Source organism: Diadema setosum, chromosome 6 (assembly GCF_964275005.1).
Source record: "Diadema setosum chromosome 6, eeDiaSeto1, whole genome shotgun sequence".
Classification (NCBI taxonomy): Eukaryota; Metazoa; Echinodermata; class Echinoidea; order Diadematoida; family Diadematidae; genus Diadema; species Diadema setosum.
In genome coordinates, this window is record NC_092690.1 from 36,405,887 (window position 1) to 36,463,720 (window position 57,834).

General features: G+C 39.0%; 3 protein-coding genes across 3 annotated transcripts; all 3 read left to right on the forward strand.

Annotated features, from left to right (window-relative positions):
- Positions 1–651: 651 nt before the first annotated feature.
- LOC140229766 (uncharacterized) lies at positions 652–32,326 on the forward strand. Its single transcript, XM_072310001.1, has 11 exons — positions 652–775; positions 1,696–1,779; positions 6,211–6,432; positions 8,956–9,110; positions 21,290–21,370; positions 25,932–26,046; positions 27,468–27,859; positions 28,766–29,011; positions 29,858–30,083; positions 31,166–31,274; positions 32,195–32,326. The coding sequence occupies exons 2-11, from the start codon at positions 1,716–1,718 to the stop codon at positions 32,238–32,240; spliced, it is 1,656 nt and encodes a 551-aa protein (XP_072166102.1). The 5' UTR covers positions 652–775; positions 1,696–1,715; the 3' UTR covers positions 32,241–32,326.
- Positions 32,327–47,840: 15,514 nt separating this feature from the next.
- On the forward strand, positions 47,841–51,630 carry LOC140229767 (uncharacterized). The gene is made up of 3 exons (XM_072310002.1): positions 47,841–48,192; positions 49,376–49,947; positions 51,448–51,630. Exons 1-3 carry the CDS (start codon positions 47,937–47,939, stop codon positions 51,628–51,630), a joined length of 1,011 nt encoding a protein of 336 aa, XP_072166103.1. The 5' UTR covers positions 47,841–47,936.
- LOC140230170 (uncharacterized) lies at positions 51,407–55,976 on the forward strand. The gene is made up of 2 exons (XM_072310356.1): positions 51,407–51,652; positions 53,778–55,976. Exon 2 carries the CDS (start codon positions 53,846–53,848, stop codon positions 55,919–55,921), a length of 2,076 nt encoding a protein of 691 aa, XP_072166457.1. The 5' UTR covers positions 51,407–51,652; positions 53,778–53,845; the 3' UTR covers positions 55,922–55,976.
- Positions 55,977–57,834: the final 1,858 nt, after the last annotated feature.

Below are 57,834 nucleotides of genomic sequence, written 5' to 3' on the forward strand. Positions count from 1 at the left end.
AGAAGGGAAGTCGCAGTGTGACTGTATGCAGCGAAGTATAATAATCCGCACACATAATATTTTTAATGCTTGTATTGTTGGGAAAATTGCTGAACAAAGTTTACACCATTATGAAAAAAAAAGTAAACTCAAGGTGTTAGCAGCAAACGAAGTGCTGCTTGCCAAGCTGAAGTTAATCTTGATTATTACTTATTTTCCTTATTTTTTCCTCATTAGTAGCTAACGACAGTCGATATAGGCCTATCGATATTCGTTACTCGTTTGCTCACACAATAGAGCAATCCAAAGTGCCTGAACCAAAAGTTACAAGACAATATGATACATGTATTTAAGATATTAGGATAGATAATGATAGGAATACAAGAAAGAAAATAACGAAGCGATCCTGGAGATCGAACAACAATAAAAACTAAAACAGAGAAACATCCGGGGACCTTGAACACCGTCCCAAGACACAAAGGTCATCATTCAACACCGGAAAAGCAAAATTCAGTTGAATATTAATGTGTCCTGAGAACCGCACGAACAAGAATAATAAACATCTTAGTAAGCGCGAGTATGAGTCATAATAATAATAATATCATCCGTTTTTGTTTTTGCCGACAGCGAGGATAGCGCCATCTACTGACTGAAAAACGACAACGTCCGACAGCTGTGTGTATTACAAAGTTGAAAAATATAAATGGCAAGAATCCAAAGCAAAAATACCACCAAGAGTATTTCAGGAAGGATGCACATTGCTAATGGTTGTGTCCCAATGAACATCTAACCTGAGGTAAAGTATTTTGTGAGAGTGATTTGTTTTATGAGTGTATATCGCGATGTGAGCTAGTGTCTAATGTTAGATATCGAGTGGACACTCCGGCACTGACCTGCATAAAAAATACCGTCATCTGCACTGCTCCAGCTATACAACAACAGGGCACACACGGGGCATGCAGTCAAGGGGAGCGCTCATTACGATAATACCGAACTGCTTGCTCTTGCTTGCAGCTGCGGCTGCTACCTGCGTAAAATAAAGGTGTCCACTATTCAATAACTTGGAACGGAGCTCTAACGTTAAAACTACCCTAGACGAGAGTCCCATGTTTGAGTGCTGAAAGCCGTCCTTGATTATGATAATCGCTTTGTGCGGGAATTTCATTGCTATTTTTTTTTTTTTTTTTCATGTGCAATGAATAAAAAATGGTTGTGTTATCGAGATCTACCTACTAATCTACCAGTCAATCCTATTTCTGTCATGATGCTGTCTTTGTTGATGTACAAAGTGTAGATATCAAGAGTTCTAGATCACGACCTACGTAATGTTAATTTATGTGTAACGAGTTATCCTACACAAGTAGTAACTCTTACACGTAACAGTATCTATCACATCAGCAGCACAATGACGATGTCAGACAAGGTGAGTGAGACTAATTTTAAGAGGCCGTAGAGGATAGGCTCTTGGATTTTAGATTTTTTACAATAACAAGAATGAAACACCGTCTGTAGTAGCACCTGGTATTATCTTCCAGGTTCCAACATTCTATGCCATACTCGTACACTTGACTTACATTGCCTGCTCGCTTGCTTGAAAGCACAAGTCAACATAGTTTATGTTCTAGATTGAATCATTTTGATTTGTCCAGCATTGATACCACGCTACTAAGTGCTAGTGTTAGACATCATCATGTTTTCACTTTCTTTGACTTTCAGCATCAGTTCCACAAGACACCATGTCTGAGGACTCCTCCAGGAGAAAGAGTAACAATCCAAGCCGAGTGTTGCAGAGCACCGATGGTGAGTCTTGGGCGACAACGTCATCACAGCATGAATATTTGTTTTACTGTGAAACAAAAGTATTTTATTGGGCAAGCAGCCAGCGAGAAAAAGAGAGAGAGAAAAAAAGGGGAGGCAATGTAAAACTTGGCTCATGTTCCTTGAGAGAGAGGACTTTCAGCATAATATAAAATCTACATCATGTCTAACAGTTACACATATTACTTATCACAACCAAAGATAGGCCCTACTACTTTATATAATTCTCTAGCACGTTTGTTTTTTACTGCATCTAAGTCACTACGATTTCACTCTATATTCACTCTCTTCTGAAATTCCCTCCTTCATGAGTGAATGTTTTCACCATTTTTATTTATTTATTTATCTTTTTTTTAAAGAGAAGAGATCTATGGACATTGATCTCCAAAATAGATGCAAAATTTAATGATATTAATAGTGATGATGATAATATTAATAATATTAATAATTATTATTATCATAATGTTAATAATAATAATGATAATAATAATAATTGTTATTATTGTTATCATTATCATTATTATTATCATTATCACTATTATTATTTCATAAACAGATTACTTTGTAGTAGCCTAGCATACAGCTGTAGTTATGCTGGACACTGTGGAATTGTGTAGTAAAGTGTATGTTTGTGTATGTGTGTGTGTTTACATTTGTATGTGAGAAATTTCTCAAAATTTAGGTTCCCATTCTTTAATACAGTGTACATATTTTTCATTTATCTTTGATTAGATTTTCACTTGAAGAGATGGTTATTTTAGGGTCTCTATTATAAATATGCCACAAAGCATGTTTCTCAGAGTTAAATTTACATGTGTCCATCTTGTGTAATTTATGTGTTTTTTTTTTTGCACTTCTGTCAAAAAGTCCCACACAAATCCCACACACTTGACTTTGTCATTGTTTTTGTTTTTGTCATTGAAGACAACAGCTACAAAGAAACATAGAGTGAAGCTTTGAGCTAATTTGTCTTGAAATCACCTCAGCAGCAGATCAGAAAAAAAATCAAAACAACAACAATGGAAATTAACAAAAAGCAAATCAAACCTAGTCCAAAAACAACACTCATACAAAACACTTGTTAATACACAAGATGGACACACGTAAATTTAACTCTGAGAAACATGCTTTGTGGCATCTTTAAAATAGAGACCCTAAAATGACCATCTTCTCAAGTGAACATACAATGTAAAACACTAATAATGCCATTCCTACGGTATTTTTTTTTTTGAAATATTGGAGAAAGTTCATGAAAAGAGATAAAATATTCAATTTTTTGCTCACTGTTAAGGGGGGCATTGGCTGTACATCATATTCATAAGTACTGTACGTGCATGTCAATTATGGATGAAAAGTTATGGGAGGAAAAATTGAATACAGCGTGTCAAAACAACATGATTTTTCTCTGAAAAAGGTACGTATGAACAATCACTGATATCATCAGTCAATGGCCATAATGTTCATTCATGCTATTTATACTGAGAGAGCAGTATTACACTGTATCTCAAGTGCATCAATTTTCCAGTACGGTATCACAAGTAATCCAAACATACATTGTATGTTTGGTGTTGAGACCATTATGGATAGTTTATACAGTGCTTGCATCTATTCAAGGTATTCAACTGCTCTTCAGAAGCAGATAGTACATTCTACAGATGCCTGTACAGTGTACATGACAGATTTGTACGTATACTTCAGGGAAAGAGATGATACAGACTGATTGAAAATCAGTTTAAAACCCTTTTAGATTTGATCGCCGATTGGCGAGCAGACTGAGGGCTTTGTTTGCTGATGGCACAGTCATCTTGAAACTTTTTGCCATTATGCATCTGGTATAGAAATTATCTTCCCCTCTATACCCCTGTTGTGTCTCCCTGGCCTACTCATTTGACTGCTCAAGGTACATAAACACCTGACTGGGCTTGCTAACTGTATAAGTTTGGATGGTAATATTGAATGCTGATGATGCTAAGCTTAGCAAATAAAGCAGACACATTCAAGGGTTAAACCGGGAAATCCCTCTGAAAAGTGTGACAAAATGCATGATCTGTTTCTTAAATCTGTCATCCCCGTAGAGAAAGTCTTCTTTGATTGAATACTTCATCCAAAGCTTGTCATTTCTTCAATATGCATTTAGCACAGCCAGAAGTTACAATTTTTGTAGCATGAGAATAAAAGCACGCAAATATTTTTGCATGCCTCATGTTCCAACTTTAGTAAACGTCCTGAGTCCGCAGAATTAAAAACACACGAAATTCATCTAACCCAGCCGAGCGGGAAAAATTACTCGCGTGAAAATATCCACTTTTACAGTAGTCTGTTTGCTATGGTGTGATTGATATGAATTACATGATCAAAGCAACACAAAATATTAACCCGTTGAGGACGAGTCCCAAGTATACTTGGACAGGCTTTATGGGAAATGCGTGTTGTAGCAAAATCAGTCCGTCCTCAACGGGTTTAATAGACAAAATACATGGTACAATGTATGATGGTAAAAACATCAGTATGGGTGAACACTGAAGGGATCTTCATGATCACCAGCACAAGTCTTTGAACCTAGGACATCTTTACTACCCAACAGATGCTTAAAATCTTGAATTAAACTGTGTAGTCACACAAATCAGCATTAAACACATTTCAGGACCACACTATTAAAAATGCTATGTTGCCAAAAAAATGATTGCCGTATGGTCAAGTAAGTCAGACTGCCCAGTCTCCCTGATACTACACTGTACATGAGTTGTCATTCACTTCATATTTCAATTTAATTCATAGGTTTTGCATTAAAAAAAAAAAGAACAAGGTAAAGTATTACAGAGATTTCTTTTGGGTAATTCCTAGAAGAAGTGAATGCTTATTAAGTCAGGTAGGGTGCACCCTATTGCATTTGTACTTGATAATTATAAAGAGTATAACATCAGGATAATAAATGAATTTAAGTGAATAAATACATACATCATTAAAATGAATACAGTCACAGATGCCACAAAAACTAATAATTACAGCCTGTATGGAAATTGACAGCGGACATTTGTACTATGATGTTGGCTGAAATGTATGATGGCGCAAAAAGATGTGACATATCTATTAAAAAATTGAATAAATTAAATAGAAGCCAAGAAAGCAATAAGAGAAATAATTAATGCGGAAAATTATAATATCTCATGTCTGTATAGATTTACAGAATATATTAAATCTTCTTGATTTGGGAATTATCTTTGCCCGATGAGATATCAATGACATGCACGCCATCTTCCTTTAGTATTGTTATCGGAGCTGAGTCCTTGAGTTTGATGGGTGAATGTGGGTAGCGCGGAATGATTTGCATGCTAGGGAAGGACTAAAGCTTTGTACATTGTGCATATCTACCAGACAATGATTACTATGTGGCTTTATGAATACTGTCTGGGTTTACTATGCAGGTGGCTACATACTTTTTTCTTTTTTTCTTTTTGAAAGAAAAAAGAGGAGTGAGGGGGGAAAACATCAACAACAATTGAACAGAAATTGCCTTTTGTTAAAACAGCAGCCGTGCAATATTTCACCACATGATACACAACATGTATTATACACTGGCACAGTTGTACTGTACAATGTATCATATTGTCTGTTAATATTGGAGATTAAGCACTTGGCATGCTGCCATTTCATAAGTACATGTATGTACTACAACATACGCGCCAGTACTGTTATTCCACACAGATCTTGTGGAAGAGGGACCCCCCCCCCCCCACACACACACACTACATTGTAGGTAGACTATTTCTCTTGTTTTTCTTTTCTATATTATCTTTACACATCCTATGTAAACATTAAGTACATGATCTATAGGGAGAAAGTTGATGCAAACTTTGTCAGAGCTGTACAACTTTTTTTCTTGTTTGTTTGTGTTTGCTGCATGGTGTGTGTGTGTTGTAAAGAAGGGTTGTCTAGCCACAGTACTTCTCAAGAGATTATACAGTTGGCTTTACATGATTTGTTTAAACCATTCTGCAATGTACTTTTGATTTCAATGGTATTTCTTTTGAATTTTGTGTACCAGTATAGATTAGGCCATGCTTTAAAATTTGCATAAAACATACAAGCAGAAATTCTTTTTTTTTTTTTTTTGTAGACTGTGAATGAGATCAAATGATTTGCAAAGCGTCTTGTGAAATGACTTATTTGAATAAGTGAATTGCGTTTCCAAAATAAGGCTTTGTGAATCTCCTTTCATTTCATGCCATTGTGCTTTATTTTCAGCTAATTTTGTTTTTTTTTCAGCGTTTAAAGTAGAAAGTACATAACTACAGTGTACATTGTAAATCTAGGAATATTTGTTCACCCGTGTCTTGTTTATCAAGCCCCCTGCCTCACTCCCAGTTACTCTTATTTTTCATCCCCCTGTCCCCCCCCCCCCACCATGTGCAGATAACGACATCATCGATATCCCAGATGATGATGGCATACAAGTGATGGACAGCAAGAGGTGGTACCACCAGGATGAGAATGTTGACCACATCACGGACGGCGTCATGGGCTTCGAAGTCCGCGGTATGGATGGTGGGGAGGCGGGAGCAGCGCTGGGCAACGAAGTGGACGGGGAGGAGAGAGGGGAATCGCATTCGCTAGAGGTCCACGAAGAGAGTACAGGTACATGTATGCCATCTTGTGTTTCATTACTCAGGGCTCAACATTAATGGTGGGCTGTGTCCTAGGGCCACTAAAAATTGATGTCAGGCCACCAAAATTCCATAAAGGCTACCTTTTGATGGCCTGATTGGGCACCTAACTCGTTGAGCATGGATTGATTTTGCTCTAGCATGCATTCTCATAGGCACCTGCCCAAGTATACTTGGGTGGAGTCTTCAGCGGGTTAAGAATAAAAATGGATTGTCATGTTTCTGTTTATTTAGGGCCACTATGTTTTATTTTTGGGGCCATCAAAATGTCATATTTAGGCACTGAAGTGTCCCGAATGGGCCATCAGGGGAAAAATTTTTTTGTTGAGATCTACATTACTATTTCATTTAATACAAAGATACACATAACATATCACATAAAGCTATTGTATTGTCATGATAACATGTTTTTCCTCATCCAGGGTAGCCTCTTCAGTGTTGCCACTATTCTATGCGAGTGCCCACCCATTGGCATTACCAAACAGTGTTGCAATGTACCCATTTTCACACACCTGGGTTGAGAAGGACATGGTGGGTAAAAACATCTTTTGCAAGGACGTAGACACTTGACAGGATTCAGACTCGGGTTTGAAATGAAAGTCAAGAGTGTTACAATGTATACCACTGCTGTGTGCCACAGTTCCCCCCCCCCCCCCCCCCCCCCCCATGTTGACGGAACTTTAAAGGGACCGTACAGTACTGGTTGAGGTGAGGATTCAGGTTTATAACATTTTTTGGTGAGATGATGAAAAACCTCTTACGAAATATGAAAGAGCATGTAATTTCAAGGATTCAACGTTTATTTGATGAAAATTAGCCTTGAAATCGCTGAGATATCCAAAAAAAAAAAACAATCCTAATAGAATTGATAGGCCACAACTTTTATTAGGATCTCTTTGTTTTTAGATATCTCAGTCATTTCAAAACCGATTTTCATCAACTTATGATTCCCCTAAGAATTGTATGCTCTTAATAACATTTCATAGAGTGGTTTCTAAATATCTCACAAAACATTACAAGCTAAATCCTCACTTCAACCGGTACTGTACAGTCCCTTCAAAGTAGTCCTGTGTGGTTGAATGAGAATTTTTACCTCTGCCTAAGTTATAATTTGGTGGCATTGTTTTGTTTGTTTGTCTCTTTTAATACTTCTTGGCAAAACAATGCAAAAAATTATGAACAGATTTGGAAAGAATTTTCAGGAAAAGTTGATTTAATGACACAAGGAACAGATGGATAAATGTTGGTTGTGATCCCATCTCCGTCAAGATCTAAGAATTCAAAAATAAACAGAAAAATTGAAGGATTCTCTATCATTTTGAGATAGGGTCATATACTAAATAGCTGTTGTTCTGCCAAGGATATTAATGTGATTCCAAATACTGAGGGCATGTCTTGATGGTCGAGAAATCTAATAATGCAGATGATACAATAATGTATGAATGTAGGACAATAATACAGGGTGGAAATCACAATATGGGTGGAAATTGGCTGCGTGCCGGAGGTCTGCACTCTCCAAGTGCTTTTCTAGTTTATTATTATCCTTATTATTTTGTTGTTGTTGCAAAAATAATGCACACATTATTCTAGCTCTGCTCGTGCCTAAGTTTGCCTCACCTTGAATATGAGCTCCTAAGGGTTATAGTTGTGATGTAACATACTCTCACTTTGATGCCAAGCTCTGAGATAAACAAGCTGTCCTGAGAGACAGCAGGATGTAAACAGAAAACTTCTACCAAGTACCAATGTGTATCTATTGAAGTGCGAGACTCATTTAATTTCTTCATGTCATAAGAAATAGTACTTCCTGTCACAGGTTTCCTCTTCCCCCCCCCCCCCCCAAAAAAAAAAAAAACAAAGCAAAACAAAAAACAAAAGCAAAGACAATTTAAGAGAAGCACTCTGAGAGCGCAGACCTCCACCAAGTAGCTCATTTCCACCAATGATCTTGTTCTTCCATAGTGATCAGTGATTTTCACCCATACGTACGCATGCTGAAAATTGCCCGATTTCCCAATATAGAAGCCTTTTGTTACGTCATCAACTTCCAGCTGTGTGGCTCACCTCGCCCTAGCAAAAACTAGATCATGCGCTTGAGTGCGCGTATCGTGCTAACCTAAAAAAAATATGCAGCATGAACTCCCAAGTTTATTAAGTTGTATTAAGATAGGAGCAGGTAGTGCAGAATGTGGGATTATGTTTTGTCTTTGGCCTAAGCCTGCTGTCCCCCCCCCCCCCCACACACACACACACACACTGTGAAACCCAGGCCAAGAAAAGTCTTGAGCAGTTTTTACTTGTCGTTTCTTGAGCCGGTAAACATCCATGCATTAAACACTCTGCACAGCAGTGATAGAACAGGATTTTCCCAAGAACTGGGCACTTACACACCTGTCAATGTGAAAGATGAAATGTATCTTGCACTATTATCTGAATATATCTTCCTTTAACAAACTGATAACAAGTACTGCGTTGTGGGTTGATATTGGTGCAGGCCACACGTCTTCCCAGTCCATTCTCCAAGGAGGGCGCTTCAGTCTCAACAACCGCCGCCACTCCAGTGGCAGCACCTTCATACGACAGAGACAGTTCATCGAGATGACCCCAGACAGTTACCAGTCTTACCCCATGGACCTGGAACCCAACCAGGTAAGCCCTATGCACCTATTGGTTTATACCGAGTTTACAACATGATTACGGCGGCCATGGCAATCATGTTTGTAGGCTACGGTGGACAAATCTGGGATGGATGTGAGACATTGCTCTGAGACGGGATGGGCAAACATGACTGGCTGTGACTGCCATGGATGCAATGTCAGATTTTTAAACTGTCAAAAAAATTTTGCCACGACAGTTATGATGCTGATGGGAAACCTAGTACACTATATAGTAACATGGGGCAACAAAACTTGACAGCACGTAAAAGGCAGTAACAAAACTTGGAGATGGTCAGTAGTGGGGATGCAACAGGAAATATGTGAGTCTAGCCTGACCAGACACCTTACATTAGCTTGACGCTCTCTAGAGTGAGGATACTCTTGAAACAAAACTAGAATATGGAGGGCATCTGCCAACGGCATGCTACGTTTTGGGCAAACAGGGCTGCCGCGGCCATGGGGAGCATGGCGTAAACTTTAATAATATTACATTTATACCCCATTCTTACACGAAGCAAAAAAGGGGGTTCTGAAGCCTCCTGTAGCAGCCTCGAGCAGCCTTTCACCTCAGCATTTAAACAGACAGAATTCAGAAAAGGAGATCCAGTCCAATCCGATCTGATCCGATCAGGTCAGGTTTTGAAACCACATACAGCTGGTGGTTTTAGAACCTGACCTGACCTGACCGGCACCACTTAATTAAGATGACTCCAAGACTACTGTTATCAATATTGTCTTTGTCCTGATAAAATGAAGAAGAAAAAAGAGAAAAAAAGGTTGTTGTCGATTTTTATAGTATTGAAACTGTAACTTACAGCTGTACCATACAAGAGATTTACAGCACAATACAATAATGCATTGCTCTGCATAGATGATGTATTGTATACTATCGTGGTATTTCTTCATACACATGTGGACACTAGTTTCCATGGCTGGTCGGAGGATGGGGAATACCCAAGTCTTGTACATTCATTGGTGTATTTATGTACTATATATATATATATATATTTTTTTTTTTTTTTTTTTGTGGGGGATTTTTGTAGGAATCTTTAAGGCATAATTTACCATTTGCAGAAGAAACAAAAACCCTGCATTAGTGCTTTAATAGTTCAAAATAGTTCATAAATGTGAGTTAGGGATAGAAACAACCGCTGTAAAAATTTGAATCCGTATCGTTAAATACACACAATGTGATCAATAGTTACAATAAAAATGTTTCCAGACTAAACCGTCTGCAGTTACGGTTTGATATCTCCTTATGTTAGGCTTAATTGCAAAAATCTTATATGGTAGGATGTTTTGTGATACAACAGACCTACATAATATATGCATCAAATGTGATATCCTGAACAATCTTTTTAAATCACTGCTCCCAAGATTAGGTAAACAGGACCTTTAAAAAGGAAATGTGTCCTACTTTAACCAATGTCTTGTTCTCTGTGGGTGGTGTTTGAACAGTGAAAATAGTACACTGTACCCATGATGGTATTCATTCCCCCTATTAAAGGAGTGTTGCCATTATGTCATGTCATTGAAGCAGTGTTTCTGATTATTCGTGTCCCAGTGGGATGTAAAAAAAAAATGCTTTGTCTGTGTTCCTGTTTAGGATTATACAAGTCTGTGTTTGTTCACTGTCTCAGATATGAAATTACTACCTGTAGCGTGTCGTAACACCTGCTGACTGTACCAGCACCTTACAAACAGAGTGGGTGGTTTCAGGTTTGGTGCTAGTGCTGGTGCTAGTGTTATCTCCCACACTTCTGCCCTAAATTGATCTCCAACGCCAGTAGTCAGATTAAATGCAAACAATACTGATCACAATTATTTGTCCCAACACATTGTGTTATCTTCACACTATCACGGTTTTGTGTTGGAATTGAGTGTTGAAAAAAAAGTGATGGTGCTTGGCTCAAGTCAAATCATGAACAATGTAGTCATGACTGCTTAATAATAGTTTTAGGCACATAATGGGAAGACAGATTAAATGCTACAAATTTTATCCCTTCTTCAAATTACGATGATCTTGATTTTGCTGCTAGGGTCAGATTTGTGTAGCCATGTCTAGAGTATTTGTGTACATTCCATGGGCGACCATTGCACTAGCATATAGACTTTGCCTGCATGCTCAACATGCATCCAGCGACATGGATGTGGGTCTTGCCTCCATACATGTAGCAATGCTAAACACCAACACTGAACTTTATGACAAATATGATAATCCGTAGAGGCTAGTGTTAGCCAATGGGGAAGAAGGATGTTAATCGCCAACCCAAACAGTGGAGCTCGCAGACAACATTTAACACCAGGCCCAACACCAGGTACCAAAAATAGGTCATAACTTTTGAGGTCAACCTGCCATCTGATTTCTTGGTTTTATCACCGATGCTAATGTAACGATGCGCCGACACTAGTCATTATGTCGTCATTATCATTGTCATTATGGCATCAAGTCAGGGCTGCCAATATTGGAAACTAGTTGAGAGCGAGACTCCCATAGGCCAATGCTATAATTTAGGAGTCAAAATGAGTGAGATCAATAGAAGTGCATGCAAATGAAATAAAGTTTTAGAGTGAGAAAGGACCAAAATGAGTGAGTCTCACTCTCAATGAGTGAGAGTTGGCAGCCCTGATCAAATAAACATTTTATCACAGGACTTTTAATAAATAGATAAAGTTTGCAGGCCAATGGTACAGTGGCAATATGTAGATTGGCTTTGCAGTTACGTCTTGACTTGCACACTAAATCAACTGTTGGAGCAAATACTTCAGTACGTTACAACAACTCTGTGTAAAGTAGTAGATCTTCTGTGGTGTTGTAGTTTGTATGGACAGACATACAACATTAAGATAACACAAGTAAAATTTTTGCTAATCTAAACTTCCTGATCTTCCTGTGATAGTGAATGAAAGGATTAGGCATGGTTTATGTCTGGCCAGAAATCATTCCTTTCAGTTTGTAAGACTAGTTCCTGGATCACAAAGTTTTGAATGTGCATAAACTTTATATGATACAGATTACTCTACCAGCGAGTTTGGTATCCATGTGTCTATTCTGACTTTACAAACATGCACCCTAACGAATCTTGACACAACAGAAATGTGACTTTAATGTTTAAAGTTTATTTAAAGAAGAAAGGAATTCTAAAACACTCTTTCTTGGTGTAATCAGCCACTGGAACCACAGATTTCATGACAAAAATTTGTTTGCTGGAACAAAGACAAAGGAGATAATTATTGGTAGAGCTATTTAATTTGCACTACATGTATCTGAGCTACTGAGTTTGGTTATTAATATACATGTAGGGTGTCTACAGTCTTATTAACCTCTCACACTTCAAGTGCTTGTGTCTGTCGCTCTTCAATATCACTGTATCTTCCAAAGCTGTCTGTATTTTTTTTTTTTTAATGTGTGCATGTGTGTGTGTGTGTGGGGGGGGGGGGAGGGAGGAAAGAGGGGTGTATTACAAAAGTACTGAAAATCCAGAAATTTTCTCGTGCTTGGAACTTTAATTATGAATTTTGCGAAGAGCAGATTTGTATTTTTTTTTCTGTCTATACAATACATTGAGTGCCAATGGCAATTTGCGAAAGTTTTGTGCAGCGAGAAAAACCGTTGGTTCCAATTAGTGAAAGTTTCATACCACAAATGTTTCTAGTCGAACAGTCCCGTATCACCCTCTATAGGATCAACGTTGATCTTCTTGAATTTGTACTGCACTACTGTCAACCCATTCAAAATGTGCAGAGAAAATTGTAAAGATATTTTTGTGGGCCTTAGAATTTGAGCTAGCCAAAAATAGTGCGAAATGGTGAAATCGCGAAAATTTTTGCATTTACAGTGGGTACACTGTTTCCTTCAGAGAGTTAAAGTTCACATGGCAAGAGAGCTCTGGGTGTTTGTGGGTTAATGTTGGTCTGCTCTGTAGGCTTCCAATGCTTAATGTGCAATAAAAATGCTAGCAGTAGGATTTTGTAGTGACTATCCTCGAAGATGTACAATGTTGTACTTGTACCCTGTATACCAGGCAGGACGTAATGTTCAGTGTACTGTATATATACGCCAAATATTTCCCGAATTTCGAGAGTCGGGTGCTATTCGCGAAATTAAAGACGCAAAAATATTGACTCTGATTCCGATGTGAATGTTACTGTACATATACGCGTGTACATTTCTCCATTCACGATCCTTTCATGATTGCGAATTTAACCACTTGTGAAATCGTTGGGAATATCCAATTCGCAAAAATTTAGACTCACAAAATATATGGCTGATACAATATTTAGTTGGAGACTGTCATATTTTCTGAAAAGACCGATGTGTGATTTCTCTTGTTGTTTTCTATGCATTACAAATTTTACTTCAAATTTAAAAGTTATCCCACTTAGATCTGCACAATTTGGTGATTTCCCAGTTAATACTAATTAGGAGATGTTGAGTTGCCATAACAACAGCAATCACTCTTGTTAACACTGGCTAAAAAGCAACAAAAAGACAAAATGAGACAAAACAAAACTCTGTTTAAATGTTGTTGTTTTGTCTTTGTATGTTTTTTCAATTTTTTTTTTTTTTTTTTACAAAAACAATTCAAGAAACACATGTAGCTACTGACGAGGCTCACTCTCTTAATATTTAAAAACCCGATTGCATTTTGTGCACATACTATGCCAGACATTTGCCGGATGTGGCATGTATTAAAAAAGTAATGAAAAGAATATTCTGCCTATAGATGTATAAGTTGTCATCTTGGGTTCTGTGGGTGCTTACATAATGTAGCTACTTGTACATTTCCAGGTGAATAAAATGACTCATATTTCATAGTTTATAGTTTGAAGTGCAAATGCACACCTACATGTACAATGTAATGCATACCAGTACTGAAAAAACAACATACCATGTAATTCATTAATGACCATGATCACATTATTGCAGGTAGAAATTAAATGTGTTTTGTAAATCCAAATTCCATGTTGTTATTACAGAAAAGTGCTGTATCATTAATCACAATCTTATTCTTAAGACTCACTCCATTTTTCCTTTATGATGTAAGACTGACTTATAACCCTTTCAGTAACCCTCTTGGCTTGGACCAGGCCCGAGCTACATGTAAGACCCCGTTTACAGTGCGGGGCCAGGCTCGGCCGCGGCCGAGCCCGGCCTCAATTGCGCGGCCGAGCCTCGCAATTTTGTCCGTTTACACTGCTGGGCTCGGCCGCGTTTTTAATTCAAACCTTTCAATATTTTGTCGTAGTGGCGCTCTGCTTGTAAAAAAACACAATTTGGTATAGTCTGGTTTTCAGACCCTTTGCCAACTGGATTCCGTGTCGCCGTTCGGGCAAAGGCCTTTGCCGAAGGAAAAATCTTTTGCAGGACAAAACCACCTTAAGCTATACTAGCTTTCGACGTTGAGGGGGTTAATATCCTGAATAGCGAAATAGTATGGGCAGAGGGTCTGGAAGCCAGACTAAAATTGGCCGCGCATTTGGCCCAGTTTGCGTTTACACCAAGAAGAGGCCGGGCTCGGCCGCGGCTTGGCCGCGGCCGAGACCACCTCCAGAGCGAGGCCAAATGCGAGGCCAATTTTGGCCCCGCATTTGGCCTTTTGCGCGTTTACACTGAAGCGGGGCTGGGCTCGGCCGCGGCCGAGCCGCGGCCGAGCCTCGCCCTGTAAACGGGGTCTAAGTCGTAAAATTGTGAGTTTATGAATGGGTGGGGCCAAAATGGCCTGCGCCAGGCGCAGACTATTTTCGCGCTGTTGCAGCCTAGCACCAGGCACAGGCCAGGCTTGGACCTGGTGCCGATCGAAGAGTTTATGAACGGTAGCAGCGCCAGGCTAGGGCCAAAATTCCTTGTGTCGTCAAAGGTCACAATTACCTGGCCGTGCCTCCGCCGGAGAGCACGTTCAGTTACCATGGTAGTTATCCCTTTAGTGGCGGGTCATCGTAAAAGTAGCGCGCGGCTCTGCTGTAGTTACTGAACGCAATTTTTACTGCTCGGCGCGGGCCAATTTAGCTCGGGCCAAGTTCTGGCCAAAAATGCGTGAGTTACTGAAAGGGGTATGATTCAAGTACTCGCATGGCAAACTGCAATCGATACATTATGGATACAAAACATATGTAAACCAGCTACCTGTAAAAATGTACTTGAAACAAGAAGAATTGGCAGGTTTCTGTTTACAACCAGGGAACGTGATGATTACATTTAGATGTATTAAATGTAGGCCTACATTTGGTGTCTACAGATTTTTATAATTCATTTAATGCTAAATTACATTTAGGATGGATATTAAGGGACAAAATGTGTTTTACACTGAGGATGGATATTTCATTTAAAGTTAAAATGGTACCCAGGGTGGATATTAATACATATTAGATTTACGTAGAATGTTTAACCTTTTACAGGCTGTCTATGAGCCGTGTATAGGGTTAGAATGCATTACGGTACATGAAGGTACATGTAAATTACATTTTAGAGTCAACATTTCAGTTATACGTTATAGTTGGAATGTTGACAGGAACGGTCAATATTTCATCAGAGAATCAAAATTACATTAAGGTTGCTATTCCATGAAGAATTAAAGTGGTGTCACATTTAGGGTTAATATTACATTGAGTCAAAATGTACACTGTATGACATTTACAGGGTCAATAAATTACACTAAGCATTGTTTATTACATTACTGTATAGGGCAGATACAGTTTTGGCTTGGCAAGTGCTTTTTCTGTGATGTAGAAATTCACAAATTTATGCAGAAAACAGAAAAATTTGGTTTGGAAGCATGTGTTCCCTTTTAAAGGGAAGCAGTCCTCACGAAATTTAAAAAAATATGTTGTTGTTGGTACCTCCAATGAACTACTTTCACCGAAAACAAACTTTCAAATCACCAAATAAGCTCGTAAATTTTGGTTGAAAAAGTGTGAATCTGCATGGTGAATATGCTAATGAGCAAGTCCTGGTGGAGAGTCAGACATCACGAGCATGTTCTGCTCGTTATCCGTACGCTCCCTAGTTACCCGGATGCATGAAGACGTCGGTGGCTACTACTGGTAGTATTTGACATTGTTTCTACGTTGTGTGTGTGTGTGTGTGTGTGTGTGTGTGTGTGTGTGTATTGTGTATTACATTCGCACAGTACACGTGTGGACGGTACAACTAGATCTACGGTAGATACCCCGTACGCGGTTTGCCCTTCACACTTTTCCAGTCTATCACAAGCGCAGCTGCAGCCCTGTCGCCGCTCATGCATGTTCTAGTACGTACAGATTGTAGGTAGACATGGTTCTACACAGCTACAGGCCTGCATTGTAGTACACTATAGGGGCGACCGCATTCAGCGTCGTCTGGTCAGGCTATCTTACATCAGTAGTTTTGCTCGAATCGTGCAGAAAATTTCCCAGGAAAATCCTTTTTTCCGTCCCAGACCCACAAAAGTATCGTGAAAGGTGAGCTGTATAGCTGGGAAATCTCGGTACAACGATGCCGAACATAAGAAACTTTAAGGGCCTACAAAATCTCGATATCGTGTTGTGACCTACCTGTGCGTGGACCATTTGAGAAGTGATGTTTTTACGTGGACCGGCAGGCTGTGGCCCTCGGTTATAAACCGAGAAAACTCCTGAAGCCAGATACAATCCCGACCATTTGCTCACATGAGTTATAAAACAGAAACACCTCGAGCATCGACTTCGAAGAGAACCGAGGGAAAAAAGCGTAGAGAGGTAAGGAAAGTGGCTAGCTATGTTTCTTTTACCGTGGGGCTGCAGCCGGGGTTGGACTGCAGTACAGTGCCACTGCGCTAGCTGCTGCCAGTGCCGACTGGACATGGCACGGCAAATTATAGTGGAGCGAAATCATATCCCTACGACCCCCTGTGTTTACCCTTCCCGGCTCACGTCATAGTTTTTTTTTCGAGGAAAGGCGATATCTGACTACTTACAGAAATATTGAGATACAAACAATATATTCTTTGAAGAATTCGACTCTCTCATGCACAGGTTATCTTCGGCAAAATCAGCTAGACGGAGTGTTGTGTACATTAGTATGGTAAGAATTCGCGCGCGAGAGTGGTTTCTACGCTAAGAAGTATGCATCACGGATGGAAGCTAGAAAAGGACCGTGCCTATTTGATGTCAAGTTCATTGTATATTTGGTTTAAAAATACATATAAATTTATGTTAAAAATATCAATTTTTCATAAATTATATATATCTAAGCTTGAAATATTTTGTTTGAAATAATAAAACCACAAACTTTCACATTATATGATAAAATTGCAACTAATCATTTCAACACTTAAATTGGTTTTTAGAGGCACGGCTGTCAACTTGGTGAGTAGGGCATGCATGACGTACCATCTTTTTGCCGGCTCTTACACGATCGCTTGCAGGAATTATTTTTCAAAAATCGCGTACGGAGACAGTTTTTCATTTCCACGCGTATAAACTAGTGAAAGGTTATGTTTTTTACTCTTCTTAATTATCATTACAGTGAAAATCTCAGGACTGCTTCCCTTTAAAGTACAGTATACTCTACCTGTCCCATGTACAATGTAGTACAGTAATACAGTGTAGCGACATGTTTTTTTTTTGGTGAAATGCAGTATGTTCTGTTGAGTTTGAATAATGTACATTGTACATAAGAGAGTTGTTATTCAGTCCCTCAGTAGCAAATCTCTGTTGTAAAAGCTTAAGGAAAGAGCATTCTCTGTCTAGTTCCTTCCCACGCCAGTTATTATTTATTCCATTAATGTGTCCCTTTCAGTGGGAGGTGCACATTATGTACATTGTACATGTACGTATGTTGCATATTCGATAGTGTCAACACATACGTATGTACAACATAACACACACTCATCTTAACACCTGTGGGACGTGTTGCTTGAAAGTTTGCATGGTGATGTACACGGTATTATGGGGGTGAGAGGTTTGTGGTAACGCCATCTTTCTAGGGTCTTCTTTCGTACTTTCAAGGACGACTTTGTACATGGTGCTACCACAAACCTCTTGTCCACATCTACAAGTAGGTTTTCACAAATTTGTGTATTGTGTTACATACACAGTATACTATTGTATTTTTACTCATCTTTTAATATACGATGTCGGTATGTTATGGATGACAGATCAGGGAGAATGAATGAGGGAGGTGGGGAAAATGAGTTACTGCTCCCCTTTCTTTGTGGTTTCTGTTTTTCTTGTTTTTCCTCATTTTTTTTTTTTTCTGTGATACAAGTATGCCATGGTACATGGTATGTTCCTAATGCTGTTTCTGCATTGTATTTGAATGTAATCTACCACGGCAGACATAATTTCTTGTGCGCCCAATCATGTGTGTATCCGATGCTTTGTGCATCTGATGTTGTGTACAAGTTTGAGAAGAAATGCTTCTCTAAGGGCCACAAAGTACACTTGGGTGTCTGCACGAAAAAAAAACCATTAAACAGCAAAGAAGACAGGCATGTGAACACAATACCCTGAACATGATGGCATTTTGTCTGGGTACAGTATACCCACACCCAGTAGAAGTTTCTTTGTGTATATGTCTACACACATAATGAACTAAAAATATGTGCAGTGTCTGCATACATTCAATGTAAGCTTGTACAATGTAGGTTGGGGTCACATGAATATCCCTTTATGCTGGGGGGGGGGGGGGGGGGGAGGGGGAGTCATAATAACTACTATGTATATGAACATAATTATACACGTACTCCCACCAGATGAAGTATTGCAACCCGCTCCAAGTAACATTTGAAAGGGGTGTCTTAAATCAGTCTACATATGTTAGGTGGTCATGGGTAATGCGCCATTTATATTTTAAAGCGGGTCTAATTTTTTGCAAATCGCGACTTCCTGTTGATATTCTAAAAGCTTGTACTGGAGCAAAATTCTTCTACAGGTTTGTGGTGCTTTTTATTTTTATTTCTATTTTTTATTTATTTATGCAAACATCACATTGTATTCACTTAGTAATTTTGATTATTTTGAAATCAATATATGGATATGCAAGACACACATTTTCTTATTTTTTGAGAATGGGAGAAAGTTTATTGCCATGGTAATTACATTACAGCTAATGCCCCCACTCCTCAAAGAAAATGATTGAAAAACAACATCAAACAAATCTTTCGGTGCACACATCTTCCTCATTTTTTTCTTCAAGCATTTCAAGTGAACTTTGGCTTGGATGATTTGAAAGCTATGTATATATTTTTTTTAAATCAGATGACTTTGTTATTTCACAAGAAAAAACACGAGAAAAGATACAGGGTATGTCAGCAGTTCATGTTCCTTCCACAACAGTTTTTGAATGATTTTAAAGGTAGGGGATACCTTTCACAGACCTCCCAAAATGCAGCAAAACATTAAATATGAACCTCAGGGGACTTGTTTAGGCCACTGCTGAGAAATTTGGAAGTCAACAGTTATCTGCAATTTGAATAATGCACAAAACTCAAGTACTCAGTAGGCCTACAGTTCTGTGTGTCAGCCACACTTAGCCTTTTTGTTGCAGTCTTCTGTATTTTTTATCTATAAACACAAATCTAAAAGTATAAGAGCTGATGTAATAATGTATAGAGTGTGTGGCAAGAATGTATATAGAAATGTTTGTGAGTTTTGATGAACTTTCTTCACAAAATATACATGATGAATACACATGCAGTGCATGGATGGGTCTGCAAAGGTAGCCTAGTAATGTACTGGAATTTACGGTGAGCCCCGAAAAAAATTCAATTCAAAATCAAACGGTCAATAAAAATGTACTAAATGCTACCTTCCACTTTCAATACTTAATGGGAGTTTCTAAAATGATACTCTCTTCAACATACCACTGTATTTACAATGTATACAACTCTTCATTTAAGGCCTGCAAATGGGATTCCCTACCTTTAAAGCAATACAAATGCAAATGGACCCACAATTTCTACATCGGTTTAGCGTTGAATATTGTATAATATGACACATTTTTTTTTTCTTAATCATAACAATCAACATTTTAAACAGGAACAGCAATGCTATGCCCTACAGTATGTTCCTTCATAGCATGCTGATAGCTGTGCGGTAAAGGTTTATAAATCTTCAGTATGTTGCACTGAAATATATTTTGAGATCTCCTCTGTGGGATAATTGAGAATGTGACATGTCTACAGGCTATTCACAGCATTCAGGAAAGAAAGGAGCCGTCTATTACTCTGACTGTTTAAATATAGGGGTCTCGTACATGATCTCATTGCCTTTTAATAGGACTGTATGCATTGACTTCACACATCTCCTGCATCCACTTGACTTAATACGTACATGATGCTAAACTCTGTCACTAGAAATTGTGCCATTACAATGTGGTGTATCAATGCCTCATGTACAGTACATGGCTGAAACAATGGGGGCAAGAAATCAAAACAAGTACTGCACGCTGAGCCATAGTACGTAAAATTCTACCCACAAACATGACCCTAACACTAATTCTATTCCTCACATCAAACTAAACCTAAAACCCTATCACAACCCTAACCCTGAAGTCCTTTAAGAAAGTATAGACTGGAACAATTGTCCCAGGAACAAATGTTGTGTCACCATAAAAAGACAGTCCAAGAAATATGTCGGTCCCAGAGATGCAATATTGCAACAACATGGGGTAGAAATGCATGATTTAGACACCAAATGTTTTTTTTCTGTTCCCCCCCCCCCAAAAAAAAAAGAAAGAAAGAAAGAAAGAAAGAAATGAACGAGTATGATAGTAAATGCAGTGTCCTACATGTACTTGTACTTGGTGTGTAAAAAATACAAAGTGTACATCTATGATTGAACTTTTGGTGATATTACATGAATATGTTCATACAGTTTGTAGATAAGAAGGTGCCATTTAAACATTTTGCAATTCATACCTCTCTGGATTTGTAAATGTTTGACCTCGTTTCAAATACGGTCAGAAAGTGGAACTCCAGACTGACTAACTCCTTGAACTCTTTTACAGACAGTATTATTTGACTTTGGCTTTGCCTGGCTTTGTGGGGAAGTGAGGGGTCATACGATACAAAGGAATGTGACCTACTTTGTACATGTACGGGATGTCTGTGCAACATTACTGTCGGGAGGCTTTTGTGCTCCTTGTTTGTGCAGTGAACGTTTATTGTATTTTGTATGTGAGCTCTGCTACATTCATTTCTCTGACTGTAGGTGAGAAGACAACAGAGGGCAGTAGAACCATTTGTTTGTCGCACGACGTCAACCTCTGGGAAAAAGGATGCATGCATGCAGGTAAGTCTCAAGACAAGCGCATTCCTGTTAACCCACTCTCTTTCCCCCTTCCCCTCCCCCTCCAGATATTTTAGATCAGTTTCTAATCCTCACTAAAAACCATAGAGAAATCAACATAACATACCTATTAAAAAGTTTCTTCATCTAAATTTTTAAAAAGAAATGCAATTGAAGACCTGAATATAAGAATGACCAAGTCCATTTTTTGCCAAATTCAGTTTGACATGGGAAATTGTAGCTTATGCATGGACTCATCTTGTGTATAAATGATAAATCGTCAGGGTTCTCGCCAGGAATTTCTTCACGCTTGTCGGCATTTATGCGCGCTGTTCTGGGGGTGGGTACGGGAGCGCGGAAGCCTTCGCTAATGCTCAATACAACACAGATAAATCGCCGCTAAAATGCCACTAAATGCGACATTCTCACGGAGATGTAATGAACGTTGTGAGGGGCATATTCTCACAGAAACAATGCAGAAACTCCATACCTTATGTTAGCGGCAGTTCCTAAATAATACCGGTAAATGAAAGAGACGTAGGTGCCGATGGTGGAGGTTCCGATTTCTTTTAGGCCTTTCCTGTTTCACTGTTGCAATAATTAGCCGCCTCTGCATCGCAACAACGCGCGCCGTGTTGCTTTCTCGCCGTCTGCTCGACCACGTGGTAGGCCTATTGCATGCAGATGCGCGAGAAGCGATCGAGAACTTCCGGGACATCGTTGCTCTTTCCTTTCTGGGTATACTGCGGTAGTTTGGCCGTGACATCAAAGAGATGTCCTACAATTTTAAATGTAATGATGGTCATTATTCCGAAGGTTTGTTTAATCATAAAATGAAACGATTCATTACTGAGTACTTCGAAGGTTTGTAATCGAAAACAACAACAACACCAAAGGTCGGTACTACAGATGAATGTTCAAAATAAAACTGATTTTGTTCGAAGATTAACAAGCATTTTTTCTTTATTATTTTCCGATCAACGAACCTTCAGAAGGGAATCTATCATCTATCATCGTTATTGTTTCAGAATAAAAAACCTTCAGAATAAGAAAACACCGTTTTGGGGCCGTTGTTGTATTCCGAAATTATACTGGCAGAACATTCGAAATAACAAAACTGATTTCGTTTGGATATAAACGAATATTTTCTCCTTTATAATTTTTCTATTAACGATCATTCAGAATTAAGAATGTAGAGTATTATTTTGCCATTATTCTGTCGGAGTAACGAACCCTGAGGGTAAATAAACTATAACCGTTTTCATTTCTTCTTTATCGTTTTCCGATTAACGATCGTTCAGAATTAAGAATCTAAAGTATTATCGTTATTCTTTCGCAGTAACGAACCTTCAGAGTAAAAGAAAACTAACAGTTTTGGGGCCGTCGTTTTATTCTGAAATTTCACTGACGGAAACGTTCGAAATAACAAAACTGATTTCGTTGTGAAATGAACGGACATTCTTTAAAATCATTTTTGGATTAACGAACCTTCAGAATAAGGAATATAGCATTGTTTTATCATTAATCTGTCGGAGTAACGAACCCTAAGAGTAAGAAAAGTGCAACTGTTTTTTTTTGGGCAGTTGTTTTATTCCAAATTTCACTGGCAAAACGTTCGAAATGACGCACTGATTTCGTTTTGAAATTTACGGACATTTTTCTTTATTCAATTTTCGGTTAACGAACCTTCAGAATAAGAATCTACAATTTATCATTTCATCATAACTACTTCTGTCGGAATAACAGACCCTTAGAGTACGAAAACACACTGTTTTGTGCCGTCGTTTTATTCCGAAATTTCACTGGCAGAACGTTCGAAATAACAAAACTGATTTCGTCGTGAAATGAACGGACATTTTTCTTAATCATTTTTGTATTAACGAACCTTCAGAATAAAGAATCTAGCATCATTTTATCATTAATCTGTCGGAGTAACGAAAAAAAAAAATGAACCTTGGTGGCGATAACTGATGCTGGTGTAGAGAAAAACAAAGACAGCTCGCTCAAAAGATGCTTCCTTCTTTCAGTTTATTATCTCCCCAGTCATTCTTATCGTTCTCCTCCCATGAACCCCTGCCATGCACGGACGATGAACAAAACAAAATGTTACCGACGCTGCAATGAAAAAAAAGAAAGAAACACATCCTCGAAGCAAATTATCTACACTTTTCAAGTTGAAAAAATTGATGTTCGTAATGAAGAATAAAAAAAAAAAGCACGACCTCAAGCAGTGGGGAAACTTGATATCATGGCTTGTGGAAATTTCCACGAAATTTCCACGAAAGCCAGGTGTCAGATAAAGAATGTCGCGCGTACTGCCACCTTGCTTCAGTAGTCGTAAACAGCGTGTACATAGCATGTAAACCAACTGGGAATATTGATGAATGATCAGCCATTTATTTTCTGCCCATGAAGGCCCCCAACCCACCTTTTAACAAACCAACCCAGAAGCATGTGGAGCATTACGTACGTTGAACTTGAAAGACCATCATGACAGAATTACTATAAATTTCGGCCCGGAGAAGGAAAATGGAATATTCACGAATGACGTTTACAAATCCATGGAAATTGAAAAGGCTAAAATGGAACGCATGGCTTTTTAGATAAAAAAAAAAATAACCCACTGAAACTACCAAAACCTAAATAACAATTTGCATTTGCTTACTCCATCGCACGTTCTTTTTTCTTTTCTTTTTTTTTAAACGAAAAATGGAGTTAATTTTCTCTCTGCGGCAATGCTTTGAACGCATCTAATTTTGCATCATTGCCGATGGCCAGCTTCCTAAAGAATTGATACGAATCCTTTCAAATATACGAAACAAAGTCTAAAAATCCTGGATCCTGGCGGTGAATTTCGATGGTATTATAAATCCTGCTCACTATCAAAATTTAATCACCTGTTCCTTGCGCCATTTTACCAACCAACTGTAACTGTTCCTGAAAATTTCATCCTAATCTGTTCCCAAAATTTGACTTATTTTGCGAATAGAGAGACAGACAGGCAGACAAACTAACAAACAAACCAAAGCAGCAAAAAAAATAAAAAAAATACAACCTTTGGCGGAGGCGAGGGGGGCATGCATTTCATATCGTTTGTTTTTGCGTAACCCGACAACAAGCGTGACAACAAGCGAGCACGTGTCAGCCTTCCTCAGCCTCCTTCGGCCTCCGACCCTCTCTTTCCGTCCTCTCTCTCCCTCTCACAATACACTGTACCGTTGTACACGCAGGCAGCTGTAAGTGGCCGGCTGGGTGCTTGTGCATGTGTGTGTGGATCCCAAATCAGAGCGCATGCGAGTGAGCAAGTGTGTGATGTGGTGTGTATCAGCTAGTACGTCGCTCTGTTGAGCCGCGTTGTTGTGCAGTGATCGGTGCGGTGACTGCGTAGATAAATTTTTGCGCTTGTATAAGTATGTAAACTGCTGCTGCTTTCAACATCTAGCTTCTTTTCTAGCCAGATAATAAAGACTGAAAAAGGCGAGAAATTGGTCCGAACTTAGCTCGTCAAGCAAGTTACCCTTGTCGGCAAGTTCACGCGTGGTGCTACCCTTGTCGGCAAGTTTTACCCTTGTCGGCAATTGCTTCTTCAAACCGCACGCTTGTCGGGGCCGACAAGGGTGATATACGCTGGCGAGATCCCTGTCGTACATGTAGTTACCCCGGAAGTGCCTGAAATGAATGAGCGAAATCTTATATGAATGTAAGAATGAAGGACTTGGGTCATTCTTACATTCATATTATAGCGCCCTCTCTCATCCTTCTCTCATCTCTATTGCAGAATATCAGTGTATGATTCAAAGAACGACCCAAGTCCATCGCACAAAATGGCCTCTCCACAATTAATGTAAATGTTAATTGTCATAATAATATATGTTCTAATTTGTATTTAATGTTGCCTTCCCATCACAGTTGAATAGAATATTATTGGACAAATAATAAAGATATGAAGTTTTTTTAAGTTTACTCAAAATGGTCTTCCAAGGACTTGGGTCGTTCTTATATTCAGGTACTCAATTTGCATTCAAGAAATTCCCATGTGCATGTTACCAATGAACTTATCTTTCATAGATAGGGTGCACAAACAGATGGGTTTCTCCACATTTTGTCTTTTTATTTCTCAAAGACAGAAGCCAACTTTAAGAACTCTTCTTAAATCAATCACTAATCAGTTATTCTTTTCATGAAGAATTAGGAGATGTAGAAAAATGTCTATTCTATATGTTTAGAATGGTTCATGCAGGACCTTCTCCAAAAGAGTATATGTGCAGAAACTTCAATCCTTTTTTCTAGCTACAAGATTTGAAGAATAAGGCAGCATCTACAGACATATGTTATCTCACTCATTTACAGACTTTACAGTAATCTAATCCACGTGTATGATGATCACTGTGTCAAGGCAAGGCACATCATTGTGAATTATCATCATTTTTATTTTTCGTAATGTGTGCAGATCAGAGCCACTTTTAGTGACATAGAATCTCCCAACATGAGCTTTGGCGAGAGATTTATCTCTTTTGTCATCTCTTTTAATACCGCAAAACTTATTCATGGCATCTCCGTACAGTTTCCGGATGATGAGCTGTCGGTCTTGCGGGAGGAGAATGAAGCTTTGAGGAAGGAGAACACGGAACTCCGCAACAAGGTGGACCGCCTCGTGGAAACTATTGCCCTCAATGATGGTAATGATGGATTCGATTAGACTGGGAGTTGGTTAGAATAGACTTTATCAATTGGCGCTGGTTATTGCTTGATTTGATTTGTTGGTTGATTTGATATTATTTTGGGGTGTAATTCTCAGTGAATGAAGTCAAATGAATGGGACAGTTTGCAAACATAGAGCAATGCGTGATGCAACAGGAATAGAGTACTATGTCCTTTTTACCATTTTGCACACTCTCATCTAATTTGTAACATGTGGTCCATGTATAGCAAGAAGTCAAAATTGTGCACTACAACCATATATCATTAAAGGACAAGTTCACCTTCATAGACATGTGGGTTGAGTGAATGCAGCAATATTAGTAAAACACATCAGTGAGAGTTCGAGGAAAATCGGACAATCCGTTAAAAAGTTATGAATTTTTGAAGTTTCTGCTCAGTCACGGCTGGATGAAAAGACTACTATAGCTTGTGATGTCACATAAGTACAACGATATAAAGAAAGAATAAAGAAAATTCAACATATTTCCATTTTTCTCGCATAACAAAAGAACACTCAACTTCTCTCTTTCAGAAGGCAGGGGGAATACTATTACCCTTAACATACGTCCGTTGCAAGTCGAAGAAATGTGCACTTTATTAAAAAAGTAAAGTTTTGTGAAATTCTCTTTTTATTTTCCTGATAGTTGTATGCATGTGACATCATACACTGTAGTAGTCTTCTCTTCCAGCAGTGACTGCGCAGATACTTAAAATATTTGTAACTTTTGAACGGATTGTCCAATTTTCCTCAAACTTTCACTGATGTGTTCTACAAATATTGCAGCATTCTCTCAATCCTTATGTATATGAAGGTGGACTTGTCCTTTAAATATAGAAGTGGGGATTGATGCAGGACTCTGGCATAATGCACAAACATTTGTATGGATGGATTTGTGTGGATAAATAGGTATTTCAAGATAAGAAAGTTTTCCTTTTTTTGGGGGGGAGGGGGGTGATGGGGTGACTGGAAAGAGATGATAAAACCCCTTCAACTTGCAAGGTGTACAAGTCATGAAATGCAAGTAAAATAATACAACCGGCACAACATTACATAACAACATTAAATGTGTAACAATAAAACATGTCTTTCTGTGGATAAATGAGAAAACATCTGAAAAGAGGCATTCTATAAATCACAATATTTTCCAACTTGTGCTGACTGCCCCCTTATCCTGTATTTCTACAAATAAATTCCTGCAGAGAGTAATGGAAGAGGAAACAAGAAAGATTCTCAGCTATATATTCATGCAGAAAGTAGGTGAAGTTTAATCCTAAAGTGCACTTGTTGGTGAAGTTAGGAGGAATACCTCAATATGTCACTTTATACTTGGGTTCTATCATTGACGTAGAGAGAATGAAATGTTTGTTTGTTTGTTTTTTTCGCTTCTCCCCATTCCAGCTCTTCCCAGTCTTCTTGCTTCCCTGAGAGGGGAGCATCCCCAGGAAGCCGGCTCTGGTCAGGGCACCTCAGCCACACTGCCCGCTGTCCAGACCCCCTCGTCCACCCCCTCCACCATCACCATCTCCAAATGCCATAGCCTGGCCAACGAGGAGCCAGCGGCGTACACCATCTCGTCGACGCCCGGCGACGCCGACGGCGCCCCTCCCATCTCCGAGATCGCCACGGTGATGGTCCCGCAGGAGGTGCCTAAGTCCGGCGTGCCGACTACCGTCTCACAGATGTCCATCGTGGACCGGATGGCCATCCCCCAGACCAGCCAACCACCGGTCACTGTGGTAGAGCAGGAGCTCCTTCCACCTTTGACCATTCAGCAGGTTTCCCAGCAGCCGGTCAGTCTTAGCTTGTCCTCTCATTATCATGTGAAACTCTGAGCCATTCCTCTTTATATACGGAATTGATAATACTGCAAAACATCAGAGATTAGAAAGGCACTCTGAGAACACAGACCTCCACCAAGCTGCTCATTTCTACCTACATGTACAGTATATATTGTGATTTCCTCCCATGATATTCAAAAAGATTCCTGGATCCAGATGATTATCTGGACTGTTACCAAAATTTAATTCTCTCTTCCTTGTGTCATTACCACCATTTCATCAAAAAATAAATAAATAAAAGAATTAATGGATAAAAAGCAGCAATCAAAGTCTGTCATATAACTTTTTGAGTTGTTTTGCAAACAAATAAACATACAAACAAGCAAACCATTGGTGGCAAAAATATAACATCCTTAGCAGCGGTAACAATCTCATATAATTTTCCGTAAGCAGCCGACACTTATCTTTCCCCAATGTGTCCATTCTTTTGCTAAAACATAACAGTATCATGGGGAGTTTCTTTCAAACTCGTTTGTGATTAATGCTAGGTATCAGATTTAAAACGTAAAACATTTACTGACTCTCTATCCTTAGAACAGCAATGATAAAACATGACAGCAAAGTAAAGGTTAGTCATCATTTATGAATTCACTACTTCAATAAGAAACTATATTTACAAGGCATTTAATGAGTGGTATAATGGTCAAACTCACTATCTGCACTGAGCCATTTATTGTATCGTGTTTTTAATAGGTGCAACAGTTGTATGATGTGTTGTCAGAGTTGATGTTAGATCAACATGGAACACATGGGATAATTAACTTCTGGTTGCTCTTTTTTTTTTAAAGAACATTTTCTCAGCATTTGATGTATATCTTGATAAATAATGTTAGTGCCCTTTATTCTGTCATGTTGCAGGTGCACATTCCAAGAGCACCAGTGGTTCCTGTCCTGGCGCCGAGCATCCAGATGACTTTAGCCAACCCGACACCGATGGTACCACCAGGGGCACCGTCCCAGCTAGCCATGCTGCAGCAGAGCCTGCCCAGTCAGGTCCCCCAGTCACCCTCCCAGGTGGTGCTGTCCGGAATGGCACCACCTACCATGATGAGGATGAGGGGCAAGGTGCCGCCCAGAGCGGGGGCTAAACAGACGGAAGAGACGGTATGTCACCCCTCAGAAATTTTGGGGGAATTCCCAACTAGACGTGACCTCAGTATCTGACTGGCATGCTGGAAAACCAAAAATTTTCTTGTGCAAAAAGCTTGCGCAAATTTTGCGATTATCCAAGATCCGTGGAAATGAAATGCACACAAAAGTTTTTTTTTTTTTTTTTTTTTTTTTTCCCCCACACAATGCATCAAATGCCAGTGGCAATGTGCAAAAGTTTTGTGCAGTTTAAAAGGCCTCGGGCTTCAATTTGCAAAACGTTTCATGCCGCAGATATTTCTGGTTTTAGAGTACGACATTATGTCATGCTACTTGTATAGGTAGAGAGTCTCTAATCTGGTCTAGAATCCAATATGTGTGCATTTCTTGTTGTAATGTTAAAGTTGCCTTTAAATAGGCAAGCTATATGGTTTTCAGCTTTAGTTGAAGAGGTACACATGTGATTGTGAATTGGATTTTAACAATCACCAGATCCTGAGATGGACACATAGTTGTTCTTACAATTGTAAGTGTTATATCTTTTTTGTTTGTTTGTTTGTTTGTTTTCGGGGGGGGGGGGGGCATTGGGGTCACAATCAGTAAAATTCATTAATTTAACACTTCCATGATGTCCTTCACTTTTTTTGTGTTTATTGTAATTTTCTTTGTTAACAGTTTGTCTTTGGTAGTAAGATCGTGACCATTAGATAGATTTACATTTCTCAGTGACAAATTTAGAGGAATATTAAAGGACGTTGTCATTAGTCTGTCTTTTTGTATCCTTCCATGTTAACATTCACAATAATTTTTCAAATATGAGACATCTGTTTTTGCTCTCCAATCTGCCCTGCGTTTCCACAGATTGAGATCACGCTGAGCAACCGGGTCAAAGTGGACAAGAAGCTGCTTGACCGCTGCAACCACACCAACTTCCGCAAGCTGACCTCCGACCTCCTGATGTGTCTCTTCTCGCGGAAGGTGCTGAGCCGGTCGACGCTGGGCGGGACCAGTCACTCCATCTCCAGGACGACGGGACTCCCGACCAACAAGACCCGGCTGGACCCAGACAAAGTGGAAGCTATCATTGGTGGGTATTGAGATGAAGCAACAGACAAATGGCACGGGAGTTCTGTAGGGGTTCTGCTCATGTTCAGAATTGGGACTTTAACTCGTTGAGGACAGTTTGATTTTGCTACAACACGCATTTCCCATACACACCTGCCCGAGTATACTCGGGACTCGTTCTCAACGGGGTAAAGTGATGGTGTAGTTTTGGTGAAGATGAGGGATTCTGATTTTAACTATTTGTGAGATAACTGTATACCACTTACGAAATGTTAAAATGTGATATACTATTGTTTGAGGTGTGAATTCAGCTGTTAACTTCTATGCGAGGTAATCAGAATCCACTTTATGAAATCTTAAAGAGCATACAAATCTAAGAGGAATTCAAGGCTCATTTGATGGAAATTGGTTTTGAAATGGCTGGGATATCCAAAAACGAAGTAAAACAAAGTGGTCCTGATAAAAGATGGGTCCCACCTTTTATTAGGAAATCTGTGATTTTGGATATCTCAGCCATTTTTGAAAACCAATTTTCATCAAATAAACTTTGAATTCCTCTTAGAATTGTATGCTATTCCATGTTTTATAAGAGGTTTCTCATTTTCTCAGAAAAAAGTTGGAAAACCCCATCTCAACTGAAACTATACCATCCCTTTAATCATTGCAGAAATTGCAACCAGACATTATGCATTCTTTCGTATCTGATGGTAGAAGACAAGTCTGATCTACAAAACAAGAACAGGTTCTTGAACAATCAAAAGAAATCTCGTGCGCATTTGTCCATGCGTGCTTAGAAATTATGATAGGAAAATCAACTCCATGCCATGTTTTAAGCAAGAGTGGCAGGTTGGATTTTTAACACATCCCGTATATTCAACATATTTTGTATGTTTTTTTTTTTTGTGAATTTTGCAATGAGTAATATTTGTAAAGTAGTCCTGCAACACAGTGGACTTTTCCTATATCATTCAACTTTGATCATGAAGCTTGAGTATTGAAGTATATTGTGATGCAAATTGATGCAGTTATAGGGCCATGAACATTTGCTCAGGCTAGACACAACTAACATTCCAGCCTAATTATACTTTTCTGGTTGCCTTGTAGATTATGTCCAGCGAGTGACCGGTGTACCGGTCAGGGCAGTGAAGGATGCAATTCGCACCAAGCTGAATAATGAAGCCAAGCGGATGCACCGGCAGATCATTTTCAAGAGGTGAGTTGGTTTTAGAGACAAATCATTTGGGAAAATTGATTTGTTGAGAGAGACTTTCCTTTTCATTTGACAATTATTGCTTAGAATATAATTCAAAATGCAACTTTGGATTCATGATTTATTTGAATCAAACGCATCAAATTTCAAGTTGATTTGGTGAGTATATCAAATTAGTACAATGTATGTGTGAAATTTGAGAGAGTAAATTCGTAGCCGTTTCTCGGCTGTTGTGCTGTCTAGCTAATATATTGCTTGTATCATTATTGTAAAGTCAACATTTTTGTGTAAACATTACATTTTAACCCTTGACTGTGTACCATGTACAATGATATTAAGATTTAATGTCAGAGAAACCAACATGCATCTTCATGTGGGACGATACAAGGACCTTGTTTGGGTAGGAAAATCTTTTCCTGATTTACGAAAGCTGGGCAAGAATTGCTCATGAGTTTGCTGTGAATACAGCAAGAGACTCTGCTTTAAAACATTGATTTAAAGGTACTGTTTACCATTGAGAGCAGTGATTAAAAAAAAAATGTTTGAGTTATCAAATCTAATGCATACACTGTATGTGTATGTCAGTTGTATCACAAAACATCCTACCTTATAACAATTTTGGAATATAGTCTAAAATATTAGGAGATATCACTATTTTCTCACTAAACCGTAACTGTAGACGGTTTGGTCTAGAAACAGTGTTATTTTGACTATTGTTCACATTTTGTATATATTTAACAATGCTCAACATTGATTATACTGATTAACTTTTATACACTGGTTGTTTCTATCCCTAACTCACATTTTAGAACTATTTTGAAGCACTAAAATTGGGTTTTTGTTTCATCTGCAAATGGTAAACAATGCCTTTAAGATTCTAGTCTTCTTCATATCTTGTGATCATTTACTTTTGTCACTTCCAGTAGGTCGGTGCACTATCCAGGAGCAGGCACTGAAGACCCTACATAAAGATTCGGAGCTGACGCCACTTCAGCTGTATGTCTGGTAATTTCCAGGACGAGTCTGCCGCAAGAAGATATCTTCCCCCCCTCCCCCAGCCCCTTGGGCCCGTTGCATAAAACTCCAACCGGATTTTTTTCCGGTTGAAATCACAAAATTCCGGTTGGAAGCTCCCAACCAGAGTTTTTATGCAACGGATTTTACATTCTGAGGTTAGTAACCTTAAAAAATTCAGGTTGGGCAAATCCCAACCTGAATTTTTTAAGGTTGCTAAAAAAGTTTTATGCAACGGGACCAGTAGTCTTGCCCACAAGTCTGTTTGATTATTTGAAGTCCCAGATTCTCCGTAAGTGTGAGTGTAAACACAAAAGAGGACTTGTGTAACCGAGAAGCAAATCTCTAATCAGCTAATCATGGTGACGAGACATTTCGATTTCATAACAGAGATATAAAACAAAACAATATAGCTATATCAAAATCAAGATATGCAATTTCAAGGCATTTTTCATGCATATTTGGTTTATGCATCCCTTTCCTATTGTATCATGTTGATGTTAGCTCCAGCACGGTATGTACAGTAGATGGCAGCTGTGAGTCTCTGTAATTGTTTATTTGTTTGTATATTTTTTTTTAAATTTGTTTTGATGCCTGGAGTAGTTTTAGCCCTTTGTGTTGTGCTCAGCCCCACTGTAATTGGACTTTCTTCCCCGACACCAAAGCATAATCAATGGACTTAATTTGTATTCCCGCTGTCAAATGGAAGTGGATTTTTTTAGATTGGTGACTCTCGGCTCTCTTGATTCATCTCAAGTCAGTGTGAATCTCGCAGATGACGATTTCTTGTATCATAGCGTCACTGGGGCGATAAGACCTCGTATGTACAAAATGTCAAATGTTTAGAAGAGCAAAAAACATGGCTGCCAATGCACTATATCAAATGGGAGTGCCTTTCCTTTGACAAGCTGTGGTGGCTTCATTTTTGGGGTAAGACATCTAGGATTTTGACAGGACATCACTTAACTGATTATCTGACCATTAATGCCAAAAAGTCATTTTCGCTAAAATTTGAGTTTTCAAGGTTTTGTCACCCCAGCAACGATGTGTCCGTGAAATGTGTCAATGGTTGGATAAAATGTGATCACATGATAGCAGACCTTGGATCACATGATGGCAAACCTTGGATCACATGATACTTGGCCATGGATCACATGATCATGGCTCACATGATAATGGACCACGTTCTCCCATGGGCATATTACACTTATGAATGTTCACCCAAGGGAGAAAATTTTGATGTGAAACAAATGGTGAGGAGGAATGTAAAATGGACAAGCCTGTTTTGTGTACCCAGTAATATAATGGTACACAGCTATAGATATGCTCTGCCCACTACAGGCCCAAAGGCACTGAGTTTGAAGCTGCGTTCAGCTGTCCATACTTGGCTTCCTGTGGGCTTGTTTGCCGTGCTGCAAAACTGGCTAGCACAGAAAGTCCAATGTGAAGGTATAGACAAGGTTCCAATGCGATCGTCAAACCATGCTGAGGGCCGTGTATGGGGCCCCCCATACACATGAGCAAGCGCATAAGCATTACTGTATATGCTGTTATTTTCGCAAATTTATAGACATTTTCGCAAGATGTTGTTGGACGCCGATGCTTACGTTAATGCTCTATAAACAAAGCGTGTGGAGACATTTTTGCGTGTTGTTGAATTTGCGATCCAACTGTGATTCGCGAAAATCGTGAAAATTAAACCCTCACGAAAATAACAGCTTATACAGTTCATCCCACGTCCCATCAGGTGGCTATGCTGTATGTGTACCGTGCACTAGAGCTATGCACCTAATACAAATATGATTTGTTTTTGCCCCTCAAGCAGTATGCATTTGAGGTCACAGAACCTCATTCATACCTGGTACTTTCCTGTGTAAAGTACTTGAACCATCCCATAACACACTCCATATTATGACGTGTTTTGAGGAAAGTAAAGAATGTTCTCACCGGAGGGTTTGAAAAGCTAATTTGACGATCATTCATGTCAAATCCTCTGCAGTGGACATTGTTTGCATCCCCACCTACACTAGTCATCTTCCGTAGAAAGTATAATGATGTTCGTAGTGCAGTGTAATATCCATTCATACTGTGCCAGTCATAACAGGCATGTTCATACTGCAGCAATGAATTCTAAGCAAGTCATTTCTTTCTCTATTTTTTTTTTTTTTGTGTGTAGTTGTTAAACCACCTTTTTTTTTTTTTTTTTTTTCGTTTCCACTAAAAAACTGTGCATCTGGACATCACTTGTAGGATGAGGGATATTGCTACAGCCGATATTTTTCGTCGCACCAGCACAAAGACATTGATGTAAACGTTTTATTGGTTTTAAAGTACCATGGGGATTAATCTCATCTGCAAGGGACATGCTTGGTCCGACACATAGATCTTTGTGATGGCAGCACTCTGGTTTCATTCCCTTCCTGTATCATGTCATGTGCAGAGCCTGTGTAACTTTCTCTACTTAACCATCTGGCAATGCTTTCTTCACACTCAGACTTCCCTGTTGTATGTGTATGAGTATTATGCAAAGCGTTTGAACCAAAGTATCCAGCATTTAGCAGCATTATCTATGTATTTAACGACAGATAACGTCACAGCTTTGTATTGGTGTGACCATAAAGTAAGTCTTCGAGAATGGCAATATTGTCAGTTTGACGTTAGAAGGTCTGAAGTGTTTTTAAAGAGTCTAGGACCTTTTAGAGTAAGACTGAGGATCATTAATAAGCAATGAATGCAAATTTGACACCAGAATTTGCCAATAGTTTGTAGTCTTGTGATGATTGTCCGCAAGACAATCTTATGTTGTTTTTCTTCCTTTTATTGAAAGAATATCACTTTTATAGTTTATGTAATACTAGAAGTGATGTATAATTGATCCAAAGAGTAAATCTTATTTGTTGTTGTTGGTGTGTATCCAATGAAAGGCTGTTATTGTTAGCCTTTTTTGGACATGAGGCCGTGTGGCGTTAGTGTATTGAGAAATATATATCTTTCGAAGCTTTCAGAGATTTTCTACATCTGGCACACAAGCCAGTGTCAATTAAGATCTGTGCGTGGAGTGAGAGTGTAATACAATGTCTATTTGGTCATTTGAGTATAGCGTACACTAACTCTGCAGTGTTAAGTGTTTGTGTAGCGCTAGTTCAAGCTGTGTAGTGTGAGATATTTGTATTTTGACTATGTGTACAACATATTTGTTGGGAAGGGTATAGCTGAATGTCAGTGTACTTTCTACAGACTTGCATTGGTGTAGCATTTAGCGCCTGCTACGTGTATCCTATGCGTACGGACTACAATGGATGACTACTAGAATACAACTTGAGGTGGTGAGTAAGATAGGCCTACTGTATACCTTTTTGATAATACAAGCTCTCTTTTGTCTCTTGTGCTGATTTTGAACCAGAAATTCCTCCTCGGAAGCCATACTGCTGTACAAAAATGTATGTCAGGAGCAGTAAGCTTTTCACTGTGGAATATATATAAAGCTTGCCAAAACAGGCCACTGCAGGATTATATACACCAATGAAGAATAACTGTGAAGTTCAGTTTTAACCCGTTCCATACTGAATTCTGAAATGCCCATACACTTAATACACAGGCCACCAGGTTCTCGTACGGAACAGGTTAATACACAAAGTGGTTACTTCTGATGTTGATGCCGATGTCTTCAACAATCTAAAAGAGATACTGTCTCATCATATGCCTAGATATCTTGATAAAGAGTTTTCGTGGAGTTGATTCCTGCTGGTGATACTAAATTTCAGCATATTCTTTCCTGGAGTATGTAAGAGTTCTTACTGTTTTGCTTCCAGCTTATCATGAGTGGTGATATGCTCTTTGTATTGGGGGATGGACTTAATTATTAAGGATCACTACTGCTGCCGTTTGTTCAGACGCAGTCTACTTGGTGCAAGTGATATGTGAATATAGAATCAGGTTTTGGGGTTATGCATGTTCAGTAAAACATATAAAATCTGGATGCATATCAAGTAAGAACACATACTGGCAGTAAGATGGAAATGCTGCCGGCGTGTTGATACTGGTGTAGGTTGAGATGGTACGTTGTATGCATGCAGACATGACAAATCCTGGCATATTACAAAAACTCTGGCTGCATAGTAGAGAATGGTGGACAATCAACCTCATGAACTGTAGACATTGCCATAGTAGTAGTAGTATATGTATTACAATTGTGTCTTTCATCAGTGGGACTAAAAGGTACAAATATTTGCAAAAAAGAAGACAATCTCCTCCTTTGTTCTTTGACGTTATATCTTAAACCCAGCACTCGTCCTGTACAATATGTGTCTTCATTTCTATGATGCATGCTACAGGTAATGTAGTGTGCACAGCTTTTGCAATCATTGTGGACTCTTTCTTAATTATCACTATTTTTATTTTTTCCCCCTACTATTCAAACACTAGGGAAGGTTTTGTGTAGCTGTTAACAACTCGTAACATATTCATGGCTGCCATAACAATGATTGGATTACATATAAAAAGGCTGTTCATCTTCATGGAAGTTTTAAGTTACTGTTATCCAGCAGCAAGTCTCAAAAGCCATGTTTCTACCATGTTGCACTGCATCATTCAACAACAACAACAGCAACAACAACAGCAACAGCAACAACAAAACAACAACAACAACAACAACAACAACAACAACAACAACAACAACAACAACAACCACCTGAAATTAGAAGAAAAAAAACAACAAAACAAATCAAAGCAACCAACTGGCATAGAAGCATCACATGCAGGCTCCCAACAGTGGCGGATCGAGGGGGGCTCACGGGGTGTGCTCCTCTCTTTATTATTACTTTGGGAGGAGGGGGGGGGGGGCATGCGCCCCCTTTACTAATTTGTAAAGGCGCCTCCTCTTTACGGAATTCCTGGATCCTCCCCTGTCCCAAGACTATGAAAGACAATCATTTCTTTTTTTTTTTTTCTTTGTCATGACAATTCCATATTAAGTTGAATAGATTTTTTTTGTAAGTTACATGTATGTCTTGCCTGTGTGTCAAAATGTGACACTTTCTGCTGATTAGGCACCTACTGTGTTGTGGGAACCACAATTTAGGATGTGATTTAAAGAACTCGACACCATGCGGACCCCAATTTGTGGTGTATGCAGATAAGAACACCTGTACCCCTACCCAAATAATGATAGAATAGAAATCATTATCCATTTGTTATATATTTTTTTAATATACAGTGTGGGTAGGGAAGAGGTGGTCTGCATCTTGCTTACCAAGTTAACTTTTCAAGGGTTTCAACCAATAATATGATTACATGTCAAAAATGCTATTATATGTCACTGACAGTAGGCTGTGTGTACAGAGCATTTTATTACTCAAGAACCTGTAGGAATGTTGACAATAAGTTCACATTTTTTTATCTTGAATTGAAGGAATTTCTCTTACTCTTTTTTTTTTCTCCAGTGCATCATTTTGGCAGAACTTGGGAGTTCTTAACTCTTTCTGTGCCACGTTTGCATGCCCGACTCAGTCGACGGCGTGCCAACTTCGCATATTCTGCTCAAACGCACAAACCTGCCCAAACGGATCGATAAATCGCCACATGCCACAGTACAATGAAAGTGTTTGTCGCGATTCCGTTCCTGTCACATGTGGCTTACATTTTATTTAATGACTGACCAGTAAGCAGTATTCCCTACTGGATTTGTGTGTAAATTCTAAGTTTCTGTCACTGTTTGTGTGCAAAAGTCATTCATTTACAGTAAGGTAGCTGCTGGTCATTTGAACGAAAAACAGTCATAGATTTGTCATACAATTTACGTCAAATCAAGGCTTAGCATTTTCTCTACAACTTTGCTCACCACATGTCCAGGTTTGAACAGAAATGTATAAAAGTTACATAGATTTGAAAAACAGAATGTTTTCTCAAAGCATAGCTGCATTGGTGTCTCGGAAAAATGTGGCACACAGGGGGTTTACACCATGGCACATAAAGAGTTACCTAAATAGCCAGTATCTGTATGCTTAGTTTGATATCTGGCCTGCAACAAGGCCCAAATTTGCCAGATACTGCCGGCCAAATTGGCAACGCGACTTGGTCGTCTCCCCCACCCCTATGTTATAAATAGTCTGCTAGCTTTAGCTCAACAGAACGGCTGCAAATAGTGCATTGTGTACATAATGTAAATACAGTTGCAGAAAGGATCGGATATTATGTGTTCTGCAAGGAATGATGCAACACAGAAAAGAAGAAAAATGTCTTGCATAATCAACAATCTCTTCTAGCCATATGGTACATGGATGGTAGTTTAGCTCTAGCAATAATTGTACGGAACAATCAAGTATTATTTACAGTGTACAAAATGTACATGGATGTTGGTAGAAACATTTGTTAAAGGTGGAAATTTGCTGCAGATTTCATGCGATGCCAATGATAGTGTTTTTAATGATAAGATGAAGATTTTGACCTTGGTTAAAATGATGCATTCGACTCTAGTTATCAGCGGAGAGGAATAATATATGTCAGTCAGGTTGTATGAAAGTAGTGGTGGTATGATATATTGTAGAAATGGTCATGTAATATTGGTTTCTTTTTGTGGTTCAAGTCTTATTCTTATTCCTTTGGTTCTTTAAAGGTTATGGATGTCACGACAATTGCTTAAATGATGATGGCTTATGTATAATATATTGCTTGATCTCTAATAGCACACACCAAATAAATTTCATGAAAAATTTTTGTGTATGACAAAATGTGTCCCTTTTATGAGGTAAAGAAAGAAAGCCAAAAAGGAAAAGAGTAGGGCTTTTTGTGTTTTTGTGTTTTTGTGTTTTTTTTTTTAATCTGAGGTACACATCGGATGCATGTGACAGATTTTATTCATTCACCAGTATTTTGCTCTTAACAGAGTTCATTAACTATGTAGTGGTGTAAAATATGCCTATGTTTGTGTCTTCTTGTTTTACTAGATCGGAAATGAGCAATAGCTTTTAATCATTGAATTGGTCCAGCAATGTCACTTCTGTCCAAGTCGTGGTTGAAATTTGATTTTTTTTTTTCTTTTTCCAAGGAACTGTACATGCCCTGTACTGTGAGCCGACATGAATTCAGTATTTTTTTTTTTAATTTTATTTCATGTTTTTGATCATGGTACTTGTCCAGTATAAGCATTGCTTTGAAGAAACAAGTCTGAAAAAGAGTGTATCCCATGCTTTAAAGTATGTTGTAAGTATGCAGTGTCGCAAAGCACATCAATCTTGTTCTTACCCATTGTCATGAATTTGTAGATGAGATGTAAATATTGTTCCCATGACAACCAGCTAACATGTTACTGGCGTTAAAGGACAGCATCTGTGGCCGTGTAATACAGGTGCATGCATAGACTGTGAGCTGTGCATAGGTTCTGGCACTACAGGGGCCAAGCAATCTACACTTTTAATGTGAAAAGCAATAGAATCAGTAATTATGTATTCTTATAGAGCTTGACCAAAGATGTGTTGCTAGGAACTGTGTACCTTTAATCATAATTATTCTTGTTCTAATGTTTTTTCTTCTTCTGTTCTTTTGTTTGTTTTGTTTTTATATAACATGCACACCTTTTTAACAATATTTTTTTCTGATCAAGTCTGTTTACCCTGGCATACTACTATGCCAGTGTGATTTTGGCTAGTGATGACTCTAAGATAACTGTGAACCTTGTATATTATTTCTCCTGAGGTAGCTCTAGAATCCTTGACCGTACATTGCTGTCTACTGGTGTATGAATTGGATATGGATTAATGTTGACTGTTGCCCCTTGAATAGCTTTTAAAATGGTGAAATATGAATGTTAACAGCAGTGGTTTCACTGTTGTGATGACAAGTTACTTTGATAGTTTCCTTGATATAATATGTTCATATTTTGATTCCCCTGATATTTATAGCACTGTGATTATAATACTCAAAAGTGAAAACTAGGCTCTTATAAGGTAACTTTTTGGTTGATACTTGATTCTTTGACAGTGGAACAGTAACAATACATACAATGTATGTACAGTTCTTTACATCCCATATGATATGTTCAATCATGGAAACCGAGGATTGTCAGTGAGTATCGATAGGACAAATTCATCAATTTAATTTATAATGTAATGACAATATAACATTTTCTATGTTAGCACAAAGACGACATGAAGAGATTTGATGTGTATTCTAGGAAAAGATTTTATGCATTTATTGCATTTGGAAGATGAAATGCCATTTATTGAGAAATATAATGTGTTTGTTTGTTTTCCTTTAGACTTGAATTCTCAAGAAACACAACATTGGTCTCTAGTGATGTATAGTTTTAATTCAGGATATCAAAAGTTTTTAGTGTGAAAGTAGGTCTCCAGTCAAATCTGGACATGCTCAACTAGTGACCCTTGCTTCCTGCATCATTCTGTGTCCCTTCAGACATTTAGATGGATAGTTGGGGAAAAATGAAGGGTTTGGAGTTTCGATAGAGATCAGAATATCAGTTCTATTTCCTTTTCTGTAGCAGAAAAGATCTTCCAAGACAAAGTCAGCGATGTCATGCAAAACACTGGAAAGAGCCAAGTCTTGATACGGTCAAACCTAGTGACCACCTTGTACATGTACATGTATAGAACCCTTTTGTGCTTAATGACTGATAGGTAGCCCTTACAGAGAATCCAGTTTTCTATGGTGGTCACTTTCTTTATCCCCTTGTAGTGGTCATCCTAGATGAGTTGACTGTATCTGGAAAGATTTTATGTGAATGCTCATGAAATGATTGAATTTTTCCTAGCCAAATGCACTGCCAGGCTTTCCAGGATTTGGTACAGAGTGTAGTTGCATCAGAAAGTATAAAGAACTTAACTTGTTTTGGAAGGGGAAAAAAAATGGCAAAGTGTATGCCCTGTGCATTGTAACCATGCAACCGATTCAACAATGACTTTGGTCAAGCATTTCCACTTCTATGTTAAAGTTCACACGCATTTGGTGAGAAAATTTCACTGATATTTTCTAAAACGTGTAGTTGTGCTGTTATAATTATGTGTGATTGATGAAACGCAGATAGGACCAACGTGTATAATTTTGGCATCCATGTTTATGGCATGACAGATTATGTGAAAAGCAAATAAGGTGTCTTGGTTACACCTGTGTATGTCATTCTTCCAGTGAGATTTTCTGCTTGTAAGTACATGCCATGTAGGGAAGTAAATTACAGCAAGAATGAAGTTTTTTGTATGGTGTTATGAGTGTACTAGACTTGTGATTGTGCAACGCTGTTGAACCCCTAGCAAGATTAATTGATCTTTCAGATTTGATAGAAACCTTTCATAATGTAAGGTCACATTGTAGTAGAGACATAATGATGTGTCAATTACTTTGTATGTTTACTGCGTGTGTATACATTGTGTTTCTTGCTGAATATAACATTGCCATTTAACCTGTTGAGGAGGATCTGATTTTGGTGTATTAATTAAACTTGCCCAAGCATAAATGGGACCAGTCTTCAGTGGGTGAAAGGGGATTCTGTGGGGGCATTGTGCTGTGCACTCACATGTGGGATTGGACCTGTAGGAGGAAAAGAGCTGCTAAATGAACTGGGACTTTGGGAGAGTATCTGCTCTAATATGAAATGATTTTCTCAGTAATTCAATAGAGCGCCCTCTTGTGGTGGTAGCCAGCCATCCTCTGTGGTCGGCACACACCTGAAGAGTGTATAAATATGTCCTTCCTCAAAGGATCATAGACGTTGAAACCTGTCTCACTGTAAAGAACTTGGAAAGGCCAATCTTCCTGGATTGTCGAAGCTAAGAACATTCATCAAATACAGTAGAGGTAACAAAATTGAATAATTTGAAGAAAAAAAAATCTTCGACTCATGGCCTCAAACAGTAGGTTAACCCTTGGGGACAAACTTATTTTGCCATAACTCACTTTGCCCATAGACACCTGTCCAAATATACTTGGGACTAGTCTTCAGTGGATTAATACTGTATACGCCGAATATTTCGCGAGGTTTTTATTTTCGCGAATCAGGTGCTATTCGCGAAATTAAAGACACACAAAAATATTGACTCTGATCCCGATGTGAATGTGACGTGCGCATGTGCGTTTCTCTGTTCAGTGCAGGACTCCACGATCGCGAATTTAACCACTCGCACAAAATTGTTGGGAATTCCCGATTCGCGAAAATTTAGACTCGTGAAATATATGGCGTATACAGTAGCAGAAAAGCAAAGAACAGAGGTCCCAATTTCAATGATGACATGTACATGTACAAACAAACTGTAAAAGCTGGTTGAAAGCAATGTGTAGTATTCTTAGAGCCAAATTGTAATGACATAGTCAAAGATGATTAGATAAATATGCTGCCATTCTTTTTTTCTTTTTTTTTTCATAATGTGTAGCTTCTTCTTCTTGTTGTATTTTCCAGAAAAGTGAAGCTACATATCTTGACAGCATGTGTACATAATATACCAAATAGCAAACATGATAGGAGATTAATGTAAGTCAATGGTAAGTGCATAGTAGTAATCAGATGCCAAATTGTTTTATGCCCAGTGGTGGATGAAATTATGCAGTAATAGATTTTTTTTTTTTCCATTTTTAAAATATATTCTTTTGTATTCACCTTGAAAAGGAGAGCCAATGTAGCTTGCCTTTCCCCTTGTTTCTTTGTAACTTAGAGTCCTGTTTATTTTGTAATATTTTGTGGAATAGCTGTGCATTTGCCGTTTATATTAAAAGTAAACTTTGTCTTCGTAAACGCCATGGTGCTTTCTTGTTGCTTTGATTGTGAGATGAAGATTTTGATACTGACTGCTAGAGTAGACTCATATGAGTGAGAAAAAATGTACAATTTCAATTCAATTTATTCATTTAATAAAATCACATTCAAGATATTTACAGAGATGTGTGAGTCAGAGGAAGAAATTGCGTAACAGCCTGGGGCTTGGAAATGGAGGTTTCCTTTACGATGTAGGCCTAGTTAAAAAACAATCACAGTTTTGAATGAAACATGTTTGTCAGAATATACCTAAAATAGAAAGTTCTGAATTCAGAGGACTATAGGATTAACAATACATTCATCATAGACAACATGAAACAAAACAACGACTGAACTAAAACAATACAATACAATTAATCCCCCCTCCAAAAAAAACACAAAAAACAAAACAAAAAAACATGCAGGATAATTGTCAAAGGTTTGTATAATAATTACACCATTATTCATTGGATATGATAAACATAATTAATACAGTTTAATTCTGCATTAGTCATGTTAGGAACCAGAGGTATGATGGGATGTGAAAGTACACTGTACAGTCAACTCCACAAAAGTCGCCATTGCATATAATTTATTTTGAATGAATTGCTTAGTCATTGAAAATAGAGTCCCAACTTACATTCATAGTGTTATTGGTATTACTCATATGTGCAAGTACATGCAGAGGAATGTTTAGTCAGATTTAGAGTGGAGGCATGTTTTTGTTTTTTTTCTCAGTTCCTTCAAGGTCGACTTGGTGTTGACTGTTAGTATTTATGGGTGTTGGAAAGAGAGGAAGAGAGAGGAATTGAACTATTGAGTGTATGACCCATCAAGTCCTGGGAATATTTGATTGCAGAAATTATAAATCTTCTCAGTGAGTGGGCGCCTCTGCATTTCACTCCATAATTATAATATCTTACTTTGGTGAAAAATTGGATGAAGCTGATAGCAGCAGGGGCTGATCCAGGAATTCTGTAAAGGGGGGGGGGGGGGTTGCAACTGATATTTCTGGTGCTACTTCTGGTTTCATTTCATTTTTTCTTTTTATTTCTTTTGTTTTTAAAGAAAAATAAGGGGGGGGGCGTGCGCTGGTTGCACCCCCTTTGGATCCGTCACTGTAGCAGTCACGTAGTCAGTTTACTGAAATTTGCCAGTTTGATACATGCTAAAACAGAATGTTAATTAGTGTCAATGTAAGAATCAGTTAAATGCATTTTGCTTATAAAAAAGTTTTCTTTAAAAAAGAAAAGAATAAAACCTACCAAAAGGAGAGAATGAGAGAGTATAAGATATGTTTACCACAAAATTTGCAAATATTCTTAGCTTGTTACGGAACAAGTGGGGCATCAGTGGAGTAGTTTTATATTTTGCTATGTCTGGTGATGTTTGAAGTGTTACTTAATCTTTATTTCCTTTGTGATCAAACTCTTCAAATATCATTAGATTAGAAAGAAATACATGTAGCACACACACATACACACACACACAAAAAAAAAAAAAAAAAAAAAAACAGAGAAATTTGCTTTCTTGGACTAGATGGGTCAAGACCAAACAAACTACAGTAGCTAACTCTCTTTATGACACTGATATTGATTATTACACTTCCAATCTTTCTTTCTTTCTTTCTTTCTTTCTTTCTTTCTTTCCAAACCTGAATGAGAAGATCACACAGGGCCGGCGGAGCGTTTTCAATTTAAGTGGGGGCCCACTTAATTCCAGGTTTCGTATGAGCTAACAACCCCCCCCCCCCCCCAAAAAAAAAAAAAAAAAAAAAAAAAAAAACGATTTGCGCTTACTGCATTTCAGGGTGATACTACCTCGCACTGACACCCCCCCCCCCCCCCCAGTACTTGCTTTGGCATGGTCCATTGGATCCCCAGGTCAGCTGCGCTGTAATAGATGTACAGGGCTAGGGTACCGCCTACCGGGTAAGTGCGCATCTGTCACTCCTCCCCACCCCCACCCTCCCGTACCGTACCCACGCTAGCTCGCGCTAGCGCTACCGATGTGTCCGAGATGTTCAATACCGTCTTGTGTGTTGTATGCGACCACTGTTGCGGGATGAATGAGGATTTTGGTAAGGAATTTGATTTTTTTTAAATAATTAATGCGCATTTTATGGTATAGTTATAGTTATTATCAACACACAGCTTCATTGATCGTCGAATAAATAAAGGTCTTCCCGACTTAACGCGTCAGCTAGGTTTCGTTCGTAAGCACAGCCACTTCGGTTTTGACTTGTGTAGAGGTTCAACGGCTAGATATAATCTATAGTAGATCTATAACGTTAGGTGAAATGCGCTGGACAAAAATGCTGACAGAACAATACACGTATGGGACTGATCACTGCTGATAGGCAGCCTATTTAGACTAGTAGAGTCTTATACAGGGCCCATGTCGTGGTACAATGGCTCCGAATCTCGTGTTGACTATGGCTTTGTAGACGGTAGCTTGGATGGGGAGGGGGGGGGGGGGGGTTATGTTGCTTGATGCAGACGCGAGGTTTTGCCAGGGGAAGGCAAGAGTGTTGTTCTATTAAAGTTTGCTTGTGTCTAGCCCGCGCCCGATCAGACGCTGTTAGAACGCTGTGCGACTGCTACAGCGACTGGGCTGCGTATAGTTAGCTAGCTTGTGGCAGATGTTTGCTAGGCCAGCTACTTAGTATTCTATGCCGTATGCTACATGCTGGTTTCGTCATGTGATGTGTCAATGACCAAACAAAATAATAAAATGTGACCCTTTACCACAAAACCAACAAAAAGTCGCCAGACATGGATCTTTAATTAAGGACAGATTCTGAAAGAGCAGACTCTAAACAGTAACAAAGCTTTAATGTTTAAAGGGACTGTACAGTACTGCCGTACTACTGGTTGAGGTGGGGATTCATGTTTTGAACATTCCTAAGTGAGATAATGAAAAGCCTCTTATGAAATATGAAAGAGCATGTAATTTTAAGAAGGATTCAACGTTTATTTGATGAAAAATTTTTTTTTTCAAATGGCTGAAATATCCAACAAAAGAGTGCTAATAATAAAAGGCGACATGCCACAACTTTATTAGGATCTCCTTGTTTCACCTTGTTTATGGATATCTCAGCCATTTCAAAACCGATTTTCATCGAATAAACTTTTGATACCCCTTAGAACTGCATGCTCTTTGACATCTCATAGAGTGGTTTCTGAATATCTCGCAAAACGTTAAAAGCTAAATCCTCACCTCGACCAGAACTGTACACACCCTTTAAAATGATGTACTGTACGAGCTGAAATTTTCACTTTGGTTTTATTTTCGCGAATTTCGCGAATCGCCTTTGAACCGCGAAAATAACAACACGCGAAAATAACAACGCACAAATAGTTACGTTCAGTTAGACCGTCGTAACCGCGAAATTAACAACACGCGCAAATGTCCTCCAAGTAGCAATTCGCGAAAATATCTGTACGCGAAAATTTCAGCTCGTACAGTATAACTCAATTCAAGTGGACTCATCTAACCTAGAAATACTGGAAAGAAAGCACATACTCTGGAAAAGTGGGAACTGAGAAAAGAGGCTCTGAAGTAGGGGCCTATAGCATCTATTTAAGCGCTTAATCCTTACCAAGCCGTGCTAGCTGTGCGATGAAAGGGACAAAATACAGGATGTAAACCACTGGAGGAACAACAATGAAGGGATTAGCAGATTAAGCTGAAATTGAGCATGTTCTATGAACACATTCTGTCCATGATTAATGACAACCTTCAAAGCAGTAGCATTATCCTTTCAAAAGTTATTAGACTTGAAAGTAAAGAGTGTTCAAAGGATTTCAAGAAATGAAAAGGGGGCCTCTAAGACATACCTGATCTTCTACTCTCCTCCAAAAGAGGGTTGTAGAAGAACTGCTGAAAACACACAAGTTTTCCCATTCATGTTATGATCTCAAACTAAAGAATGGTGTAGAAGAAGGATAGCTCTTTTAGAAAGTATGAAAAACTTAAGATTGACTCGGTTGACCCATTTGACCTTTTTTGAGTCCTCGCATAAAATCAGTGGGTGCAACTTTTTGTTCGTTTTGTGATGCACGGTCACAAATGGTGTCGCCAAGGTATTTTGTTGCAGTTGTACCGGTACTGGTATACATTCAGGGATATGTTCTTCAATGGGATGAATGTTTGAAAGTTTGAGAGTATGCCACAAGTGTGCCATAATTATGCAGCCATGCGACTTGCCAGGTTGAGACATACTCTAGCTAGACCGCTAATAAAAAGCTCTATTTTCTATAAATATACGATGAAAAAAGAGCAGCCATGCATTTGAAAAGTACATAGAGTCTACCACTTGATTTCATTGACCTACCACCTAGGCCTTTCTTTTGCCGTAACAGAAAAGTCTACCAAATTTGTGTCTTCATTTGTAAATTGTATGGTTTATTTGGATTTATTTAACATGTCCACTAATGAAGCACTTCATAACTAGAGCAAGCTTTGACTGGACCTAGGCCTATGTCTTTAAAGGGGAATAATACCAACTACTGGTTGTAGATACCTGTCGATTGAGTGAATGCAGCAAAATAAGAAAAGTGCATCATTGGTGTTTTAGGAAAATCGGATGAAAATCATAAATTCTTTTTTTTCTTTTTTCTTTCTTTTTTTTTTTTTTTTTTTTTTTTTTTTGGTCATGTAGCAATTAGATTTCTATGCATTGCAGACACTCCTTTGGATGTTAAATTTACTATCTACAACATTCACCATGAAGAGATGCATTGTTGTACACCCAGGGAAGTGTACAAACTAGCATGAGTTATTTAATTTCTATCATCCTTTTGTCCCTGCCAGCATATTGCAGGTACTGCATTACCATCATGATCATCCGCAGTAAATGCACATTAGAATAGCATGCTGTACCCAACGGTGCTCGAGTCCCTCTGCCAAGAATCATGGACTACAACTACCTGAGCCAGCCGAGCCAGGGCCACCACCCTGAGCCAGAGTATGGGCACCCTGCGGTCACACATGCCCAGCATGCAGTGTACCAGCAGCCACTGCAGCTGCACCAGCCACCGCAGGTGTCGTACCCTACCAACCTGCTCTCTCCACACTTTCGCCATCCGGCCACCTTGCATGAACCCCTGGCCATAGGCAGGACACAGCCAGCAGACATTTCTCGTAATCCACATGTGGTGACAGTTTCAGGTACATGCATGTGTTATGCAGTTTGTTGGTTTGCATGTTTGTTTTGTTTGTGAGCATTTTTTTTTTGTTTTTTTTTTTGGGGGGGGGGGGGTAAAGAGATATTTTGATCTTAATACTCTTCTTTGATAGTTTACCTCTCAACATGTTTGAAAAAAACCCTGCCCAAATGTGTCTGTTGCACTGAAAACATGAAGTAAAATGCTAATCATTGTAATAAAAAAGTACTCTTCTCTGATCTTGTCATTTACAATTTAAATGTTCGTATACATCAAAAAGATAAAAAGAAAAAGGAAAAAGAAAAAAAGCTGAAGATTGCTTGACATAACTCAGGTGTTATGAGTGTGAACACAGTTCATCAAAATACTGCAGGGTTGTGAAGAATACTGTTCTGAAGGTCATTTAGAATGGCATCTCGATGTTTTAACAGTGACATTGCAAACATACCCAACACTCATTGTGTTGTGTTGGGGAAAAAAAAGGCAACCTTTGTGTACATAACTTGATTTCTGATGGTTGAAAAGAGGTACATATATTGTAGGACAAAACAGAAAACATGCTGTCTATGATATACATTGTATTTGGTGCACACTTGAAAAGATACACCTACAGTGCATAAACAAGCTATTAGAGAGACCAGAATGGCCTAATTCTACATGTTAGATGACCAAGTGTTTTTCATTAAAAAGTTGGAATGGCAATTGTCATCCATCTGGTATTAAATGACAAGAATCCAGCTTCCTGATTGGCTGTTGCTGTGGGAAGTTGCCATTTCAGCAAGAGTTGCTATCCTAATAACTTTTATGAAAAGGAGCCCTGATATGATGTTGTCCATTTCCAGGTGGCCCCTATTTACCAAAAAAAAAAAAAAAAAAAAAGCTCATCACTCCATAAAGCTTAGCTTGTGCTGTAAAGTACATTTTCCTATTCCTAGTCTTTTTCAGATCTACAGGGTCATTTGATCATGCATATGAAAACCCCTTTAACCTGTTGAGGACGGATTGATTTTACTACAACACGCATTTTCCAGAGACACTTGCCGGTGTGTACTCTGGACTCGACCTCAATGGGTTAAGAGGTATTACTTATTATACTGTAATGCATGAGCTACTTGTAAAGTTAAACTTAGGCTATTTAAATATAAAGCATAATTAGTTTCCTGTTTGTTTATTTCTTTTTCACACAGGCCCTGACCAAACTTCCCTACACCAGCTGGAGACTGCCCTGTCAAGCCCCCACCCCCAGACACCCATGATGGTATACCAACCTGAAGTCAACATGACAGGCCAACCCCTAGGCAGTGCACCCTCCATGGGTTTGGTCAACCAGCACGGCACCAGCGGGATGCCCATGGTAACAGGTGCACCCTCCGTGTCAAACGCACTACCCATACCCTCCCCACCAGCACCTCTTAGAAGTAACTCCACTAACCCTCTGATGGTGTCACGGAACCACCCATGTGAAGATTCCTTGCTCTCGGAGGAGGGCGTGGCAAGAGAAGCATCCCCACAAGAGAACTCCTCCATCTCAAGCAGTGGGGGAAATCTTCCAGTTGATGTGGTGGAGACTCTTGAGGATGATGAGGACCCATCCTTCCTTGGGGGACCTATTCCAGAGGGGCTGAAGTATAGGAGGGTTCAAGATGAGCAGGTCTGTGTTGTCGCCAACAAGATGATAATCAAAGGTGTGCAGTTTGGACCCTTGAAAGGAACATTTGGCAAAGGAACTATACATTTCAACAATAACTTATCATGGGAGGTATGTACACAATGCATAAACTGAACTGATTGAATTCTACAATCAGAGTATGATGTTACCCGCCACAACAAAAGGATCCTAAAGCCACTGACGGCTGAGCCGAAAAAAATTGAATTTGAAGTCAGATCATCAAAATCGATCAAATCGATCAGATTTCTGTTTTTGGCATAATTTTGTACTCTAATTTATTGTCTATCATCTTCAGAAATTTCGAAGCTAAATGATCAAAGGAAAAGCAAAAAATTAGCATTTTTCTGGGCCATGATTTTTCTGACTTTCAATGGAACAGAAATGTGTCCAAAGATTTGGATTTAGTGCTGCAGATAGACTCTGCCCTTAGCAACAAGGGAGTGATCTCATTGGTCAGTGCTTGGTACCCTGTTTACTGATAAGTCGTGCATAGACCGCTGGCGTTAAGCTTGAACAACCATCACAGAGGTTGCTTTGAGCAGACCTTCTATTATCAGGAGGTGAAAACTGTCTTACCTCCCCTTAATCACGATTTTGTTGGAAAAAAAAACCAAAAAAAACTTTGAAGGCACTTTTCTTGAAACATCATTTCCTAGATGACTTGACATGGTCTCATACAATCACCAATATCTCTGCGACCGAGTACTCTTATGAGTCGTGATATATACCAAATTAAAGCGGAAGAGTTAGGGAATAATGTCGTGTCATTTTCAGAAATCGTCTCCCCCCACTTTCCGATCCTTTGTTGTAGCAGGTCACATACGTTTCCACTTGGTGTAGTGAAGAGCAAGATGAATGGATACGTTTTTAAAACACTGTGAGGTGAAATGATAGTATGTCTGCAGTGTTATTTCATCACAACATTATGTAGCCCACCTTTCCCTTTTAAAATGTAAGCTGAAGAGTACTACAGAATGTAACATTGTAGACAGCTTCTTTAAAGTCATGTGTTGACCTTTGTGTGTTGGGTAATAGACAGACGAACTTGAAGCTCACTTATACAGATTTTTATTATGCATAGCAAATTGTGAAAGTACAACTGTGTGGAACATAACATTCATTAATGACTTATATAGCAATTTGCCAAATCAATTGAATGAAGATATAGTTTTGATTATTGTCATTATTTTCTGTGTAAAGAACAGTGCGGATGTAAGAGATTTCTGATGTGATGTATTCTGTTAATAGATTGACTGTCTTTAAGAAAAAAAAAAATCAACTTTATTGTTCTGTGGAATTACATTGTAGAAGCTGAATCTCCCCATCATAGATATTGTTTGTTTGTTTTTCTGTTACTACAAAACATATTTTTACAGCTTAATTGAGGTATGATTTGAAACATTCCTCAATATTTGTTTATTTCTGTAATTATCAGGTTTATCTTTAAAGAAATTAGAGAAAACCCTTGTTTCCAGCCTTCAGCAAAACTTGTCATTAATGTCCTTCAATGTGAATGTAGGCATAATGTCATTCTTATCCATTTAGTTGACCCTAGAGGGAGCCGTTGTGGCTTCTTGAGTCCCATCAGAGAGGAGAAGACATGGACCACCATGGTGCGCTGCGGCCCGCTTCCCAGAAGAGCAGACAGTCGAGGTCAGTCAGATTTGCGGCCGCATCTACTTCATCACGACGCGGGAGATACAGGCAGGGGAAGAGCTGCGAGTGTTCTACGGCGACGCGTACAGGGAGCCTGCGGCTTCAAGCAGGGGCTGAGCTGATCTCAAGTATAACCGAGGTGAGAGAAATGCAGAGACACTTGTGTGGATTCACACGAGGAAGTCTTTGTGTGACAGACCAGATAACATGATTCTCTACTGCATGGGTCACATGACTTCTTGCTGTGACAGTCACATGACAGTTTTGTTGTTAAAGTCACATGACCCAATAGCATGGTTTGCAGCTTCTAACTCTGGAAGTTGGTAGATGACTGCATAATTTCTCTGTCAGTCAACTGCACATTATTTTGTCATTTCTTCATTAAGACTGTTCTAGCACTCATTAAAAATATTAAAAGCAAAGTCTGGATCTTGCCTCTGTGCCTTTGGTTTGTTTGTTTGTTTGTTAGTTTGTTTTTTTCTCTTTTAAAAAGGTAGGGAATCCCATTTACATGCCTTAAATGAAGAGTTGTATAAATACAGTGGTATGTTGAAGAGAGTAACATTTTAGAAACTCCCATAAAGTATTGAAAGTGGGAAGGTAACATTTAGTACATTTTTATTGACCGTTAGATTTTGAATTGAATTTTTTCGGGGGCTCACCGTAAATTCCAGGACATTACTAGGCTACCTTTGCAGACCCATGCACTGCATGTGTGTCCATCATGTATATTTTGTGAAGAAAGTTCATCAAAACTTACAAACATTTCTATATACATTCTGCCATACACTCTATATGTTATTACATCAGCTCTTATACTTTTACATTTGTGTTTATAGATAAAAATACAGAAGACTGCAACAAAAAGGCTTAGTGTGGCTGACACACAGAACTACCGAGTAGTTGAGTTTTGTGCATTATTCAAATTGTAGATAACTGTTGACTTCCCAAATTTCTCAGCAGTGGCCTAAAACAAGGTCCCTGAGGTTCATATTAATGTTTTGCTGCATTTTGGGAGGTCTGTAAAAGGTATCCCCTACCTTCAATCTCTCCATCCTCTTCAAGAAAGAGAAATAAAAAGAAAGTATCAGATCACTTTCCAAGCCTTCTTTCCTGTTTACTCTATTGGTAATACAATGTAGGAACAGCAATTAACTTGGTGTGTAAATGCACAGCCTCAGAATGTGAATGTTGCCTATGCATAAGAAATTCCTGGTCTCCATCTCAAGGGAGGTATAATGCACATCTGCATGGACACCACAAAATGTATTGCAGTTGTGCAAGTTGTGAAGCAGCAGTTAACAATGGATTTTTCAAAGCATCAGTCCATTCAATGGGAAACTTGAAAGTGAAACAAAAGTTGTTCTTTTTTTGAAATAAGAAACAATCCAATCAGCTCTCATAAAAACATCATCTTTGAAGCAAAACCAGTGCAATGTCATATACAACTGTATTCTTACAAGCAAGGGGTTACTAAGGGTGAATAGGGCACTGTGGTATAGTGGATAAGACTTGCAATTCCCAATTAGAGGACGCAAGTGCAATTCCCGCCCAGTGCTTGTGTTTTTGGCCAAGCCCACCACGTCCCTCTTGACCCAGGTGTATAAATGGTTGCTTGGCAACGTTTAGGCAAAATCAAAGGCAGTGCCCTCTGGTAGAACAGTGGCAAAAGTAAAGAGACTACTGTAAAAGTGGAAATTTTCGCGGTGTTGAAATTTTCGCGCAACCAGAAACTAGCGCAAAAATAAAAACACGCGAATATTTTTGCTTGCCATATGTTCCTGTGCGTGATGTCTTGATTCCGCGGAATTAAAAACACGCGAAACTCTTCTGACCCGGCCTAGCGCGAAAAATTAGTCGCGCGAAAATATCCACTTTTACAGTACCCTGGATATAGAAGACATCATCATAATTATTATTATTGTTATTATTGTTATGGTGATGATAATGATGATGATGATGATGATTATTATAACGTTCAGCTCATTCTGTAGAAATTTATTGAATGATTAATGTGTATTAGGGATTAGGACTGATGGCAGTGCCCAGTGTGACAGAGGGTGTCTTGATAAGTTTAATTTTAAGAGCTTTACTTGTGTTCATGTGATGATGATGATGTTCGTCCTTCGCAGGCGAAGACAAGCACAACTTCTAGTATCACTACGTTCTGTGAGTACAAAGATGGCTAATCATGTGATAATGATAACCATTCGGTCAATGATTATTAATCTTTCACTTGGGTTTTCTTCTTTTTTTTTTGACAGAAACACAGAGCTTTGAGTGCAACTTCTGTCCATGTCACTGCAGTAGCTCAAAGAGCTTGCTGAGACATATGAAGCTTTTTCATCAAAAGGAGAAACAAACGGCCATTGATGTGAGTCTACCACCATGGGGATCACCCTTGGTGAGAGAAGCGCTTTCTGCCCAGAACAAGGAACCCATGAAAAGCACTTCACCTGTAGCAAACGGGGAGATGGAGACCCCAAAAGAAAAGGACTTGAGACCTTTTGTCTGCAAAACATGTGGGAAGCATTTTACAAGTGAAGGAAGGCTTCTTATGCACAGGAAGTTCCACATTGAGGAAAGTGAGGAGGAGGTGGTGAGTGTTGCAAGAGACTGTCACTGCCAAACTTGTGACTTCAGGTGTCCCGACAAGGCAGGTCTTGAGGATCATGTGAAGAAACATGAGATGGCACCCTTTGGGTGTGGGGAATGTGGGCAAGTGTACACCAAGCAGGCCGTGCTTGAGCGACACAGGGCGGTGAAGCACGGTGACAGCAGAACATCTTCGAAGGTGGTGTACCTCCGGCTGCGGGTTCCGAAGAAGGCTACGTATGCGTGTAGTCGCTGTGGGTTTGTCTGTAAGTCTAAGCAACATCTACAGCAGCACACAAAGGGTCACAAGAATGCACCACATGGCTGTTCGAAATGTGGAAAAGTTTATGTGCTTAAAAGTACCTTAGCGAGGCACTTGCAAAAACAGCATGGTTCATGTGATACAAGGATGCACAAAGAACCACTGCAGCCCAAGGAGACCAAGGACTTTAAGTGCAGTCAGTGTGGTTTCAACTGCCCAAGCGAAGCTGCACATACAGAACACATAGAAAAACATACCAACGCTAAGTATGGGTGCGACCTTTGTGGAAGGGTGTATACTCAGAGGCAGTTTGTAGGTCGCCACAAACGGCATAAGCATGGAGTAGTTCTTCCAGAGAAGAGTAAGTGCGTCCAACCAATTATTTCACCCTTTGCCTGTAGTGAATGCAACAAGGGCTATGCGTATCTCAAGAGCTTGAGAAGACATCAACGGGAAAAGCATGGTCACATGTCAGAAGCAAAGTACACAGTGAACAATTTGATTGGGGAAGGTCCCGGAGACTTTGAATGTGATCTCTGTGTTGAAACATTTACAACAGGTGCAGATTTCAATGCTCATCTCAGATCAGCTCACGGCATTGAACCGAATGTAAAAGAGATCAAGAGCAGCAAAGCAGATGCAGGAAGCCTCAATGGTAATGCTAAACCTGGACTGCCTCAGAGCAAGGTACCAGGTGGTACTCTCTGCTACATTTGTGGCAAGACTTTCCTGAAGTGGACGTTTCTCCATTCCCATCTGCGGCAGCACCATGGCATTGAACCGTCAGTTCCTTCCGACCTTCCAGATGCACCAGGAGAATGTGAAAGCAGTGTTAATGGTGATCTTGCAATCAGAGCTGAAACTGAAATTGGACAGATTGATATGCTGGGCAAGCCTGTTGATTACTACAACCGACCACGTCCCTTCAAGTGTAAGCACTGCCCGCGTAGATTCACATACCGTCATGTTCTGAAGCGGCATGAATACCGCGCACACCTCGGTGGCAGCAAGTTCACCTGCAGCTTCTGCCAAAAGGGATTTGATGGGGAAAGCCAACTGCTCGTTCACATCCAGACACACACCAAGAACAGACCTTTTAAGTGTTCCCTGTGCACCCGCTCCTTTGCTTCCCAGCAGGCGTGTGATAACCACCAGGGAGAGCACACTGGGGCCAAACCCCACAAATGCGAAATCTGCGGGCGCGGCTTCGGCACCCGCAAACTTGTCAACAAGCACAAGTACCGTGTGCACAGCAACAAGGAAAAGCGCTTCAAGTGTTCCTTCTGTGACAAGCGATTCCTGATGGCAAAGGATCACCGAATCCATGAGAGACGACACAAAGGGATACGGCCATTTGTATGCTTGACGTGTGGGAAGGGGTTCAAAGACAAACACTGTATGGAGGTGCATACGAGGGTGCACACTGGAGAAAAGCCTTTTGTCTGTCCTCACTGTGGGAAAGCGTTCTCCTTGAGCCATCGACTTACAGATCATATTGTCATGCACACCAAGGAAAACATGGAGCAAGCTGCCACTGCTCAGTTTCCTTGATGTGTCTCAGGATTAGGACAGGGTGTCTTTAGCAGACCTCACGTTATGTGGTGATGTCAGTGATAATCCACTTCTTTTTTCCTTAGGGAAAGGAATAGCAGGATTGTAGGCAAACATTACAGATAGTAAACTGGCGTCACATTTGGTCTAGTTATTGCAATGATATGATAAACAGAGTGATTGTTTTACAATGGAAGAAAAAGTTCATTTTTTTTTTCACCCAAAATATGCTCCATGATTTTGGAAACCACAATGCTTTAGTTCTTTGCCAGTTTGAATAAACAGTGAGTGAAGAAAGCAGGACGCAACTTACACTTTCATAGATCAGAACTATGACCAAATGGAAATGTGTAATGTGTAGTAAGTACAAAAGTCAGATACAGCAGTGTCCTATTCTTGACCAGTACTTAGTTGCAGGGTTCTTGTGCAAATGTGGATGTCACAGTCTTTGAACATTGGTTTGAAAGAGAAAGGCACCTTCATTTTCAAGTTTACGACATAAGTTAAATTACATCAGTGCAGAAGGAATAAAATTTCACGAGATTCTAGCCCTATTATCAATAAAATGAAGGCTTTCAAACTTTCTTTTCATATGAAACATTGATATAAGTTACTCTACGCGTACAACTTGTATGTAAATGCAACAAAGGTACTGTATACGCCATATATTTCGCGAGTCTGAAATTTCGCAAATTGGGAATTCCCAACAATTTCGCGAGTGGTTAAATTTGCGATTGTAGAGTCCTGTACTCCATGGAACGGACAAGTGTACACGCCTACGTTACATTCACATTGGGACCAGAGTCAATATTTTCATGTGTCTTTAATTCCACGAATAGCACCTGACTCGCGAAATTTGCGAAAATAAAAACCTCGCGAAATATTCGGCGTATACAGTAATAGAGCAGAGTCCTCATAAGTATCCCTGAGGCTTGCACACAAATTCGCAATGTATTTTCCTCTTGAAATGAACTTGAGAGAGGAATTTTGATTATGGCCTTGACATTATGACCTGAAATTATTGTTTTTTTTTTTTTTTTTTTGGGGGGGGGGGGTTGCCGATAATGATATTTGGAAATGGCTATTGATAAAAAAGGGTTTTTTTTTGTAATGTAACAGGATATTTTGAATATTTGCTTAACAATATTATTTTACAATGTAAAAAAGCAGTGAAAGAATGGTGACTTGGTGTCACATGTATTTCTGTTTAAGATTTAACTCTTGCCAATCAGACTCAGGTGTGTGTATATTATGCCAAAGAAGTTCTGTATGATACCAGATGCAAATGTTGCTTACATAAACATCAGTACTGGAGGTGTGCCCCTAATCGTTGACAGGTTGAGTAATACTACGTAGATAGTACATCTATTTACATGTAAGCTGTATAAATTACTTCATGTACTGGAGGTGTGCCCCTAATCGTTGACAGGTTGAGTAATACTAAGTAGATAGTACATCTATTTACATGTAAGCTGTATAATTACTTCATGTATTCTTTGTAGCGCATATTATATGCATGTTGCCAATTTGAACCTGATTGACATACTGATTGACAAGTGCCTACATCAACGTAAATAAGCATTGATGATTCAGTGTTGCAGTAGTCGTCATGATTAAAATTTGTAGGCATACGTACTTGGATTCGATTTGAACCAAAGATTTCCTGATTTGCTGGATAGGTGTTGTATCATTTGGACCAATGAGCTGTCACCCGAGAGCCAGTGTCATTTCTAATCCTTATAGCATGCAACAGGTAATGCTTTTAGTATTTCAAAATTCAAATTAATGAATTCTTTTTCATTTCAACATACTGACAAATTACCCTACATCATCGTAACTAAGCATCGGTTATTCATGTAGGACATTGTGTCAATCAGTTGCAATAGAAGAAATCAAACAGAGCCGGCGCAACT

Bases quoted from the DNA above. Each gene is read 5' to 3' on its own strand.
- LOC140229766 (XM_072310001.1), top strand. From the start codon at position 1,716: ATGTCTGAGGACTCCTCCAGGAGAAAGAGTAACAATCCAAGCCGAGTG. The intron at 21,371-25,931 runs GTAAGTCTCAAG...ATCTCCGTACAG, and splicing joins AAAAGGATGCATGCATGCAG to TTTCCGGATGATGAGCTGTC. The intron at 27,860-28,765 runs GTCAGTCTTAGC...GTCATGTTGCAG, and splicing joins AGCAGGTTTCCCAGCAGCCG to GTGCACATTCCAAGAGCACC.
- LOC140229767 (XM_072310002.1), top strand. From the start codon at position 47,937: ATGGACTACAACTACCTGAGCCAGCCGAGCCAGGGCCACCACCCTGAG. The intron at 48,193-49,375 runs GTACATGCATGT...TTTTTCACACAG, and splicing joins ACATGTGGTGACAGTTTCAG to GCCCTGACCAAACTTCCCTA. The intron at 49,948-51,447 runs GTATGTACACAA...GTCCCATCAGAG, and splicing joins ACAATAACTTATCATGGGAG to AGGAGAAGACATGGACCACC.
- LOC140230170 (XM_072310356.1), top strand. From the start codon at position 53,846: ATGAAGCTTTTTCATCAAAAGGAGAAACAAACGGCCATTGATGTGAGT.